The following is a 60,948-nucleotide window of genomic DNA, read 5'->3' as shown; positions in this document are numbered from 1 at the left end:
TTCTCCCCTAAAAGCAACGCTAGAATACCTCCGTACACACAAGATCCAATGAAGCATGCCACATCTCTTTCTGTCAGATTTAGTTAACTATTTTTTTTTTCATCAACGCAGCTACATACGGTCTAGTGTTTTTAACAGGAAAAGTTGTTTTTTCTAAAGCATTTTGGGGTGTATATATAAGGTAGCATTTAATATGTATTAAGTTAATTCAGGCTGCCAAGCAAAAAAAAAACAAAAACATTCCGCCATGTTTTTCTTTCTTTGTCTTTTTTTATGTTGTTCATCGTCTTTTGTTCACTTTCATTTTACATTCATTTTTAATTTCCAAATACTGGTAAAGCATAGGCACCTGTTAGGGCATTCCACTGGTATGCCCTAACAGGACTTTACAAGAGATAGCACTAGGGGCTTTGTCTGCTCTCCGGCTGTCTCCAAAGAGGTGCCAGACCCGTCAACGCTCAGGTGATCACCTTGTTTGTTAAGGTGCCTTAACTAGCTAAAGGCCCTTGACGTACTATTATGTCAAAGTGCGGAAAGGGGTTAAAATGTATTTATAAATCCTGGAAAACTTCTTTGGACATCCCCTTGTTGCTGTAAGGCTCCCCCAACAATAAGCCAATCAAAGGATGTCCTACTGCTGGGGGCCAAGCAGCAAGTGTTCAATATCCCTGCAGCGCCTCCGCAGGAAAAATGGAACATTACACATTTCCCATTGAAATCTTTGAACTGTCTATGTAATGCATGGACATGCTGGGAGACTCGGAGAGACACTTGGTAGCCGTTCTTCAATCTGGCTAATAGATGGGAGTCTTGATCCTCCAACTAAGATAACTCAGAATGACATAATAGAGCACTTGAAAACAGGTTTCCTAAACCTGACAATCCCTGTAATGGGCTTCTCCTTGCAGCATACCTTCGTCTTTACCACACAGCCATACCTTTTGTGAGAGAGCTCAGGAGATCATCGGGTGTAGGTTTTCTGAAGATCATTACTGATCTTTACCGTTCTTACTTTCACAGGGTGTTCCAGGTATTTCCTGTTCAACCCTTCTCTTTTGAATTTTCCTTATTGTATTTTCTTTTCTTGACATTTTGCCTTGGTGTCTTACTACCTCTTTAGTATTTCGTGGTTCCTACCTGATCACATCCCATATGCAAAATATTATTTATCAATTTAGAGTTGGAAGATTGTAAATGGCCTCAGGCTAGAAATGAGAGACTTCACCGCCTACTCCTTCTGTAAATTTCTCTGAGGCTTAGAAGAGACGTGTAGACATGAATGTAAACTTCTGGACTAAGAACATGGTGAGTTCCCTTACCGATACTTAATCTTCTGCTTCTTTCTACAATACCAGATCTCTCATTCGATCTATTGCATGGGATTTTTATTATATTTTCTGGGCTTTCTTTAAAACTTAAGACCATTCAGGTTGAACAATCTTCTGATATATCATAGAGAAGTGTCAGGAGACATTGGTGGAGGTATCTGAGACAGGATCCAGGCCAGTCACTTGAATAAAGATACAACTCCTTCACATTTACGTTGCAGTTCCATTTCTGGGGTCACAAATATTATCTTTAAGAGCGAGAGATCTCCAACCTGAAAGTCACAGCTGTAATGGGTCGCCGGGTTATAATTTTCTGGCATGTCCCAAAGACATTTCGAAAGATTGTTTAAATGGGGGGGTCACCTTAATATATTTCTGCATCCACGTAGTCTTCTATAAGACTAAGGTTGGCTATACGCATTAGATGTACAGTACTGTGCAAAAGTTTTAGGCAGTTGTGGAAAAATGCTGCAAAGTAAGAACGCTTCCAAAAATAGAAGTGTTAATAGTTTTTTTTTTATCAATTAACAAAATACAAACTGAATGAACGGAAGAGAAATCTAAATCAAATCAATATTTGGCGTGACCACCCTTTGCCTTCAAACATCATCAATTCTTCTAGGTACACAGGCACTCAGTTTTTGACGGAATTCGTCAGGTAGTTTGTTACAGACATCTTGGAGAACTAATATCAGATCTTCTCTGGATGTTGCTTCCTCAAATCCTTCTGTCTCTTCATGTAATCCCAGACAGATTTGATGATGTTGAGATCAGGGCTCTGTCATATTACTTCCAGGGCTCCTTGTTCTTCTTTACGCTGAAGATAGTTCTTAATGACATTAGCTGTATGTTTGGGGTCGTTGTCCTGCTGCAGAATAAATTTGGAGCCGATCAGACACCTCCCTGGCAGCGGCTTTCTCACGTCCCGGTGAATATGTCCCATTGTACACTGCAAATACAGTGTAAATAGAGCCTTTGTGTGGTGATATATGGCCAAATGTCTCACTAACCCAGAAGGTCATTGAGATATAAGCCCGTCCTCCACCCCTTAGTTGTACGGTGCATCAAATATGAAAACCTTTCCTGAATCTGGTAAAAAGATTGTTTTTCCAAGTTGGTCCCTTCTTCATGGACATAACTACAAGAGTTACACTACTACACAGCAGCTGCTATTGGACCCAGCAACTGAGGGGGCCATACGTCATGTTTAAAGGAGCCTCTGAGGTAAAGTTGAGGAGATGCGGTGGCAGTATATACTGGAATGCAGAGCCTAAGGCTGGGTTCACACGACCATGTTATGTCCGAACACAGTGCAGGGAGCCGGGCTCCTAGCATCATAGTTATGTACGATGCTAGGAGTCCCTGCCTTGCTGCAGGACAACTGTCCCGTACTGTAATCATGTTTTCAGTACGGGACAGTAGTTCCACGGAGGGGCAGGGACTCCTAGCGTCATACATAACTATGATGCTAGGAGCCCGACTCCCTGCCGTGTGTTCGGTCCGGGACTTCCGGCCGAAATACGTTCCGTCCATTACGGACGTAACATGGTCGTGTGAACCCAGCCTAAATGTTCCATCAAAGGAGGAAAAGACCCACGGGACAGAGGAATGACCATGATAACCATAATCTAACATTTAATCTAGGGTTGCCCCTTTTCCAGTAAAAAATGCCGGCCAGGTTTACATGGGTAAAAAGGAGGGGTATTTGGTGCGTGGCTACTCACGGGAGTATTTTTTATTTTTTGTTAAGAATTTTTATAAACTTGATAAACTGCACATTATAACACTCGTGAGAAAGAGGGAGAGAGACAGAGATAATGAAGAACGACATTACTAAACATTGGATTTGTTTCTATGAGCTTCATATGATTACAAAGTTACTGACCCCAGCTGTTTGTAGGTGTTTTTCAGGCGTATTTTGGAGCATAATACGAGCGTTTTACGCTCCAACATGTGCCAGAAAATAAGCAATGTGAACATGCCCTAACAGCAGTGCCATAGACGAGTTTTCTTCAGTAATATATTTGAAAAAATTGTGTTTGATCTGCGCAGATTTATGGCGGCCCGTCCTCATTTTATTGACGCAAATAGCATTTCTTGTTTGTGTCACTGCAGCTTTCTAGCTTTCTTCCAAGTGCAGCCAATTCACTAAATTTTACTAATGGATCCCGAAAATTGTAGCAGAAATTCCAATAGTGTACTTCAGAGCGTGTGTGCCAGTCTTTTTATATCCCTTACATCAGTACTACAGAAATAATGACTTATCTGAGATATCACTGCAAAATGCTGTAACAGACTGTGGTTAAATGTTCCAATATTTGGCTAGGGAACGTAATGCAGCTTCAATTTCAATGGCCAACGACTCCCTGGCCCAAGGTCAAGTGTGATTGGCCAAGGGGTTTGCTAAGGAGGGGTCGCTCTGTCACACCCCGGGTATATATGCTGTAGTCTCCCGCTATTTCTTTCTCTTTCGGCCGAACTTAGGGACATTGGCCTTGACATATTTTTAGTTGGCTTACAAGACGGTATCGAACAGGCCTTATTCTTGTTGGCTGGGGGTCGTGGTGGGCCGGAGTAGCGTGTAGTGGGAATACACGCACTCCTCATGGTGGTTTATATTAATGGTGGTTTTACCTATATGCCCTATTTATGGTAGTAGGCCGGCATTCAGGTTATTCAATTAAGAATGGTTTTACCAATAGTTGTGTAAGTTACATTTCTATTCAATAAAGCTGTGTCCGACCCCGAGCCAACCCACGTTAAAAGTACACAGGTTGTCAGTGTTTAATCTGTTTATTAAATCCTTTCACTAGCCGTTAAGGTTTTGGGAAGTCATGCAGACAGTCTAGTGCAGGGGTCTCAAACTCGGCCGGGTAAGTGGGCCACATATAGAAAAAATGGGAAGGTGACGGGCCGCATTAATTTCAAATTTGATACAATACAAAATTATTGTTAATCAATTAGTTAGTTGAACACTATAACACTATATTACTATAATAATAATGAGATATTTCTCCACGTGCTTATTTCAACAATCCAGTTTTCCAGTTTAAGTGCAGTCCGGCGGCTCAGTTGGCAGTGTTTGGCAGACACACGTGTCAAGATTGGGCAGCCCCTTTTTAGATAGTACCACAGTGCCCTCTGTAGATGCTGCCTCAATGCCCTCTGTAGATGCTGCCACAGAGTCCTCTGTAGATGCTGCCAAAGTGCCCTCTGCAGATAATGCCACAGTGCCCTCTGTAGATAAGGCCACAGTGCCCTCTGTAGATAATGCCACAGTGCCCTCTGCAGATAATGCCACAGTGCCCTCTGTAGATAATGCCACAGTGCCCTCTGTAGATAATGCCACAGTGCCCTCTGTAGATAATGCCACCGTCTCCTCTGTACATACTGCCACAGTGACCTCTATAGATTCTGCCACAGTGACCTCTATAGATGCTGCCACAGTGCCCTCTGCAGATAATGCCACACACACCCCAAGTAGATAGCTCCATTGGGGCTCCCTCTAGGAGTGGAATCCCCAGCCAGAGCGTTGCCGACGCTTTGGCTGGGGATTCCTCTACTGTTGGAGCCCCTGATGTCACTGTCCATACACAGTGACGTCGGGGGATCCTCCTGGACCGGAATGTGATATCAGGGGCAAACCCAGAGCCGGAGTCCCGGAGCAGAGCACTAGTATAGGCTTTGCGCCGGAACTCTGGGGAAGCCATTAACATCAGTGTCCATATATGGAGAGTGATGTCAGGGACTTGTCCAGAGCTGGAGTCTCGGAGCAGAGCCGCTTCTAGCACTCTGCCTGGGATTCCAGCTCTGTTCCTGACATCACTGTCCATATATGGACGTGGATGTCAGGGGCAACCCCAGAGCTGTAGGCTCTTCCTGGGACTCCAGTTGTGCTCCTGACAATCTCTGGGACTCCGGCTCTGGGGAAGCCCCTGATATCACTGTCGATGTATGGACAGCGATGGCAGAGGCTTCCCCAGAGTCCCAGAGCAGAGCCTATACTAGCGCTCTGCACGGGACTCCAGCAATGGGGAAGCCACAGACATCGCTGTCCATATGTGAACAGCGATGTCAGAAGATTCCACAGAGTCTCGGAGCAGAGCCGATACTAGCGCTCTGCTCGGGACTCCGCTCTGGGGAAGACCCTGACACACTGTGCATATATGGATAGCGATGTCAGGGAATTCCACAGAGTCCCGGAGCATAGCCTATACTAGCGTACTGCCCGGGACTCCGCTCTGGGAAAGACCCTGACACACTGTCCTTATATATGGGAATCGATGTCAGGGAATTCCAGTGCAGGAGCAGAGTCTGTACTAGCGGCTCTGTGTCCCACGGGCCGCAGATGACAGCCCAAGGGGCCGCGTGCTTGAGACCCTTGGTCTAGTATATTAAGTGCTCTATCCGAACTTAATTTTCACTCGCATCATCCACCACTTCTCGTAGTCTCTTGGTCTCCAAGCAACATATTCACGTGTAAATACTCAGCCAATGAAAGACAGAATAGTAACGGCTGTATCTACCGCACTCTCACGGGAGGAGTTTGACCCAGGTTCAACTGCGTCTGCCAGTGAGTCAGTAAGAAAATAAGTGTCACGTTGAGACGTGTCTATAAAAATTACCGTCAATTTATATTCCCGGTGTAAATTAAATACCGGCACCGGTCTCCAGGTATTAATTTCAGCTGGGCCAGTGGTTTAGCGGCCCGGGAGGCAACCCTACTTTGAAGATATTCATTGTTGAAGGTGACCATTGGAGACTGGGGCCCTCTTACAAGTTTTGTTATCCTGCCCCTTTAGAGAACCGATAAAAACAAGGGGACATATACAAAAACACCGAAAAAGGCCATACTTACAAATGGACACAGCCAGGTCAGAAACGCTGATGAGAGGGTGAGCAGGTGCTTTAAATAATAATAGCCACTCCCACTAGTCTTGAGGGGAGTGGTGTGTGGTGCATGGGATGTGTAGTAAGAAATAATAAATGGATAGTGTGTGTGCAAGTGTAATACTATAAGTGAAATATAGGGGGCAGTAATGAGTGAAGTGCCTCAATAGAAATAAATGGATAATGGGGTGCAAGTGAGTGAAACATGGAGGGATAGTGTGTACGTCATGAGGCACAACGTGTATAGCCAGGTAGAAGCCTATTTGTGACGCCTTGATAATTCATAGAGCGGGCTACCCTGCTTGCTATGCCAAACAACAACACACCATGCTCTCCCAGCATCAAAGACCCGGCTGTGTCCAAGAGAAGCGAATATACATAATAATGAAAAATACCTGGGGTATTGGTAATCATTTTGGCCAAAAGGATGCAAGCTCGCAATCCACGACAAGGATCCCCAGACTTGCGAGTCCCTAACTCCTAAACTGGAACAGAACGTTCCTGATGCACAAACAGAACCGATAAAAACAAGGGGACATATACAAAAACACCGAAAAAGGCCATACTTACAAATGGACACAGCCATACACGTTGTGCCTCATGACGTACACACTATCCCTCCATGTTTCACTCACTTGCACCCAATTATCCATTTATTTCTATTGAGGCACTTCACTCATTACTGCCCCCTATATTTCACTTATAGTATTACACTTGCACATACACTATTCATTTATTATTTCTTACTACACATCCCATGCACCACACACAACTCCCCTCAAGACTAGTGGGAGTGGCTATTATTATTTAAAGCACCTGCTCGCCCTTTCATCAGCGTTTCTGACCTGGCTGTGTCCATTTGTAAGTATGGCCTTTTTCGGTGTTTTTATCCTGCCCCTTTGTTACAACCCTGGTCATGGATGTTGGGAAGTTCAGTGGTGGACATAGACAGCAGAGGGCACCTGTGCAAGAAGAGTATGTGGGCCCCTTACTCTCCATTAGCTCACCAAAGAATACCCCGCCACCATGTCTCTCTAACAATCCATCAATAATTCAGAGCCATTGGCAATAGCTTAGTCCATACATGCCATCCAATAGAGAGTAAAAAGCTTCTGTTAAGATGACAGTGGGCCCCCCTACTTACTGGGCACCTGTGCAGCTGCACAGGTTGCACGAATGGTAGGTCCGCCCCTGGGGAAATTAGGGTAAATGCTATACCAGTATAGGGGTTGTGGTAACATCACCAGTAGGATGATAGATTTTGATTTTTGGTATGACACCCCCTCTACTTTACGTTTATCCTTGATGTTAAAAATAAGTTAAATGTTTTTGCATTTCCAAGAAGGGGATTCAAAACAAATTTGGCTGCATTATCGGCCCTCTCACTCACAATTCCTCAATTTCAGTGAGTCATAACCAGATGAGGAGTGAAGTGCTAGATATTGACTCTAGGTCTTTTTTTTAAAAAAACTGGTCTAAGCAGCTTTAGGACTAAAAAATTGCAGATCAAATGAAACAAGGATGGGCTCCAGTTTGTATGTTGATTCCGACCAACTCATGGTGGGAATCCCAACTTCAAATTATGCATAGGGCGATTTGGGCGTTTCACCCGCCCCAGTCATTTTCAAAACCTGACCGCCTCACCTCTTGCCCTAAGATCAACACTCCAAAACCGGATTTGTTCCACAGTTTATGGCAATGCGCAAAGGTGCAAAACCTTCTGGAAAACAGTGGGTGACTTCATTAGGAGCATCTGGGGGTTTGTGATGCAGTTAACTTCTCATCTTGACCTTTTCGATTATTGGGCTGAATCTAATGAATCTAATGTAGACTCTCTTCATTATGAATATCCTCCTTCATTATTGCATGTTATTCTAGGAATGGCTTAAAGGGCCCTACTGCAGCGCTGGTGGTGACCTAGGCCTCCTAGATCTGTTGGACCAGTTGAAAATTTTTTTGCAAATAGATCGTTGAGACGCGGAGCAGTGTAAAGAAAAAAAAATGGGCAAATTTGAAAAAAATATTTAAGAATTTAAGGTCAAAACGTGTGAACTCCTAATGAACTCAGTAGCGTTCTCATATCTTTTAGGTATTCATTGGGCTTTGTATTGTGGACAAGACATGCGATAAGTACATCTCAAACATGGACCGCCGTAAGATACACATAGGGGGTTAACGTGGACGTCAGTATCTCTGCTACGTTAGGTTATTAAGTATGATCAGTGACTCCAGTTTAGCTACATTGTTTATTGTAGTTGTAAATCCACCTTCTGTTTTATCAGAGACTTTAGGCTTCTGCTTTGTCCTTTCAGCATGCTTTACACTGCAGCTTTGCTTGTTCGGATTGGATGCTATGTATAGGTACATACTTAAGGCTAGCAATTAAACCACCAGTGAGAATACATTTTATTAACAGGGAAACAACACTTGAGTTCCATTTTGAACTGGTTGGTTCTAATGGGGGTCCCCATACTACCTCTATATTCAGCGTTCGCGGGCTGTCCGCTGCATTCACAAACCTGCTGAATTCGGAAAGTTGTCCAGCACATTAGGTAGGCAGCTCTGTCTGTCAGCTAGGCTTCCTTTTCTCTGCTCCAGATAGGCAGCTGTATATTGGGCCAACCAGGCACCACTAAGTTAACCCTTCATGCCTTTATTTAGGTTTTTGGACTGAGCTCTTGGAATAATATGATTTTATCTGAAGATCTCTCTATACAGATTACCAAGCAAAAGCTACTTTGGTGCACATCCCTTCTGGCTGTAATTTATGTCTGCTACATCAGATCCTTAATGTGAGTATGAAAAACAGACAATCTTATATCTCATAAGCTCGTAAAGATCTAAAAGCTAAAATACCAACAAAACACACATATTGTCTGGAGTGCTAGAGCTTGTAAAAGAATGTTTTAGAAAAGGAGAGTGGCTAAAGTTGGTTTAGATGTGGCTGGGAGGCAGCTTGCAGCAGCAGTAACCTCCTCCCACTGCTCTGTTTTCGTGCAGATCAAGAGAGTTGAACTCTGGGAGTGGGGTGGGGAAATTAAGGAACAAAATATCCCCGTCCGACACGCACGCACGCACGCACGCACGCACGCCCACACACACACACACACACACACACACACCTATTTATCTCTTTGCAACCTCCTATCCTTAGTAAGTGAATAGCTATGGGGTGGGACTTAGGCAAAGAGGGTGGGTCTTAGCTCGCTTGGTCTCCATTGCAGACAACACACTGGAGAATCTTGCTATTTCACATGGACCAGCAATGGTGGGAAATAGGGAATCAACGAATACCTCATGTTCACATCAGGAAATTGTTGCCTGTTTAGTGAGAATAGGGAGCGTGCTACCCTTTATGTAAGCAAGCCTTCCTTTGCTTAACGGCTACCACTTGAGGGCAGAAGTGGTGTCCGCTAAAGGTAGCAGCTAGCTGCCACCGTGACCCAGGAAGGTTAGTGATCTAGCCTCAATTAGTATTCTAGGCTGGGGCGTAGATTCTACCCTTGGGGATTCCGCATTGTAGTGGGTAACCTCCACGGTGACCGGCGAAGGCGACATCTATAACACAACATCGGATACCGTCAGACGCAGCCACTTTAATGGGGACTCCCGCGTGATAGATGTACCAAACCTCGGTCTGACTGACACTACAAGTGTACTGGATCCCGGCACTGTGTTCAGATACGTGAAGAATGGAGTTAAAAGGAATTCAAGGCGTGGAATTGACTGTTTGCGGAACATTATAAAAACGCACGCTGAAGGCCAACCTTTATGATCTAGACAACTCAAACTAACCACCCACTTGACCCCCATTTTTTAATGAATGTGCAGATGTTTTTGCCCATGACCCTTTGCATTGTGGTGTTTTTTTCAACTTTAGACTTCGGCTCTGACTAAGAATTAGTCGCTTTGGCGGTTGCAGTAATATAGCGCGTTACTGTGAGATCACACAAACTTGTGGAGGACTTCCGATGATTACAAGAATTTTGACCGTAGGGAAACATTGAGGTTGTGCGACGGTCACAGTAACGGATCCGAAGTCACTGCGGAGCCCTAGTCTTATATGTAGTAATTAAAATGGAGATATTAAGACCTCATGCACACGACCGTAGTGTTTTTATGGTCCGCAAATTCCAGGACCGTGTTCCGTGAAATGTCATCCGCAGTTCATCCGTATGTAATCCGCAGTTCATCCGTATGTAATCCGCAAAATGCGGATAAAAAAAAAAAGCCTAGGTAAAACAGGATGACGACAGAACTCATTCCCGGTCGTCGCCTAGCAACACTTCCGCAAATCCGCAAACTGCGGTTGACACACGGAGGTGTACCCGCATTTTCCACGGGCCCATTGACTTCTATGGGCATGTCCGCATCAAATTTGCGGGCCGTAATAAGACATGTCCTGAGTTTGTGCGGCACGGATTTGCGGACATGCGGGGACCCGTGAAAACACGGATAGTGTGTATGGGCCCATAGAAATGAATGGGTCCGCAATTCTCCCGTGGATTTTCGGGGGAATTGCGGACGCAAAAACACGTTCGTGTGCATGGGGCCTAACTTGGCTTTATATGTACAGATATACATCTCTTGCTAACGCTAAATGTTTTTTCAGCTGCTTTCCTAAGGAGCCTTCTACAACGTCTTGGGGGGCGCCCATCGTGTGGGAAGGAACATTCGATCGTGAGGAGGAAAATCGCATTCATCAGTCTCGTGGAACTGTGGTTGGTCTCTCAGTATTTGCAGTTGGAAAGTGAGTGCTCATGATCTTTTTTTTCCACGTCATCTTACAAGGATGCATGTGGGCTGTCATGTGGACGTGCATACTGCCGTGTGTAACACCCTTATCCTTGTGTCATACCCAAATAGCCAGGAAGCATAGGAGCATCACTATGGAGGTAATATAAATAAGGTTGATGGCATGGAGGGAGGCCAGGCACAGGAAGGAGAAGAAAGCAGAGAGGAGTCTGTGCATACTTGGATGCAGGGGGTGACTAGTTGACTGAAGGGCTCAACTCCATAACTTTAAAACAGCTGACAATTATTACACCTTCATGCCCCCATTTGCAGTAGGAAGTTTAATTATTTTCCCTGGAAATCAATTTTTTACAAACTTATTTACAGTTATGGGTGCCCCTATATAGTTTATTTAAGTAAACTTGTATTTTTCCTTTAATGTTTGCGTTTTAATGCCAATCCACTCTGGTCTTCTCAGGTATCTCGACACTTACCTTACCGATTTCCTTGTTTCTGCCAATCACTACTTCATGGCTGGCCTGCCCTGCAAAGTCTATGTCCTCACTGACCGACCAGCCAATGTGTCCACCATCCATGTTCGGTCTGGTATGTCCATCACCACACTGCAGGTGACCTACCGAGCTCGATGGCAGGACATCTCTATGCTGCGCATGATGGATCTGAGAGATCTAGTACTACCTCTGGCTGATGATCAAGTGGATTACCTCTTCTGTATGGATGTTGATCAGGTATAGTGGACTAGGCCGATCAGTAGATAGATAGATAGATAAGTGGGCTTTAAAGATGTTTATTGTAAATCTATCTATCTATTCGCAAACAAGAGACTGTACCATTAGGCTATGTTCACACAGAGTTTTTTGCCGCGTTTTTCGCCCGCGGCCATTGAGCGCCACGGGCAAAAAACCCAGCATACGCTTTCTCTGCCTCCCATTGATTTCAATGGGAGGTCAGAGACGTAAACGTCCGATGATAGGGCACGTCGATTCTTTTTCCTGCGAGACGGTTTTTCCACTCGCGGGAAAAAAACGCCTCCGCCTCCCATTGAAATCAATGGGAGGCATTTTCGGCCGGTTTCCACGTCAAAAAAACTCTGTGTGAACTGGCCCTTACATTTCCTTCCTTCTATTTATATCTTTAGGTTTTCACCTCCGATTATGGACCAGAGACTCTTGGTGACCTTGTGGCTCAACTCCATTCTGGATATTACTTAGCAAGTAGAGAACAATTTCCGTATGAGAGAAACCCTTTATCTGCTGCCTTCATACCTCCATGGGGGGGAACGTTTTATTACCACGGGGCAGTGTTTGGTGGAACGCCGGCTCACCTCACTAACCTCACATCCAGCTGCCTGAGGGACATCTTAAAGGACAAGGACAGCCGCTTGGAAGCCATCTGGCATGATGAAAGCCACCTCAACAGGTACCTGACCATGGATCATTTACCATCAAAGGTGCTTTCACCAGAGTATTGCTGGGACAACAGATTATGGCTGAAGTATCACAGACTGAGCTGGGCAGAAAAAAATTATCAAAAAACAAGAGTATGAAACATGGGGACATGAGACGGTTCCTTACACTAAGTGAATGGAAAATGACGAACAAGAATGAGCGGATCTCGGATTATGGACATCCTTTGTAGATCTCTAGGGATGTTTTGGTCATTTTTCCCGCCTTTTTGACTTGCCATCTCCAGGCAGATTTGACCTGGAGAAGGGTGATAAGTTGATTGGTTAGAGTTCTGACCTATCTACTCTTGTTGCTGGGGGTGAAGGTTACTTTGCCCCAGCAACAGCAGGTGATTGGGTTCTTGCTGAACCCATGTGACCTGCATTTTGTATATAATTCAGGTTCAGGGGCTGGCTGTTCTGTTCAGAACCCAGTTAAGACGAAAGCACAAGCGCCCTCCCCCTTTTTTTTTAATGTTCCTTTTTTATGTTCTGTCACGGCCTTCTTTGTTAGAAGTTGGGTAAAGTCACCCAATAGCTGGCTGGACGGTTGACAGTATTTTTTAATGGTGAGTTTGAGTTTATGGCTCCTGACGTTGGTCATTGATCATATTTATTAAGGTTAATTTATTATTGGTTTATCTTATACTTTAATGGAGAAGGCCGTGGTCAATAGCTATACTCATAGGTATATTCTATAATCCTATGATCGATGTCCAGCAGATGGACACCCATAGAATAAAGTTATGTCTTGTACGGTGGAGATGAAGGTCCTACAATTCATTCATAATCATTTTTTAAATTTTTTTTGTTATTTTATGTTTAGTTGGGATTGAGCACTGGTGAAGTCTGATCAAAGCGATCTATGAAGTTTTTATATAATACCGCCATACAATGCCTAAATAATATCTAAATTATACTACCATATAGTGCCCTCATTCAATGCTATGCTCAAATAAAACTACCAACCTGTTCTTAAGGGATCCTAGTGAACTGGGGGCCCTAGGCAATAGCCCAGTTTGCCACGCCCTGAAACTGGTTATTGGGGGTTTCATAGCACCCAATAACACCCCTCAAATTCTAGGAGAAACCATCAAATTGAATGATAAAATTCTTTCTGCTGCCACTAGAGGGAGCTCAGTGAATATGGATTATTATTGCGTTCAATCTGAACTGTTTAAATCCCTGTGAGCTCCCCCTAGAGGCGGCTGCAGGCAGACAGAATCTTATAATTTAACTCAACATGGGATTTGCATCAGAAAAAAATCAGAGCTGCAAACCCCTATAAAGGTTTAAATATTTTCTTTTGTGATATTCTTTCGATTTATATACATTAGGGGGGGGGGGAATGTACGTTGTACTTATCCCATATCCAAATATAATAAGGAATTGATTGCCAAAGCCTACATACCCTTGAAATATCCAGGTGGCGCCCCCTCATTACTCTCAGTATAATTGCGGCCGTTACCTGATAATTTTTTTTTCTCCCTGGTGGCTTGTAATGGAAATCAGCTCTGCACACTGACTGCCTGATGACTTTCTGCTTAAACACAACATACATCTGAACAAGCAGAGCTGCACTGTAAAGCATGGGAAAAGATCAGCGCTGCAGTTTGAGCCTCTGATGAGACAGTAGGTGGAATTAAGACTACCTGAGACTCCAACAGACAATGCAGCTCAGCTGGAGTCCATGATCTCTTATCTTGTATGGATCTCTTTTTTTATTCTTTTTGTTACCCGTTTTAAAAGTTCACATCACGTTAGATAATGTTTGTTCTTTTTTATGTTGTTCCCTTTTTACGTTCTTCTTCTAGACAGAACATTTCCTTCTATGCCTAAAAAAATCTTTCCTAGCCATAGCGGCTTCGAGGAAAGCTGGGTGACAACCTACCCGGCTACCAGTACAGCTCCCAAATGGGCCCTGTATGGCAAATCTGATTAGATATGAGGTGATATTGCGCCCTCTCCCATATTTGCCCTCCGGTAGTCTTGGAAAGTTGGATGACTACCCATGTGGGAGATGTAACGGCCTCTACATTGATTGCCACCAAGCTTTCCCAGAAACTGATGATATAATATTTCATTTTTATTACCGTGACAGATGAGGGCTCCGGGGGATTTTAGGGGGTATCGGGCTTTACAGCTTTATACATTGGTGTATGGGCAATTATACGACAAGTGATGGGATTCCTGGGCAGCAACGTTCAGCTTTATCCGCTGCCTCCCGTCTTGATGAGACGTGTTTGTGTGTTTCGTGCCTTGCAGACACCCTCGGGGGATCATCACCAGTCCTCAGTCATTGGCGGCACAATGTGTGGGGGGTTTGGGATGGGCCTGGGTCTGAATGTTACACTGAATGAACCATCTGCATTTTCGGGATTCCTTGCAGGGTTGGTCCGGTACAGCCAGATATAACAAGTCAGACTCGTCTTCATTTTTAACCCCTTAGTGACCAGTCTATTTTTGGTCTTCATAACCAAGCTATGTTTTTTTTTTGCTTTTTTCATGGTCGCATTTAAAGAGCTATAACTTTTTTTATTTTATTTTTTCCATTGACATCGCTGTAGGAGGACTTGATTTTTTTTAGATTAGTTGTACTTTTAATTTAGGGTACATATAATTTTTTGGATTAACTTTTATTAACTTTTTTGGGGGAATAGAAAAAAAACAGCAATTCCGCCATTGTTCCATGCGTTTTAAATTTACGCCGTTCACCTTGCGGCGTAAAGAACATGCTACCTTTATTCTATGGGTCGGTACGATTATGGCGATATCACATATGTGGAGTTTTTTTTATGTTTTTACGACTTTTGCACAATAAAAACACTTTTGAACTAAAATGATTTGTTTTGCTTCGTCGCTTTCCAAGAGCCGTCATTTTTTATCTATCCGTCAATGTCGTGATACGAGGGCTTGTTTTTGGTGGGATGAGACGCAGTTTATATTGGTACTTTTTTGGGGAACATGCGACTTATTGATTAACTTTTATTATTACTTTTTTGGGGGGCAATGGAAAAAAAAAATAGCAATTCCACCATAGTTTTTTTCATTTAATTTTTTTAATATATTTTTGTTAATATGGCGTTCACCTTGCGATTTAAATGACATGTTAACTTTATGGTTTGGGTCATTACGGTCACGGCAATACCATATATGTGAAATTTTATTTATTTTTGTACACTTTTATTAAATAAAAAACACTTTTTAAAGGAAAAAATGTTTTTGATTTTTTTTTTTAAATGTAATCTTTATTCATAATTTTTATTTAACATTGATTAATTATTTTTTCAGTCCCACTGGGGGACTTCACTATGTGATCTTTTGATCGCTGCTATAATGCTTTGGTATACTGTCAGTGTAAAGGCCTGTGGGCCTTCGTTAGGCCCCCAACTGCCATGGCACCCCATCGCGGCCGGCGATCGCATTTTAAACTAAATGCCGCTATTGACCGCAGCAGGGGTTTTAAGGGTTTAAACGGCCACGATCAAAGTAAACTTCGATTGCCACCGCTAAAGCAGGAGCCCGGTTGTCATTAGACAGCTGAGCGCCCGCTCCATACTGCACGGGACTTAGTGATCGCCGTGAAAAGGCATATTGGTGGTCACTAAGGGGAACAGAAAGGACCTAAACACATCAGTAACAGTGCAGCATCGTTATAACAAGAGCTGATAACAGAGAACAATAGGCAGTATTCCCCTGCACAGCGATAATCCTTATGTTTAGTCTTTATTTAAGGCCTGGATATTCTTTTCAGCATATTATTTTTATATTCCTGGTAAATTAGCCAGCTAGTGACGTAATTACAATGTTGCGTCCATAGTTTGTGGAATTCCTCATTACACCACTAGAGGGCAGGAGAGTATGGAACCCTTTGTATGTGATCCCAGGAAATTATAATCGTCCTCTCTGTGAAAGATACATTACTTCTCTTATATCTGTTTCTGGGAAAGCTGGGTGACGGCCAACACAATGACCTACAACTCTCACAGGGGTTGACACTCTGCTTTCCTAGACTCCTGAATGGAAAACCTGCCTAGTTATGCAAACACATGCCCTTCTACCCTATGACGACATAAATACATTTATTTCCATATCCCCCCTTTGCATTTCAATTCCCCACCATTTTTAAGATTTCTGCTTGCTGTTAGTGAATGGACATAGTCCTGTTTACATTCAAAGGCTGAAAACAATCATCATAGTTCTCACAGATGAGCGTTTGTTACTATTGCATCATGTCTAGACAATCCTCTGTGAGCTAAAAACATTAATAGCACAAATTTCTCTTCTGTCCTGATAGTTTGTTACAATGTATCAGTATAGGTAAAATGAATCTGTTGAGATCACAGTGGATTGTCCAGACAGGATACAATTGTAGCAAACCCTCAGCTATTAGACTAATAGGTTAGGGCAGATGGGTCTTTTGGCCCCCCTTAGGTTTTCAGGCCCGATGCCCCCGTCACTCCCATAGCTACTCTATTCCATCAAAGTATCAAAACCCACCACTCACACATCATTCACTGTCCAATGCTTCTGCAATGTGATTGGCTGGGGATATGATGGTAGTCACCCAGTTGGAAGCCTGAGATCAGTACCATCAAAATAGGGACACATGGACGGATCCTTAAAATAATGGGACCAGCTCATCCAGAGTCTCCAGGACATAAAACACAACCAGAGTTACATGACAAGTTGTGTCTTTATTGTTCCTCATATTAGATAACAGAGAGGATTATGGGTAAAGATACAGCAGCAACAGGGGGCTCAGCTGCTGCGCACCTCACAGAAGTACCCCCGGGTATGGGATGTCTCCTAATAATGTGACCGCGTAGCTGCCAAGCACCTCCTGCTATACACGACATGGACACTTGCACTCCACATACACACGGGCACAGGGGTTACCAGCGGGATGCTCAGTAGTTGGTGAAGCCATAGTTGGGGTGCAGTTCTGGTTTCACGTCACACACCAGGCTTAGTAGTCTTCTGAGCACAACCTCTTTATTCTTCCCATGACTGCTCTGAACCATCTGGAGCGTCTGCCGGGTTCGGGCCTCAATCTCGGAGGACAGGTCCCCCTGGGTGCCCAAGGCCTGTAGGCAAGATGTCAATCAGAACATATACAAGATACAACGCAGTTGGGTACAAAGAAGAGAATATAACAGCGATCTACATAACCCCTCTGTTAGGGTGATGGGTTTTGTCACCCAGGACAGAAGGGCATGGCTTTTGTTTCCCCTTTCATGCCCCTTGGGCCATTTCCCCGCTAACAATGAAGCTCGCCTGGAGAGGGGAGTTCTGCACAGGTTCTCACCACCCATTAGCAAAAGGGATACAACCAATTAGGATTGGGCCCCCTGTCTCCAAGGGCCAATAGCAATTGTATGGCCTCTATGGTTTGTACTGTTCATAGGGTACAAATTACAAAGTCCTATAACTTTAAAACGTAAAGCAGCCCTTCAATTGCCAGCAATGAAAAGGATTCTTTACTGTAAGAGCTGAGAAAGTCAGGAATATGCTCGCACACTAGACTGGTATTGCCCCAGACTGCAGAAATTTGGAAATTGACTGGCCTCACTAGGCCTAACAGGTATGTTCTTTGCAGGGGTGTACTTAAAAAAAAGACTGGGGGAAGTGATAGCAAAAATAAAAAGGACACCCCTTCCCGGATTTAGTTGATGTTACGTACTTCAACCTTACCCAGGAGCACCTGGAAATTTTTACCTTCCCATTACAGAGATAGGAAGTCGCGGCATAATCACATCACCAATCAAGAAGTAGAATAGGTCCGACCTGTAAGGCTCTTCTTTTTCAGGGGCCCCATAACAGAAAAAAATGTGGAGACGATGAAGACTATCGGGTGCCCCTCGGATGCCGTCAAAAACGGCCCGAGTGGCACAACGGTCGTGTGCAAGAAATCTAAGTAAACTATAGCACTCAATACCAGTCTGCTGCAGCTAAAGCCAACAGGATAATATCTCGTATTAGGAAGGGCATGACTACTACAGGAGAAAGTAATAATACCTGACCAACAGAACTGTAAAATGATGGAACATGCTCCCGCAGGATATGGTAATGGCAGAAAATATGTATAGATGTAAGAAATGAATGGACATCTTCTATTAGAAACACAATATACAGGTTATGGCATTAAGGCCCCGTGCACACGACTGTTTTTTTCATCAGTAATTACAGACCCATCCATTTCTATTGGCCACAGACACCTTTCAGTATTTTTACGGATGGGTGTCCGTATTGAAAAGATTATAGAACCCGTCCTATTCAAGTCTGTAATTACAGCAAGGACTCTCCCATAAAAGTCTATGGGAGCGTCCGTAAATACGGACGGCTACGGATGTGCATCTCTATACCGTCCGTATTCACGGAAGCGTTGCTATACAACATGCTGATGACATAATTTGCACCCTCCCACTTTTTCTCCGGCTCCGTATATACGGATGAAATACGGATCCATATTTACGGACAGTATTTCGGGATAGATGAAAATACGGTCGCGTGCATGGGGCCTTACAGTGTAGAATGATGATCTGGGGACGGGGGTCAGGAGGGATAATAATGTCATACAAGGGTATCTTATGCCTCCCCCTGGACCAACTGGGTGTTGTAAGTATAAAATGTTGAACATGGCAGCTTGGGCAGGGACAGGCACCCGCTATCTGCTTGGTGACCCTCGTCTACATACGGTGCGTTGCTGGCTCTGGAATTCCCTCTCCCTTTCTATCCGATATTGTTCAATCTCCACTTGGGCCTCCTCTTTTGCTTGCTTCAGCCTCCGAGCTTTACCTGTTGGGGTAAACAGATATTAGATCTGACGGCTCCATAGGAAAATTCTGTACAAGATTTAGTAAGTATCTGTCCTCCGCAGTCTACGGGGTGAAGGCTGCTGCTATCCATAGTAATATAATAGTGTAGTGATCTCAGGCCTGCTGACCGGGGAAACGACAGAGAGTGGCCCAAAACATCCCAGCTGTCACCTGCAAGACCAATGTCACGTCATGCGGGCATCCAAGGGGCAATGTACCCTCCGGTATATACAATATATCCACCCCTGAATGAATAGATGTTTGGTTGGTAGATAGATTAGTATTTGTGTATAAAGAGGTCTTACGTTTCCTGGCCTCGGACACCCTCTCCGCCGCTCTCTTCTCTGCCTGGAGCAGTTGTTGGATTCCCTGGGATTGGCTGGTCATGGTGTCACCGCAGCGATATATAATATAAAATATACAGATCTTCTACCAGCCAGGGGACTATTGATATGTGTGTATTTTTCAGGCAGTCCGTGTCCTCTGCTCTCACTGCAGTCACACACATACACTCCTCCTCCTCCTCCTCCTCCTCAGCATCATCCTCTCATTCCCCCCTCCATCCTCAGCATCATCCTCTCATTCCCCCCTCCATCCTCAGCATCATCCTCTCCCTCCCCCCTCCACCCTCAGCATCATCCTCTCCCTCCACCCTCAGCATCATCCTCTCGCTCCCCCCTCCATCCTCAGCATCATCCTCTCCCTCCACCCTCAGCATCATCCTCTCGCTCCCCCCTCCATCCTCAGCATCATCCTCTCCCTCCACCCTCAGCATCATCCTCTCCCTCCCCCCTCCACCCTCAGCATCATCCTCTCCCTCCACCCTCAGCATCATCCTCTCCTTCCACCCTCAGCATCATCCTCTCCCTCCACTCTCAGAATCATCCTCTCCCTCCCCCTCCCTCTATCTACACGGCATGGCTGTACTCTCCCTCCATTGTCAGCATCTTCCCCCTACATCCGGCTCTGGGTACCACTCTAGTATCCTCTTCTATCTTGTTCACTTTATTCAATAAAATAAAAAATAAATAAATAATATATATTAATATAACATATATATATATAAAATGCAAAATAAACAGGACGATGCTAATCTTCTGTGACTGCAAAGCAAACAAATACTTAGATGCAGCAGCAATACGGGGTGCTAAGATATATACAAGCATTGAAGATTTTTATTAATTAAAATTGCATACTGCTATATTTTCTATACTTTTGTAGTAATACAATTTAAAATAATAGAAATATTATAAGTTTACTGCTGCATCTTTAGATTTGTTTAAATATACCGTTATATATATATATATAATATACACACACTAATAGATTAGCCCATTTTTTGCTTTATTTTCTTAAATTCACGACACTGTTCAGCCGTAACATTAAGACCACCTGCCTAATATTGTGTAGGTCGCCCTCATGCCACCAAAACATCTCTGACCCATCAAGACATGGACTCAAGAAGACCTCTGAAGATTCCAGTGGTATCCGGCGCCAAAACGTTAGCAGCAGATCCTCTAAATCAATAATCCCAAGATAAACATTCATGGATATGCCAAAAATATCTGATACTGTGGATGCGGGTAACATACTGTATCTCCAATACAAGGGTCACCCAATCCCCCGTCCCATCTGGTGAGGGAGCCATCGCATCGAGGTGGAAAATGAATGAACCCACGTATCAGATAGTTATTGCATACCCTGTAGATATGCCATAAATGTTTATGTTGGGAATACCCCGATAGTCCTGTAAGTTGTGAGGTGGGACCTACGTGGATGGGACTTGTTTCTCCAGCACATCCCACAGATGATCGATCAGATTGAGATCTGGAGAATTTGTAGCCAACACCTTGAACTATTTGTCATGTTCCTCAGACCATTCCTGGACAATGTCTGCAGTGTGGCGGGGGTATTATCCTGTAGAAGAGGGCGCTGACATTAGGGAATACCGTTACCATGAAGGGGGTACTTGGTCTGCAGCGATGTTTAGGTAGATGGTACGTGTCACATCCACATGAATGCCAGGACACAAGTAATCATCACACGGCCCTCGCCGGCTTATCTTCTTCCCATAATGCATCCTGACGCCACCTGTTCTTCAGGTAAGTGACGCACCCGGCTGTCCACATGATGTGTAAGGAAACGAGATACATCAGACCAGGCACCTTCTTCCATTGCACCATGGTCCAGTTCTGATGCCCACGTGTCCATTGAAGGCGCTATCAGTGATGGACGGGGGCCAGCATGGCCGCTCTGAATGGTCTGCGGCAGCACAGCCCAAACACTGCAAGCTGCGATGCTCCGCAGATTCGGACACCTCTCTATCACAGCCCGCAGTCACTTTTTCAGCAAAAAACGGGCAAAGCCTTCACTCTCCTCACGCAGCAATGCGCCTTGGACGTCTAGGACACTGTCGCCAGTCAGCGATTGTCCTTCTTTGGACTATTTTTGGTAGGTATTAACCCCTGCATCTTTTTTAAATAAACCAGTCTAGGAAATTGTTCCTAGAACCGCCACCGTGTTTCTATATGTAAAACTGAGGTGATTCCACAACACGGAGGTCACGCTGCGGTTTACATCTCAACATTGTAGTGAATTACAGCAGCGGCCATTTACAAAAAAAAAAAGTTTGTGTAAAAGACTCAGGCTGCTGCTCACCATCTCCCCCATGCTGTACACTGCAGCTCTTCTTGTCCGGACTGGCTGCAGTATATAAGCATAAGCCCCCTAAAAGCTCAGCACAAAGTCGTTGCACGGAGAGAGGATTACCATTACAGCAATGATAGAATAATTATATATACAAGCAGCCAAACCAACAGTGGGGAAAAATAAACCGATCAGAGAACTACTGCACCTAGACTGAGGGGTGTAAGGCCTTAATATGGGGCGGCTGCAGATCTGCTTTATAGGGCACATCCACCTTAGCAACCATTTTATTTATTGCATCCAACGTATCCTATTTTATCTGAATATAGATTAGCAAGAAGTAGGGTCTGATGGAAGGCAATGACTGCAGGATCAGACTACACAGGGTTTGTTTGTAGTCTGTAACCATAGAGACACAAACCTGCAAACACAATGGGATAGATTTTCAACCAAAAACTTTTTGCAAAAATGAAAGATGTGCTGGAGAAAGAAAAAAAAAAAAAGGATTAACGGTTACAAAGGTGAACATATACCTTGCAGGAAATCACCTATCCAGGTACCCAAAAGTTCTTCCAGATTACCAGCCTGTGTGTGGGGGTACGGGGCTATGTGAGAGGTGGGCATGGGCAGCTTAAATTATCAAGTGGTTGGGTAAACTTGGTGCAGGCAGAGTCTGATCCAGATATCACGTGACTGCGTATTCTTCTACACATTATTGGAATATTCTGTAAATCAACTCCCACAGCTTCCTGGGTGAGGAATGATGATGATGACAACTCACTGGTTAGAAGAAACATTCATTTATCAGACAGAACCGGATTTATCCAGAGGGCAAAACATAAAGACAGGGAATAAATCCCAAAATAATTTAATAATTACCAACTGATATGAATCTTAGGTTTAAAGGAGACATTCACTTAATATCTATGTTCAATATTCCCCAACATACCGTAGGACCTGTAAACATTTGTAATTCATGATCATTTCCCCTTTAAAAAGCTGTAGTCTCCAACTGTTGCCAGACTACAACTCCCAGCATGCCTGACAGCCGCAATAATAAATTGGGGAGCAGTATGTTTCAAAGACCATGGGTGCCCATCAATATATCCTGAAGGACCGGATTACCGAGTCCTACATCTAACTTTCTAAAACTTGTGACATGTCAGAAGTTTTGACCAGTGGGGTTCGAGTTCTGAGTCTCCCACCAGTCGCTAAAACAAAGTAGCAGAAGCACTCGGGAGATTGCTTAGTTTCTGATTAGCTTTCTTCAGAAAGCCGAGTGAGCTGTGTACGGGTTCATAGACTTTTTATTGCGCCCGTACACCACTTGATCAGCTTTACGAGAAAAGCAGTTAAGAAACTAAGCGGCACAGCGCTCACCTGGGCAATTCTGCAGCTTCATTTTAGTGATCGTGGGGATCTCAGTGCTCGGACCCCCAACCGATCAAAACTTCTGACATGTCAAAAAGGTTTTGGAAAGCTTAGTTACCCTTTAAATAACAAATGTAGCAGAGAAAAACCTTGCAGCACTGCCAACCTCTGGGACCAGAGATCAGTTTATAAACCAGCGCTGCGGCCTTGACTGTATTTCTGCTCCCCGCCACCCAGTGGACTGCAGCACGGCCTCATTCAAGTGAATGGTGGGGTCGTGCTGCAGTTCTTTGCACAGCCACTCACTAGGAGTGCCGCAGTCAGAGGAAAACCTTGAAGAGGCCGCAGCAAAAAAACATTAATCTGGGGGGCAGCCCAGAGGTCGGGCCAAATGTAAAATCACAGTGAGCGGTGCTAAACAACAAACTAAGCTCTGCTACATCTATACAAAACGGATATATGTGAATGCATTAACCACCATTCACTACTATGGGAGTTACGGAAATAGCGTAACTCAGCGAATTACGCTGTTTCCATAACTCCGGACCATGTAATCAGTAAGTGGCCGGGAGGCCGCACGAGTACAAAAATATAGAACGGTGATTAGGGAGCCCCGTTCTAGTGATGGATACGGGTCCCACCTCAGGGACCCGCATTTATCTGACATATCCTGTGAATAGGTCATAAATGTCTTTCATGGGAAAGCCCCTTTAAGACCAGAAATAATTTCACAAATTTTCAAAATTTTATGGAATGGAAAGGAGTAAAGATATCTATATAATAGAAGATATAGCACTCGGTCTGTGCCTTAATTTATTTGCATAGAGTCCGACTGACACCAAGACAAAAAAAATGAAAATGTAGAAGGATAAAAAAAACAAAAAAAAAAAAAAAACAGCAAGAGGTGCAGCAGACCATAGAAAGAACCAATTAACGGTGTCTTCCCATCAAAGACTCGGCTTAAATAAATAGTGACAATGCATACGTGGCTACTTGATCACCAGAAACAGGGACCCAGCAGCCCCATTCTCATGACCTGTGAGGGTCCTGGCAGTTAGACCCCCAACAATATACAAAAGTCTTTGGTGGAAAAATCCCTTTATGGCATATTAAGAGCTTAAAGGGGTTGCCCAATTTAAGGGGAGGTCCTAATTCTGCTTGGAGATCTTCTCACTCGACACAGACAATGGGTGTCCATGTAAGGAAGAGACACCGGTGATCCCCCAGAGCAAGAGCCATCTTAATAAAACCTCTGATTAATTAACAGAGGTCAAGGAAGATGGACCACGTTAATACCGCTAAGTGTGATAATAGGCCATATGGAAAGTAGACAATTCCTTTAATATGATCTCTTATGGAGAGATATGTCGGAGGGGAACCAGAGCGTACAAAGAGGAGTCCGAGTCCATTCGTCTCAGTGTCATCTCTTCCAGTGGTAGATCCAGTAAGTGCAGGGGATCAGATATTCCCATATAGGTTGACTTTTACTATAGCGATGGACTCTGTGATGTCTTGTCTTCCTTTCTCGTAGATGATATAGATGTTCTCGCTGTCCTCGATGTGACGGGAGAGGGTGGTCAGGCTAGAATAGCCGCTGGCTCCTGGCCAGATTTGGATTGAGTTTTGCTCCCAAGAGTCTCCCGAATCAAAACTCCAACGTAGAGTGAGGTTGACTCCTGGAGGAAGAAAAAAAAGTAAAATAGAATGCCTCCCAGGGATATGCAAGAATGGGGCTGCAGGCAGATACTGAGCCACCATCTCACCAGGGGAGGGGGTGGGGGGTTAGGGATTAAAAATGGGTTGATCGTGATTTTTGTACAATGTCACACGATCCCTCTTAGTCAGAGGGCAAAAAGGTAACAGTAAATAGAAGACAGGGAGGGGGAAGAGGGGGATGCAGCTGCAGATTCTCTCTTGCTCTGGGTCTGTGAGACTGCATGCTGTGAGAGGGGAAAGGGAGCAGAAAAGGGAGACATCTGATTGGTTCAAATCATCTAATACACATCAACTGCTACTTGTGGAGGATTGCGATTTTGTAATAATAGCCTGTATGTGATGTATAGCATACTGTTGTGGTGCAGGCTATGGCCTGCTCTGGGGGGGCTCAGCATCCTGTTGCGTGGCTCATGTACCCCTAGAAGTCTCAGACATATGTATAACTGGGACGGCTATCAGAAAGCTTACTGTGCGCCTGGTTGGATGGGTTGACGAAGTAGGTGATGCCACCTTTGTACAACGCGCCAGCTGCCACTGCTGGGTCCGGTAAGCCCTCATCGAAACGGACATTTTCCAGAGGGAGCGTGTCGCAGCCGTCAGTGGAGTATGCCACAATGCGGCAGCGGCAGTGATAGAAGTACTGGTTTCGGGCGTTAATGACCACGCTGCCATCTGGGAGTTCATACGGCTGTGAGTGGGTGAAGAGGACACAGTTAATTGAAGCAGGGGATTGTGGGTATTACACAGCAAGATTCTGAGCCAGTTACCTGACACTCATCTGGGCTGAAGTCCCCTGATCGCTTTTGTTGTTTGAATGGCAGCCCCTCCAAATTTCCCCCCTTCTTCCAGCTGTTCCCATGGTCGTCACTTAAAAGACAGAAGATCCCGTCCTCGTCCAGTGTCCCGTGACCACAGACAATGAGGCGCCCCTTCTTTGGTGAAAACTTTTTCTGTGCAGAAAAAAAAACCCAGATTAGACAAAACTCAAATACAGGAGGCAAAAACAATAAAAGGAGAATTTCTACCAAGATCTCCACATAATCTCCAAGTCTGATAACTGCATCATACTGAAGCCAGAGCCCGGGAGGTGCAAGGAACGTACAATCACTGATAATACTGCCGACTTCTCCTGTATCACATATTATAGCAGTTATATTCTTGTATATAGGAGGCAGTATTATAGTAGTTATATTCCTGTATATAGGGGGCAGTATTATAGTAGTTATATTCTTGTATATAGGAGCAGTATTATAGTAGTTATATTCTTGTATATAGGGGCAGTATTATAGTAGTTATATTCTTGTATATAGGAGGCAGTATTATAGTAGTTATATTCCTGTATATAGGGGGCAGTATTATAGTAGTTATATTCTTGTATATAGGAGCAGTATTATAGTAGTTATATTCTTGTATATAGGGGCAGTATTATAGTAGTTATATTCTTGTATATAGGGGGCAGTATTATAGTAGTTATATTCTTGTATATAGAGGCAGTATTTTAGTAGTTATATTCCTGTATATAGGTGCAGTATTATAGTAGTTATATTCTTGTATATAGGAGGTAGTATTATAGTAGTTATATTCTTGTATATAGGGGGCAGTATTATAATAGTTATATTTTTGTATATAGGAGCAGTATTATAGTAGTTATATTCTTGTATATAGGGGGCAGTATTATAGTAGTTATATTCCTGTATATAGGGGGCAGTATTATAGTAGTTATATTCTTGTATATAGGGGCAGTATTATAGTAGTTATATTCTTGTATATAGGGGGGCAGTATTATAGTAGTTATATTCTTGTATATAGGGGCAGTATTATAGTAGTTATATTCTTGTATATAGGGAGCAGTATTATAGCAGTTATATTCTTGTATATAGGGGCAGTATTATAGTAGGTATATTCTTGTATATAGGGAGCAGTATTATAGTAGTTATATTCTTGTATATAGGGGCAGTATTATAGTAGTTATATTCTTGTATATAGGGGGGCAGTATTATAGTAGTTATATTCTTGTATATAGGGGCAGTATTATAGTAGTTATATTCTTGTATATAGGGGGCAGTATTATAGTAGTTATATTGTATATAGGAGCAGTATTATAGTAGTTATATTCCTGTATATAGGGGGCAGTATTATAGTAGTTATATTCTTGTATATAGGAGCAGTATTATAGTAGTTATATTCTTGTATATAGGGGCAGTATTATAATAGTTATATTTTTGTATATAGGAGCAGTATTATAGTAGTTATATTCTTGTATATAGGGGGCAGTATTATAGTAGTTATATTCTTGTATATAGGAGGCAGTATTATAGTAGTTATATTCCTGTATATAGGGGGCAGTATTATAGTAGTTATATTCTTGTATATAGGGGCAGTATTATAGTAGTTATATTCTTGTATATAGGGGGGCAGTATTATAGTAGTTATATTCTTGTATATAGGGGCAGTATTATAGTAGTTATATTCTTGTATATAGGGAGCAGTATTATAGTAGTTATATTCTTGTATATAGGGGCAGTATTATAGTAGTTATATTCTTGTATATAGGGGCAGTATTATAGTAGTTATATTGTATATAGGAGCAGTATTATAGTAGTTATATTCTTGTATATAGGGACAGTATTATAGTAGTTATATTCTTGTATATAGGGGCAGTATTATAGTAGTTCTATTCTTGTATATAGGGGGCGGTATTATAGTAGTTATATTCTTGTATATAGGGAGCAGTATTATAGTAGTTATATTCTTGTATATAGGGGCAGTATTATAGTAGTTATATTCTTGTATATAGTGGCAGTATTATAGTAGTTATATTCTTGTATATAGGGGGCAGTATTATAGTAGTTATATTCTTGTATATAGGGGCAGTATTATAGTAGTTATATTCTTGTATATAGTGGCAGTATTATAGTAGTTATATTCTTGTATATAGGGGGCAGTATTATAGTAGTTATATTCTTGTATATAGGGGCAGTATTATAGTAGTTATATTCTTGTATATAGGGGCAGTATTATAGTAGTTATATTCTTGTATATAGGGGCAGTATTATAGTAGTTATATTCTTGTATATAGGAGCAGTATTATAGTAGTTATATTCTTGTAAATAGAGGGCAGTATTATAGTACCGTGTTTCCCCGAAAGTAAGACAGTGTCTTACTTTCTTTTTATCCCCAAAAGCCCCACTATGTCTTACTTTCGGGGTATGTCTTATATTGGAAAAAAATTGTCAAAAGATAAAGTTCCTACTTACCGAGAACTTCCCGGCCGTTGCCTTGGTGACGCGTCCTTGGTGACGCGTCCTTGGTGACGCGCCTCTCTTGACATCGGGCCCCACCTCCCTGGATGACGCGGCAGTCCAAGTGACCGCTGCAGCCTGTGATTGGCTGCAGCCTGTGCTTGGCCTGTGATTGGCTGGAGCTGTCACTTGAACTGAAGTGTCATCCCGGGAGGTCGGACTGCAGGAAGGAGACAGGAGTAATCGGTAAGTTAGAACTTCGATTTTTTTTTACAGGGATTTTGGGATCGCAAGTCACTGTCCAGGGTGCTGAAACAGTTTAACTCTTTCAGCACCATGCACAGTGAATGTCTTCCGACGTCGCGGACCGGAAATTTTTTGGCCGGGTTCGGCCAAAACGAGTTTGGCCGAACCCGGTGAAGTTAGCTTCAGTTGTCGGGGTTCGCTCCTCGCAAAGACACTCCGTTTGGATGCTTGGAAACAGAAAAGCACGTGGTGCTTTTCTGTTTCCATTCATCCTTTTGACAGCTGTTGCGCAAACACGCAGTTCGCACGGAAGAGCTACCGTGCGACCTGCCTGGTTTTCACGCACCCATTGACTTCAATGGGTGCGTGATGCGTGAAATACGCAGAGTTATTGAACCTGTCGCGTATTTTGCGCAGCGAACAAACGCTGCGCAAAATACACGGACTGTGTGTACTGCCCCATAGACTTCTATAGGGCATTGCGTGCCGCGCGAAAACCATGCGGTCTACACGCTGCCAAATCACGCTCGTGTGAATCCCCCCTAATACTGTGTGCATTACCGTATTTTAAGCAGGAGGCGGCATTGACAAGTGCAGGGGACGGCGCGGTGACGTATGGAGAGGGGGGCGGCGCGGAAGTGGGCAGGAGGCGGCAATACCCCCGTGTTTCCCCGAAAGTAAGACATATGTCTTACTTTCGGGGTACGGCTTATATTAGCCGACCCCCCTGAAACCCCCGATACGTCTTACAATCGGGGGTGTCTTACTATCGGGGAGTTATATTCTTGTGTACAGGAGCAGTATTATATCAGTTATATTCTTGTATATAGGAGCAGTATTATAGTAGTTATATTCTTGTATATAGGGGGCAGTATTATAGTAGTTATATTCTTGTATATAGGGGCAGTAATATAGTAGTTATATTGTTGTATGTAGGGGGCAGTATTATAGTAGTTCTATTCTTGTATATAGGGGCAGTATTATAGTAGTTATATTCTTGTATATAGGGGCAGTATTATAGTAATTATATTCTTGTATATAGGGGGCAGTATTATAGTAGTTATATTCTTGTATATAGAGGCAGTATTATAGTAGTTATATTCTTGTATATAGGAGCAGTATTATAGTAGTTATATTCTTGTATATAGGGTCAGTATTATAGTAGTTATATTCTTGTAGATAGGGGCAGTATTATAGTAGTTATATTCTTGTATATAGGAGCAGTATTATAGTAGTTATATTCCTGTATATAGGGGACAGTATTATAGTAGTTATATTCTTGTATATAGGGAGCAGTATTATAGTAGTTATATTCTTGTATATAGGAGGCAGTATTATAGTAGTTATATTCTTGTATATAGGGGGCAGTATTTTAGTACCGTGTTTCCCCGAAAGTAAGACAGTGTCTTACTTTCTTTTTATCCCCAAAAGCCCGACTATGTCTTACTTTCGGGGTATGTCTTATATTGTAAAAAAATTGTCGAATTTTTTTTTTTTTTTTTTTTCACAAACTTTATTTAACTGTTTTACATTTTTTTTTTTTAGTCCCACCAGGGGACTTCACTATGCGATGTGCCGATCGCATATATAATGCTTTGGTATACTTAGTATACCGAAGCATTATTGCCTGTCAGTGTAAAACTGACAGGCAACCTATTAGGTCATGCCTCCGGCATCGCCTAACAGGCAGATGCTGAAGGCAGACCTGGGGGTCTTTGTTAGACCCCCGGCTGTCATGGAAACCCGACGGCGACCCGCGATTTGTTTGCGGGGGCGCCGATCGGGTGACAGAGGGAGCTCCCCCCTCTGTCAAACACATTAAATGCCGCTGTCACTATTGACAGCGGTATTTAATGGGTTAAACTGCCGGAATCGGCGCGCGCTTCGATTCCGGCAGTTGCAGCAGGAGCAAGTGCAGGGGACGGCGCGGTGACATATGGAGAGGGGGCGGCGCGGAAGTGGGCAGGAGGCGGCAATACCCCCGTGTTTCCCCGAAAGTAAGACATATGTCTTACTTTCGGGGTACGGCTTATATTAGCCGACCCCCCTGAAACCCCCGATACGTCTTACAATCGGGGGTGTCTTACTATCGGGGAAACACGGTAGTTATATTCTTGTATATAGGGGACAGTATTATAGTAGTTATATTCTTGTATATAGGGAGCAGTATTATAGTAGTTATATTCTTGTAGATAGGGGGCAGTATTATAGTAGTTATATTCTTGTATATAGGGGGCAGTATTATAGTAGTTATATTCTTGTATATAGGGAGCAGTATTATAGTAGTTATATTCTTGTAGATAGGGGGCAGTATTATAGTAGTTATATTCTTGTATATAGGGGGCAGTATTATAGTAGTTATATTCTTGTATATAGGGGGCAGTATTATAGTAGTTATATTCTTGTAGATAGGGGGCAGTATTATAGTAGTTATATTCTTGTATATAGGGGCAGTATTATAGTAGTTATAGTCTTGTATATAGGGGCAGTATTATAGTAGTTATATTCTTGTATATAGGAGCAGTATTATAGTAGTTATATTTTTGTATATAGGAGCAGTATTATAGTAGTTATATTCTTGTATATAGGGGGCAGTATTATAGTAGTTATATTCTTGTTCTTAGGGGGCAGTATTATAGTAGTTATATTTTTGTATATAGGAGCAGTATTATAGTAGTTATATTCTTGTATATAGGGGCAGTATTATAGTAGTTATATTCTTGTTCTTAGGGGGCAGTATTATAGTAGTTATATTCTTGTATATAGGGGGCAGTATTATAGTAGTTATATTCTTGTTCTTAGGGGGCAGTATTATAGTAGTTATATTTTTGTATATAGGAGCAGTATTATAGCAGTTATATTCTTGTATATAGGGGGCAGTATTATAGTAGTTATATTCTTGTTCTTAGGGGGCAGTATTATAGTAGTTATATTCTTGTATATAGGGGCAGTATTATAGTAGTTATAGTCTTGTATATAGGAGCAGTATTATAGTAGTTATATTCTTGTATATAGGGGACAGTATTACAGTAGTTGTATTCTTGTTCTTAGGGGGCAGTATTATAGTAGTTATATTTTTGTATATAGGAGCAGTATTATAGTAGTTATATTCTTGTATATAGGGGGCAGTATTATAGTGGTTATATTCTTGTATATATACGGAGCAGTATTATAGTAGTTATATTCTCGTATATAGGGAGCAGTATTATAGTAGTTATAGTCTTGTATATAGGAGCAGTATTATAGTAGTTATATTCTTGTATATAGGGGACAGTATTACAGTAGTTGTATTCTTGTTCTTAGGGGGCAGTATTATAGTAGTTATATTCTTGTTCAAATGTTCTCAGACCAGTTGTCATTTCCCTCCTATCATTGCACTCGGCTGCTCATACAAGGTGCAGCACATACCATAGAATATGAAATCTATCAGGAATGCTTAATATATCATTAATATTGCAGGATTTGTAACACGTCTGTCAGGTTTTACATCATAACAGACACTTCTATCTTTACAGTCAGTCGCTTTCTGTCCTCCATCCACCTTCCTCACCTGGATTCCATATCCTGGGCCAGGGGCAAACATTTTGGTGCCAATCTCATGGGAGATGTTCCTTGCAGTGCTCCAGGTGATGCCATCATCCGAGCTGTTAGTCACCATGACGCTGGAGACTCCGCACTGCAGGTAGTGGGCGCACAATGTATATACCAAGAAGATGTTCTTCGTCTCGTCATCCACCACCACAGCGCCAAGATTCAGTCCATCGGGTGCCGTCCCATCATCCACAATGAATGAAGTCGGACCCCAGGTGTAACCTGCAGACACAGAGTGGCATATGTCGTATTTCAAACAAAATCCAATAGTAATATGTAGATTGGGTGCGTTAAGTGTAGCCAGATTCATCACAGGGGTTGTCGTCTTATAACGACACGCCTGCGGACGTCGTGTAGAGGGGGTTGGGAACTACTTTACGAGCCAGACTGGAGAGCGGCTATATAAAAGCAGCTCCTAATGTGGCCTGTCCATGCATTAATAGGTTGGCCATTCATTTCAATAACCAGGATGTAATGCTACATTTCCCCTGCAGCAGCCGCTAGATAAAATAACACCTTCTGGGTTAAATATAGTATCAATAATGAAACTAAACAAATACAATGTTATTACTCATAAAACTGGGGATGTCTGAGGACAAGAAGCCACATTTAGTTTTACTTCCCCTTGACTGTTTTCTCTATTTGCCACTAGATGGCGCCGTGCTGCCACCAAGGGCCAGCGAGACCCCTGACATGTATATTAGGGTTTTCCCACCCATCCTCTATTATCTGAACCGCTCCCATTACAAGCGAGATAGTCGGGTAATAATGGATTATATTTACCCTCAGCTGCTCTCCGCTATTAACTCATTCCTGACTGTAAAGGAGCGATTCAGGTAATGGCGCGGTCCATCTGGTAGATATCTCAGTGACACCCTCAGTCCGTGTATGACCGACCAATGCTATGTCATCACCAGAACACATTCCCGCCTCACCTCCATCATGTGAGCGCCGAGCGGCAATGAACTTCGCCCCTAAATCAGAGGCGGAATGTTTCCGGGCTTCGGAAAATGCCAGTAGATGCCCCCGAGGGGTGTAGGTAATCAAGGGAATACGGTAGGTGTCCACTTCCCCAATCAGTCGTCCACTGACCCACAGCAACTGTTCCATTGTGATGACTGGCGCTACCTATGGGTTAAAAAAAAAAAAGTGAGTTAACAATGACATAGTAAAATTATTTTTATCCGGCAGCGATGGCGGTGGATTATCGGATATTCTGGATTATCAGATTATCATAGAGAACCACATAACACAAATTGGTTCTTCTGGAATGGATAAAGTCATGACTGGCTTTAATGCATCACAAATTTTTCACTTGGTGTATTCCTGGGGGTTTGAGTTTTGCCATGTAACCTGTGCCAACGTAGCAGCCACCGTGCCAGTACATCCGTGAACCGATGGTGCCCCATGTAAGAGGTTACAGGTGTGTGTGGCAATGTCGCCCTCTAGTGGGGGATTGTGTGTGGTTCGTCCCAGGTAGGCGCCATGAGTGATCACTACTGCCAGGACTGAAGGAACTGGCTGCTGAGCGGCGTTACACAGGCACCACTTGTCTCTCCTCTTTTATAGGTTGTGAGGAAGCACAGGAGGGAGCTGACTGGCACACAGTTTGACAGGAACCATATGGTGAGAGGAGCCGCCAAATCGTGTCGGGGGAGGGGAATAGGTGCATGTTTACGAAGGGTTAAAAAACATCAAGCTGAGTTCCCCTTTAAGGCATTGCATATTACAGGAAGACTGACAGCACACAGATAAAGCGGACAGGCGGATTTGTCCAGTAACCGCACGGCGCGGTCTTCATCGTACAGAACACAGCACGCGGCGGTATCTGCTCCTCAATCTTGAGGTCTGTCAGACGCCCAGACCCCTTATCACTTCATCTAACAGTCACCGCAGAGCAACATCCTCCACATCTCGTTACATATTAACCCCCAGTGGTCTGCAAGCCGCTGCATGCTGGGAGTTGTAGTAGCTTGCAGATCATTGCATTCATACCAACCTTGCCCAATATACACAGGTGTGCCCAGCCACACCCTAATGCCAGCTGTTGTAACCCATTTACATTATATTGAGCAATTACACAAAATAAGTGCAGCGGTTTACTGGAGAATCGCTTAACTAGTAATCCCATATTATATTGTCATTACTGGAACGGGAGGAAACCAGAAGAAATAGTCATTTCCCATGGTTAATATGGGATGGGGCGGCTCAGCCATGTAATACCAGTGATCACTTTATATTATGGAATTGTAAGTTAAGCAATTAGAACATAATATTTTCTGCCACGCGGCTGCAGCAAAGACATCACTATTATATTATGGATATTCGCTATCTTAGGGAATTGCATGATAAGCCGTTCTCTGATATTTTATTACTGGAATCATCGCTTTTACATGGAAGAAATTCTGATACCAGAGAACAGCAGCGGACGTTGCTTATCACTTCCGGCAGGACATTCAGTGAAGGGACTTCTCACAGCAACGTCCGGCAACACATCAGGCAGCCAAAAAAAAGCTCCATTTTACTGCAATTGCTTTTTCAAGATCTCTGCTTGCAGACAGTGAATTGAAAAGTTAAAGGGTCATTCCCATCTCGTAATGGGACCCCCTGAGAATTAAGGGGGCTTCAGTGCTGCTTCAGACCACCATGCAGGAAAAACTTTAAAGGGGCAGCAGCACTGTAGCCCCCTTAGTTCTCAGAATTGATAGGGGTCCTAAAGGTCAAGCCCCCACTGATCATAGCGATACGTCAAAAAAGGTTTTACATAATATTTTTTTATATCCAGTGGCTGAAAACCTGTACAGACCAAAAACTTCTTACAGCGGAGGGTTTGTAACAGTTGTATCCAGTCTAGACAACCCTTTAGGAGTATTATACTAGGGAATTGCCAGTTAAGCAATTGTCTATAACCTTTACGACAACCCGCTGGAACTTCCTTTACGACAGGTCACAACAGCTTTCTATCCGTATTACCTGGGTGAGGGGGGCACAGCTGCCCATGCTGAGCAGGTTCATCACCAGCAGGACTACGCAGAGGCGGCTGCCGCGAATAACGTCGTCCATACTGAAATATCGTCCTCTCCTCCTTCCTCTATTGCGGCGGCTGCACGGCGGACATTACACCCCGCACCGGACTCAGCGGCAGCTTCCACCAAAATAGAAGTTTCCCTGTCACATGACCTGGTTCCGGTCAGCTGACCGCCGACAGTCACGTGATTCGCAGGCTCGGATGATTGACAGGTCAGTCAGTTGTGGTTTTCTGCGCAGCCGCAGTGATGCGATCAGTAGACTAATGGAGTCCACCATAAACTGTGAAGTTATATCACAGTCTCAATTGTCTCCTTATAAAACGTGTCTCTGGTTATTTATATCAATAGAAAGCTGCAATCATGTCACTAATAACAGTTTCCTGTACAAATAATCTACTTTGTTAGGGGTTATATTTAAATTAGCTTTATTTGGAATATTCATGTGCACCCCCAGCCCCATTTATCATATAAATATTATCCTTTATTAAAAAGGCCGGCGCCATGACTGGAGCCTTATACACAGCACTTGGTAAAGGGGAGGGGCATGACACAAAGGATTTGGAAGAGGGGACAATTGATGTCACGGTAATCCTTCCAGTAATTATTTCAGTTTTGTTTTTTTTTAAACTAGTAAATCCACGCAGTGTGCATAGTGGTGGGTGGTCCGGGGGGGGGGGTTCAATTCTAATTAATAGAACCTGTGCGCAATACTCTGCGGGCATCGTACGGTTGCCACGGCAATTGTTTGTACTGCCCGGCGTGCAGGAGCGTCTCACCATGCTGGAGGTTCCCTTTCATAATATAGAAAACTGGTGTAATTACATTGATCAATCTCTCCCCATGTGTCTCAGCTGAGGGGCTCAGGTCTTGTGATGCCTTGTTGCCCACACATAGTATATTAAAGTTTTAAATATAAAAACGATCATGCCACAGTGACCCCATAACGACAGCGACACTGCACCCACCAAATGGAGGCAGATTAAAGAGGATGTCCCATCAAGACAACACCTGTACATGTTCCCCATGGGACAACCCCTTTAACCTGGCACCACCGGGGGTTACAGGGGCGGGACCACCCGAGTATATATATATATATATATATATATATATATATACACATACACATATACACACATACACATACATACACATACACATATACACACATACACATACACATACACATACATACACATATATACAGTGGAGGAAATAAGTATTTGATCCCTTGCTGATTTTGTAAGTTTGCCCACTGTAAAAGACATGAACAGTCTAGAATTTTTAGGCAAGGTTAATTTTACCAGTGAGAGATAGATTATATAGAAAAAAAACAGAAAATCACATAGTCAAAATGATCTATATTTATTTTAATCAGTTCAAGTTTATTAAACAAACAACCACATCATTACAGGTCATTATGCAATCTGACATGCTGTTAAATCAGAGCCTCAAAGACCCAAGAATGTATAACCTTCCTTATTCAAAATCCCTTCTACCTTGTACAAATCTCCCACTTTACCAGCACCAAAGCAACCCCAGACCATCACATGACCTCCACCATGCTTGACAGATGGCGTCAGGCACTCTTCCAGCATCTTTTCAGTTGTTCTGGGTCTCACAAATGTTCTTCTGTGTGATCCAAACACCTCAAACTTCCATTCGTCTGTCCATAACACTTTTTTCCAATCTTCCTCTGTCCAATGTCTGAGCTTTTGCCCATATTAATCTTTTCCTTTTATTAGCCAGTCTCAGATATGGCTTTTTCTTTGCCACTCAGCCCTGAAGGCCAGCATCCCGGAGTCGCCTCTTCACTGTAGACGTTGACACTGGCGTTTTGCGGGTACTATTTAACCCCTTCCCGACATCCGCCGTACATGTACGGCGCTGTCGGGAGGTGCTTCCCGCAAAGCGCAGTACAGTTACGGCGCGATGATGGTGCGGGCTCAGAAGCAGAGCCGGCACCATCACCGCGGGGTGACAGCTGTATTATACAGCTGGCACCCTCCTGTAACTGCCAGGACCGGAGCTATTCTCCGATCCGGCTGATTAACCCCTCAGATGCTGTGCTCAATAGAGCGCAGCATCTGATAGGTTTTTCACCCGACCGGCAACCCAGTGATGCAATCGTTGGGTTGCTGTGGCAATCGGACTCCAGAAAATGGCGTCCGAGTCTGCCTTGTACGGGAGCCGATGAGGACCCGCCTGCGGCGCATCCTCATAGGCTTGCTGTCAGTGAATAACTGACAGCGCTAATACACTGCACTACTTATGTAGTGCAGTGTATTAGAGTAGCGATCGGGGCATCAGGCCCTCATGTCCCCTAGTGGGACAAGTCTAAAAAGTAAAAAAAAGTTAATAAAAATGTGGTAAAACAATAAAAACACACACATTTCAAATAAAAATAAAGCTAAACTGACTTTTTTCCCATAGTAAGTCTTTTATTAAGGGGAAAAACCATAAAAATTAAAAAAACTATACATAATTGGTATCGCCGCGTCCGTAACGACCCAAACTACAAAACTATTATGTCATTTATCCCGCACGGTGAACGGCGTAAAAAAAAAAAACATGAAAAACAACGCCAGAATCTTTGTTTTTAGGTCACATCTCCTTCCAAAAAATGCTATAAAAAGTGATCAAAAAGTCACATTTACTCCAAAATAGTACTAATAAAAACGACAATCCGTCCCGCAAAAAATAATCCCTGACACCGCTTTGTGCACGCTAATAAGGAAGGATGAACAATTATTTAATTTTCATATTATTCTATGTGTAATATCTTTTTATGCCTACGTGTCAGGACGATGTTTATCTGACATTGCGTGACTTGTGTAACATTTCTCTTCTTAGCTTATCTTGGGTGGTCAGACATCTTAGACTGACCCCGCCTTTATCTGTACATTTCAGCAAACAGCTTGACCACGTTTTGCTGAGTAATTGTGGTTTTGTCCTATATATATATGTGTTATACTTGCCAATAAATCAGAGAGATATTCTGACAGACAATCATGACTGCTGTGCCTGATTTGATGTACAGAGGGCCCGTATATATTTCTCAAGGCCGACATTAATTTGAACACCACTCAACAAAGAAGGGAAGTCCATTTTGCTTCTGACAAACACAGTCTACCTGAAGGGGGCTTCCATGACAGTTTAAATGGTGCCGAAAACCCGGGATCTCTCGGAGGAACGTTTCCTAGCGTCTGCTAGTCCGGAACATCTGGAAGAGTCATTGAAACCAAAACCGCGCGGTAAGTAACTACTTTTTGTTACAATACCTGTTTCAAATACTCTGCCAGAATATCCGGTAAGACTCTGGGTAATTGTGTCCCCGCACAGAGATTCCACTAAGAGTCAGGTCCTTTGTTGAGTTGGTCTGGTATGATTGTATGAGCGTTGATAAACTTGTATAACATTTGTACAGTTGCGCAGTGTGAGGTTGGGATAGTTCATACACCCGGCTGTGGCCATCTTGGATGCGCAGCACACTATCCTAGAGTTGTGTTTTGGTATCAGCGAGCACTACAACTTAAACGCACATATATTAACCATTGCCTGAGCAGCAGAAGGACAAAAAGTGCGCGTGTCCTGAAGCTGCACATGGCTTGTCTCCCTCATGAAAAGTCATACTGCTTAGAAGATACCTGTCTTAGATTGTTTGATATAGATGATATAATGAGCAGACCCTTTGTGGGATTATTGTTTAGTTGGTTGTAATTTGGCTCAGTTGGATAGTGTATATGGGTACGTACGAGATACATAGTGTGGGACTTTCCCTAACAGCCAATAGCCATAGTGTTTGTTAGTGAAAATAAAAACTGAGAGAGAAGGGTAAGAGTCCCCTCCATCATAGCAGGGCTATGGGCAACAGTCACGGCAAACGAGGGTCTGGCCGATCACCAGATTACAGAGTAGGGCGTCCGCAGGCTTCTCTGACCCCACAGGAGAAGATGAATTTTGAGGTATGGCATATGGGTAAGCAAGCACCTGTTAAAATGGTGTAAGCTTACTAGGGGATTGTAAATCCAGAATGACAGTCAAATGACAAAGCAGATTGGAGTAGATGGATTGTAGCATCTTTTAGAAAGCAACAAAGAGCCCATGGTATCTTTATAGTAGTCAGTATAGAATATATATTTTAATAATTTCAGTTATTGTGTATATTCATTATCTTCATAGAACTGTTTAGCATATTTTAGTGGCAAATGTATATAATGTTGGTATCAAGAAACCTGCATTTAACACCTAATTCCTTTAGTCTGTGTGTGTTTGTTGTGTACATGTGGAAACGAGAGGGTCAGTAGAAGGCTTAATTGTAAAAATACATTATTAATCTGCATGCTCAGACAGATTCTGTGGGACAAAAGTTAGAGGAAATAATTGTGAAAGGCTGTTATAGTCCCAATATACATTACAGTCAAGTACTCTGTCAAACCCAAATTAGAGAAACAAGTATGAATAGTAAAAAGAAGGTAATAATAGAGTATTGAGGACGCCCCATGAATTGACTGGTGGACGGAAAGACCTGATAGCCTCGGGGCATTCCCCGTCGTTCCATTCCCCGTCGTTCCCTCTGATAACTGCCTCCACTACGTCAATAGCGGCCAATACTGGAAAATTCCTTCTAGCCCGGGAACATTCTCCTCGTTGTAAAATAACAACCTAGGAACCAAAGGTTCTGAAGTAGTATGACTTCCAACCTCCCGCTAAAAAGGTGTTGTAATAGTATAATTACCACACTGTCCCAGAAACGCCCTTACTCAAATGCCTATGAATGAGACCCACTCCTGTGTGAATGGTATGAGATTTGTTGATATAAATTGTACAGAAGGCATGGTGTTAGGATTTGTAGTCTTACTACTAGCAACAGTGATATTGAAGTGGTAAATAACTCAACTGCAGCCCAGTTGATATAAAGTCCCTGAGTAAAAGGGCTTGGAATAATCTCCCAGCGTAGGAGATTGTATATATATAAGGAGTATATATATAAGTGGTAAACCACTGGAACGTGAAGGACAGTAAGGTCCTCACAAGGTCAGTTCTTTTTGCGGAAAGGAACTGTGATCCCTAGGAAATGGGGTCAGGAGATAGTAAGACTGCCCACCGGTGTGATCCGGTGGCATGGATATCAGCCTGCAATATAGTAGAAGGTTTGAAAGGAAAAAAATGCTGTGAAAGATTGCAAAAGGATGTTTAAAATGATGGGAGTGGGTTTGTGGAACGCTTGAAGAAAGGTGAGGAAGTGGTCAAAAACTGTAAAAGAATGTTTAAACAAATGAAGATAGGAAGTAATGGTACGTTAAATGCATTGCCAATCATAGGAGGCGGTAGAAGGTTCTGACAGAATGTTAAAATGATCAGGAATGTCAAAAGGAGGTTGTTTATATAGTTCAAGATGAAAAACTTTCATCAAACAGAATGCTGGCTGGTAAAAGACAATGAACTGATAGCAAAAGCAGAATTATTAGATTAACATAGATTTTGATAAGAGTGACTAAGACTAATACAGCTAGGTATATTGTAGTGAGTAATGTGGATTATGACGAGAAGTATGATGTAGACATGTATACAGTGTGTGTGTCCGTGTATACAGTGTGTGTGTCCATGTATACAGTGTGTGTGTCGCAGACTGGTCTGAGGAGCAAATGAAATTGTGTACTGTTTGATGTGAGATGTTTTTCTCAATCCAGATTGAGAACGGAGTTAATTGAACTTTAAAGCATTATTATTATATGTAAAAATATTGTGTAAAAAGTTCTAGAACATTGAATTGAAGTACAAGATTGTGTAAATAGACTGACGTTTAATTTACCTTATCTATAAGGTTTAAGTAATTAAAGTTAGCTCTTATAAATATAGCAGAGACTTAGTTGCCTTTCAGCATTTTGGCTTGCTGGGGCTTCTAGTTCTACAAAAAAATAAAATAATGAAGGAAGTTGTGAAAAACAGGGGGGGGGGGGCAGTGTGTGAGAATGTTAGAAGGACGTAAATTGCTGCTCTCTTTTCCTCAAATTAAATACAACTAGCACGGTCTGCATAAATGACCTTGCTAATTTATTGAAGGAAACTGATAATTGTGTATTTTTCTCTATCCCTCTGCCTCCAGATTGTTCTGGATGGTGCTTCCCCAGGGTACAGCACATTCCCCTGATATTGTCACCCGTACAATGAAAGAGCTGCTGGATAAGTGGTCCCCCAAACACTCCACCACTTGTCTATTGCAATATTTGCTTTTGTGTTGTCTCTGTTGAAATATGCGCTCAGGAAACAGGTACCCCCCGCCATACATGAGCTCATGAGCACTGCATAAACCAAGCATTTGTCTGTTGCACGACTCACAAAGATTGAGCTCACTCTTCTCTCCCCAAACATTACCATAAAACGTTGTGTGGTCCTAAATCCAGCTACCCTACTTCCGCTGAATTTGGATCAAAAGGGGGATAGTGATAAAGATAGTGATGAACATGACTGTCAAAGTTTAGTTGAGATAGAAGCAAAAGGCATGTCTAATGTATTTGATGTTGCACTCACTAACCCTGATGCTGAGTATTTTGTAGATGGATCACGATACTGGAGTGAAGACAAAGGACATTTTCTCACCGGGTATGCGGTAGTCCACAATGGTAAGGCCGTCATACAACAGTCCCTACCCTCCAGTAGCTCTGCACAGGAGGCGGAACTAAGAGCACTCACTGAAGCGTGTAAGTTGGGCAAAGGGTTGTGTGTGAATATATATACAGACTCCAGGTACGCTTTTGGAGTAGCTCATGATTTTGGAACTATATGGAGAACTAGAGGTTTCCTAACCTCAGCTGGTAAAGCTATAAAAAATGCAGATGCAGTGAAAGCACTGTTAGAGTCCCTACAGCTGCCTACAAAGGTAGCAATAATAAAGGTACAAGCGCACACCCACAATGGTGATAGCCAGTCAGAAGGCAATGCACTGGCCGACCAAGCAGCAAAAGTAGCCGCCGCTGCTACCCTCCCCGTGCTCACGGTCCAACAGGTGGCCCCTGTCACGGAGGAATTGCTATGTGCTCTCCAAACCCAAGCACCGACCCCGGAGCATAAACTGTGGCAGGAGGTGGGGGCTGTTAAAGGTGAAGGAGGGCTATGGCGTGTAAAGGGTAATGTATGCCTGCCCCAAAGCTTGTTTCCCATGATGTGTGCCCTGGCGCATGGCCTGACACTCTGCTCTAAAGGAGCCATGAGTCAATTAGTACTTAGAACCTGGCACGCCCCGGGATTCCAGCATGCTGCAGCATAATATGTACAAAGCGGCATGATCTGTGCACAGCACAACCCAGGAAAGGTAGTAAAAACACCAGCAAAACACACACCCAAGTCCTACTACCCCTTTCAGGGACTGCAGGTGGACTGCATACAGCTACCTCAGGTGGGGCCATATAAATATGTCCTAGTCTGTATTGATTTGTCTTCAGGATGGCCTGAAGCCTTCCCAGTATCAAAAGCAAATGCTGCTAGCACAGCGGATAAGCTACTAAATGAAATAGTATGCAGGTCTGGGGTCCCAGAGACCATAGAAAGCGATAGAGGAACATATTTTACTCAGGAGTTACTAGGGAAGATCTTAAAAAGCCTAGGAATAGAGCAAGCATTTCATACCCCATACCATCCGCAGAGTAGCGGCAAAGTAGAAAGGTTAAATGGAACATTGAAATTGAAAATTCAGAAAGCCATGGATGAGACTTCCTTGCCATGGACGAAATGCTTGCCTATGGCCCTGTTTTCTGTAAGAAGCACCCCAAGGGGAAAGGATCAACTCTCCCCTTTTGAGATTCTTTTTGGGTGTCCTCCAAAGACTGGTTTATATTTTCCCCAACAATTGCAGAGTAATTATGATAAGATGACACAATATCTGATGGCCTTACATAAACGACTCGAAAGAGTGCACAAATTGACACTGTCTTCTATTCCAGATCCTAACTCTCTTGCAGGAACCCACTCCTTGCAACCAGGAGATTGGGTTGTGGTAAAGATCCACGATCGCACCAGCCTACAGCCTCGCTATACAGCACCTCATCAAGTACAGCTGGTGACCGCTACTTCAGTAAAACTCCAAGGAAGAGCCACTTGGATACACGCTAGCCACTGCAAGAAGATACTGACCCAAGATGTGGTACCTGGTAGTGACACTCCTGAACCTGATGCTAGTCAACACACTGCCACCGTACCTAAATAAGGACGATTGGGACAATACATTCATCAAGCACCACCAAGTTTTATATCAGACCTTGAAGGGCCAGGATAACCTGACTGATTGTTGAATTTGTACTCATAGCCCTGTTAACTCCAAAAGTATGCCCTACCTTGCCATCCCTGTCACCTTGAATGAAATCAGAGAACTGTGTAATAATACTGTAATTACTACCCTGACAGGGAAAGAAAAATAAGGATAAAAATGTACCATTGCCAGTAGCTGCATGGATGGAAGAGCCGTGGATGTTGTTTAACAGGAGTGGTCCACCCCTAAAGGTGGCACAGACGCCTCAGGCTTCTGTGTGAGTGGACCTTACCTGTTATCCCAGCTTCTCATCCTGCAGCTGTATACACATTAAATGTGGCAGAATACCTTTTTCATTAATGAACTACACAGAATGCAATGGTACCAGTTCCATCGATACTCAGTGTGTAGGAATTGATGCCACGTTAGGGCAGATGCCCCCTGTGTAACTACCACCTTACAAATGATCAGGGAAGCCTTACTATTACATGTTAACAATACCACCAACATTACAGCCTTCTCCTCTGCACTAGAGGGTAACATGGTAGCCAAATGGGTGGCAAACTTATTTAACGGGTCAGTCGTAGGAGTACCAAAGAACATGTATATCGTATGCGAACACCAGGCGTATAAATGGCTCCCAAGTAACTTTACAGGTACATGTACACTGGCTTATCTAACACCTGCCACGTTCATCATACCACATGTAGATATAAATGTTAATGCAGTGCCCAGACACACATTATATAAAAGGAAAGCAGACAATAGGCCTCGGCCAGATGGACGACCCCATGTGGTGAGCATAGGAACTGCAAATGCAATTATAAGCACCCTGTTAGTCTATCCCATGATTACGCAGATGTGGGATAAACTAGTAGAGGCTACAGACTATCTGGATCAGCAAATATTTGAGATACTCAACTTACTAAATGCCACCAATATAATACAAAGACAATTGATCGTGGTAGCCAATCAACACACCATAGTACTCGATTACCTAACTGCCTCTCAAGGAGGAATGTGTCAGATTGTGGGACCAGCCTGTTGTCATTATATTGATCCCGCAGGAAGCCTCCGTATTAAAGCTAGCATAACAAAAGTAGCTGACTTCAGAGAGAAATGGCTAAAGGAACATAAAGAGAATGAGGACAGCTGGTGGGGAAACACCTTCTCATTCTTGAACCCTGCAAATTGGTTTAAGGGTATAGGAGGATGGATTGCAGGAATAATACAGGGGATTTTACACATACTACTCATTATATTAGTATTATATATACTTGTTAAACTAGTCATTTATTTAGTACCAATGATATGTAAGAAGACCAAAAAGATTGTTCATCACAAACCTAAGCCGAAAAGTTTTGACGACCAATACCCTATGTCCTGAAGTAATATTCAAGATCATTTACCGGTGAATGGACTCAGGTCCCATTTGATGGAAACACCAAGTGAAGTAGCTGGACAATGAGAATGAATATGAAAAACAGGAGGGTTTAATAAGGAAGGATGAACAATTATTTAATTTTCATATTATTCTATGTGTAATATCTTTTTATGCCTACGTGTCAGGACGATGTTTATCTGACATTGCGTGACTTGTGTAACATTTCTCTTCTTAGCTTATCTTGGGTGGTCAGACATCTTAGACTGACCCCGCCTTTATCTGTACATTTCAGCAAACAGCTTGACCACGTTTTGCTGAGTAATTGTGGTTTTGTCCTATATATATATGTGTTATACTTGCCAATAAATCAGAGAGATATTCTGACAGACAATCATGACTGCTGTGCCTGATTTGATGTACAGAGGGCCCGTATATATTTCTCAAGGCCGACATTAATTTGAACACCACTCAACAAAGAAGGGAAGTCCATTTTGCTTCTGACAAACACAGTCTACCTGAAGGGGGCTTCCATGACAACGCAAAAAATAAAAAAGTTATGGGTCTTAGAATATGGCGACACAGAAAACAAATGATTTTATTAAAAAAAGTGATTTTATTGTGCAAAAGCCGCAATACATAAAAAAACGATATCAATTTGGTATCGCCGTAATCGTATCAACCTGCAGAATAAAGCTAACATGTAATTTAGGGCGCACTGTGTATGCCGATAAAAAAAACAATAAAAAACGATTCCAGAATTGCTTGTTTTTGGTAATTTCCTTTACCAAAAAATGAAATAAAAAGTGATCAAAAAGTGGTATGTGTTCCAAAATGGTATCAATAAAATCTACAGCCCGTCTCGCAAAAAACAAGCCCGCACACCGCCCAATCAACTGAAAAACAAAAAAGTTACGGCTCTAGTAATGCGGGGATGAAAAAACATCTCAATGCGCAGGCCGGAGGGGACATTCCTTCAGTTTCAGGTCCCTAATATTTAGGAACTAGGAAAGGGAAGAGACATCGCACATCCGCTGGAAGCGAGGGCGCCCGTATTATACCAGCGCAAAACTTTCCCTGTAATATTTCCCAAACTACGAAGGAGAAAAAGTCCCCAAAAGGTGCAGAGCGTTACAGAAGGGGGATAAGAAAGAAAACCGTTTATCAGTGTGACACCGGCCTGTGCATAACGGATCGCTTCACAGCGTAACACACATCTATGGATAATTGTATTATTTACCCCATTAGTATACCCTCTTATTATGCCCTGATGTACTCCGCACAGATTACATATACCCTGATGTACTCCTCACATATTACATATACCCTGATGTACTCCTCACATATTACATATACCCTGATGTACTCCGCACAGATTACATATACCCTGATGTACCCCTCACATATTACATATACCCTGATGTACTCCTCACATATTACATATACCCTGATGTACTCCGCACAGCTTACATATACCCTGATGTACTCCTCACAGATTACATATACCCTGATGTACTCCTCACATATTACATATACCCTGATGTACTCCTCACATATTACATATACCCTGATATACTCCGCCCAGATTACATATACCCTGATGTACTCCGCACAGCTTACATATACCCTGATGTACTCCGCCCAGCTTACATATACCCTGATGTACTCCGCACAGATTACATATACCCCTGATATACTCCGCACAGCTTACATATACCCTGATGTACTCCTCACAGATTACATATACCCTGATGTACTCCGCACAGATTACATATACCCTGATGTACTCCTCACATATTACATATACCCTGATGTACTCCGCACAGATTACATATACCCTGATGTACTCCTCACAGCTTACATATATCCTGATGTACTCCTCACATATTACATATACCCTGATGTACTCCTCACAGCTTACATATATCCTGATGTACTCCGCCCATATTACATATACCCTGATGTACTCCTCACATATTACATATATCCTGATGTACTCCTCACATATTACATATACCCTGATGTACTCCTCACATATTATATATATCCTGATGTACTCCTCACATATTACATATATCCTGATGTACTCCTCACATATTACATATACCCTGATGTACTCCACACATATTACATATACCCTGATGTACTCCTCACATATTACATATATCCTGATGTACTCCTCACATATTACATATACCCTGATGTACTCCTCACATATTACATATACCCTGATGTACTCCTCACATATTATATATATCCTGATGTACTCCTCACATATTACATATATCCTGATGTACTCCTCACATATTACATATACCCTGATGTACTCCTCACATATTATATATATCCTGATGTACTCCTCACATATTACATATACCCTGATGTACTCCGCCCATATTACATATACCCTGATGTACTCCGCACAGATTACATATACCCTGATGTACTCCGCCCATATTACATATACCCTGATGTACTCCGCACAGATTACATATATCCTGATGTTCTCCGCACAGATTACATATACCCTGATGTACTCCTCACATATTACATATACCCTGATGTACTCCTCACATATTACATATACCCTGATGTACTCCGCACAGATTACATATACCCTAATGTACTCCTCACATATTACATATACCCTGATGTACTCCTCACATATTACATATATCCTGATGTACTCCTCACATATTACATATACCCTGATGTACTCCTCACATATTACATATACCCTGATGTACTCCGCACAGCTTACATATATCCTGATGTACTCCTCACATATTACATATATCCTGATGTACTCCTCACATATTACATATATCCTGATGTACTCCACACATATTACATATACCCTGATGTACTCCTCACATATTACATATACCCTGATGTACTCCGCACAGCTTACATATACCCTGATGTACTCCTCACATATTACATATACCCTGATGTACTCCTCACATATTACATATATCCTGATGTACTCCTCACATATTACATATATCCTGATGTACTCCTCACATATTACATATATCCTGATGTACTCCTCACATATTACATATACCCTGATGTACTCCGCACAGATTACATATACCCTGATGTACTCCTCACATATTACATATACCCTGATGTACTCCGCACAGATTACATATATCCTGATGTACTCCTCACATATTACATATACCCTGATGTACTCCTCACATATTACATATACCCTGATGTACTCCTCACATATTACATATACCCTGATGTACTCCGCACAGCTTACATATACCCTGATGTACTCCTCACATATTACATATATCCTGATGTACTCCTCACATATTACATATACCCTGATGTACTCCTCACATATTACATATACCCTGATGTACTCCTCACATATTACATATACCCTGATGTACTCCGCACAGCTTACATATACCCTGATGTACTCCTCACATATTACATATACCCTGATGTACTCCTCACATATTACATATACCCTGATGTACTCCGCACAGCTTACATATACCCTGATGTACTCCTCACATATTACATATATCCTGATGTACTCCGCACAGCTTACATATACCCTGATGTACTCCGCACAGCTTACATATACCCTGATGTACTCCTCACAGCTTACATATACCCTGATGTACTCCTCACATATTACATATATCCTGATGTACTCCTCACATATTACATATACCCTGATGTACTCCTCACATATTACATATACCCTGATGTACTCCTCACATATTACATATATCCTGATGTACTCCTCACATATTACATATACCCTGATGTACTCCTCACATATTACATATACCCTGATGTACTCCTCACAGCTTACATATATCCTGATGTACTCCTCACATATTACATATACCCTGATGTACTCCTCACAGCTTACATATATCCTGATGTACTCCGCCCATATTACATATACCCTGATGTACTCCTCACATATTACATATATCCTGATGTACTCCTCACATATTACATATACCCTGATGTACTCCTCACATATTATATATATCCTGATGTACTCCTCACATATTACATATATCCTGATGTACTCCTCACATATTACATATACCCTGATGTACTCCACACATATTACATATACCCTGATGTACTCCTCACATATTACATATATCCTGATGTACTCCTCACATATTACATATACCCTGATGTACTCCTCACATATTACATATACCCTGATGTACTCCTCACATATTATATATATCCTGATGTACTCCTCACATATTACATATATCCTGATGTACTCCTCACATATTACATATACCCTGATGTACTCCTCACATATTATATATATCCTGATGTACTCCTCACATATTACATATATCCTGATGTACTCCGCACATATTACATATACCCTGATGTACTCCGCACAGATTACATATACCCTGATGTACTCCTCACATATTACATATGCCCTGATGTACTCCTCACATATTACATATGCCCTGATGTACTCCTCACATATTACATATACCCTGATGTACTCCTCACAGATTACATATACCTTGATGTACTCCTCACATATTACATATACCCTGATGTACTCCTCACATATTACATATACCCTGATGTACTCCTCACATATTACATATACCCTGATGTACTCCTCACATATTACATATACCCTGATGTACTCCTCACATATTACATATACCCTGATGTACTCCTCACATATTACATATACCCTGATGTACTCCTCACATATTACATATACCCTGATGTACTCCTCACATATTACATATACCCTGATGTACTCCTCACATATTACATATACACTGATGTACTCCTCACATATTACATATATCCTGATGTACTCCTCACATATTACATATACACTGATGTACTCCTCACATATTACATATACACTGATGTACTCCTCACATATTACATATACACTGATGTACTCCTCACAGCTTACATATATCCTGATGTACTCCTCACATATTACATATACCCTGATATACTCCGCACAGCTTACATATACCCTGATGTACTCCGCACATATTACATATATCCTGATGTACTCCGCCCAGCTTACATATACCCTGATGTACTCCTCACAGCTTACATATACCCTGATGTACTGCGCACAGCTTACATATACCCTGATGTACTCCGCACAGCTTACATATACCCTGATGTACTCCTCACATATTACATATACCCTGATGTACTCCGCACAGCTTACATATACCCTGATGTACTCCTCACATATTACATATACACTGATGTACTCCTCACAGATTACATATACCCTGATGTACTCCTCACATATTACATATACCCCGATGTACTCCTCACAGCTTACATATACCCTGATGTACTCCGCCCATATTACATATACCCTGATGTACTCCGCACAGATTACATATACCCTGATGTACTCCTCACAGCTTACATATACCCTGATGTACTCCGCCCATATTACATATACCCTGATGTACTCCGCACAGATTACATATACCCTGATGTACTCCGCCCATATTACATATACCCTGATGTACTCCTCACATATTACATATACCCTGATGTACTCCGCACAGCTTACATATACCCTGATGTACTCCTCACAGATTACATATACCCTGATGTACTCCGCCCATATTACATATACCCTGATGTACTCCGCACAGATTACATATACCCTGATGTACTCCGCCCATATTACATATACCCTGATGTACTCCTCACATATTACATATACCCTGATGTACTCCGCACAGCTTACATATACCCTGATGTACTCCTCACAGATTACATATACCCTGATGTACTCCTCACATATTACATATACCCCGATGTACTCCTCACAGCTTACATATACCCTGATGTACTCCGCCCATATTACATATACCCTGATGTACTCCGCACAGATTACATATACCCTGATGTACTCCTCACAGCTTACATATACCCTGATGTACTCCGCCCATATTACATATACCCTGATGTACTCCGCACAGATTACATATACCCTGATGTACTCCGCCCATATTACATATACCCTGATGTACTCCGCACAGATTACATATATCCTGATGTTCTCCGCACAGATTACATATACCCTGATGTACTCCTCACATATTACATATACCCTGATGTACTCCTCACATATTACATATACCCTGATGTACTCCGCACAGATTACATATACCCTAATGTACTCCTCACATATTACATATACCCTGATGTACTCCTCACATATTACATATATCCTGATGTACTCCTCACATATTACATATACCCTGATGTACTCCTCACATATTACATATACCCTGATGTACTCCGCACAGCTTACATATATCCTGATGTACTCCTCACATATTACATATATCCTGATGTACTCCTCACATATTACATATATCCTGATGTACTCCACACATATTACATATACCCTGATGTACTCCTCACATATTACATATACCCTGATGTACTCCGCACAGCTTACATATACCCTGATGTACTCCTCACATATTACATATACCCTGATGTACTCCTCACATATTACATATATCCTGATGTACTCCTCACATATTACATATATCCTGATGTACTCCTCACATATTACATATATCCTGATGTACTCCTCACATATTACATATACCCTGATGTACTCCGCACAGATTACATATACCCTGATGTACTCCTCACATATTACATATACCCTGATGTACTCCGCACAGATTACATATATCCTGATGTACTCCTCACATATTACATATACCCTGATGTACTCCTCACATATTACATATACCCTGATGTACTCCTCACATATTACATATACCCTGATGTACTCCGCACAGCTTACATATACCCTGATGTACTCCTCACATATTACATATATCCTGATGTACTCCTCACATATTACATATACCCTGATGTACTCCTCACATATTACATATACCCTGATGTACTCCTCACATATTACATATACCCTGATGTACTCCGCACAGCTTACATATACCCTGATGTACTCCTCACATATTACATATACCCTGATGTACTCCTCACATATTACATATACCCTGATGTACTCCGCACAGCTTACATATACCCTGATGTACTCCTCACATATTACATATATCCTGATGTACTCCGCACAGCTTACATATACCCTGATGTACTCCGCACAGCTTACATATACCCTGATGTACTCCTCACAGCTTACATATACCCTGATGTACTCCTCACATATTACATATATCCTGATGTACTCCTCACATATTACATATACCCTGATGTACTCCTCACATATTACATATACCCTGATGTACTCCTCACATATTACATATATCCTGATGTACTCCTCACATATTACATATACCCTGATGTACTCCTCACATATTACATATACCCTGATGTACTCCACACACATTACATATACCCTGATGTACTCCGCCCATATTACATATACCCTGATGTACTCCGCACAGATTACATATACCCTGATGTACTCCGCCCATATTACATATACCCTGATGTACTCCGCACAGATTACATATATCCTGATGTTCTCCGCACAGATTACATATACCCTGATGTACTCCTCACATATTACATATACCCTGATGTACTCCTCACATATTACATATACCCTGATGTACTCCGCACAGATTACATATACCCTGATGTACTCCTCACATATTACATATACCCTGATGTACTCCTCACATATTACATATATCCTGATGTACTCCTCACATATTACATATACCCTGATGTACTCCTCACATATTACATATACCCTGATGTACTCCGCACAGCTTACATATATCCTGATGTACTCCTCACATATTACATATATCCTGATGTACTCCTCACATATTACATATATCCTGATGTACTCCACACATATTACATATACCCTGATGTACTCCTCACATATTACATATACCCTGATGTACTCCGCACAGCTTACATATACCCTGATGTACTCCTCACATATTACATATACCCTGATGTACTCCTCACATATTACATATATCCTGATGTACTCCTCACATATTACATATATCCTGATGTACTCCTCACATATTACATATATCCTGATGTACTCCTCACATATTACATATACCCTGATGTACTCCGCACAGATTACATATACCCTGATGTACTCCTCACATATTACATATACCCTGATGTACTCCGCACAGATTACATATATCCTGATGTACTCCTCACATATTACATATACCCTGATGTACTCCTCACATATTACATATACCCTGATGTACTCCTCACATATTACATATACCCTGATGTACTCCGCACAGCTTACATATACCCTGATGTACTCCTCACATATTACATATATCCTGATGTACTCCTCACATATTACATATACCCTGATGTACTCCTCACATATTACATATACCCTGATGTACTCCTCACATATTACATATACCCTGATGTACTCCGCACAGCTTACATATACCCTGATGTACTCCTCACATATTACATATACCCTGATGTACTCCTCACATATTACATATACCCTGATGTACTCCGCACAGCTTACATATACCCTGATGTACTCCTCACATATTACATATATCCTGATGTACTCCGCACAGCTTACATATACCCTGATGTACTCCGCACAGCTTACATATACCCTGATGTACTCCTCACAGCTTACATATACCCTGATGTACTCCTCACATATTACATATATCCTGATGTACTCCTCACATATTACATATACCCTGATGTACTCCTCACATATTACATATACCCTGATGTACTCCTCACATATTACATATATCCTGATGTACTCCTCACATATTACATATACCCTGATGTACTCCTCACATATTACATATACCCTGATGTACTCCACACACATTACATATACCCTGATGTACGTCTCACACATTACATATACCCTGATGTACTCCGCACAGATTACATATACCCTGATGTACTCCTCACATATTACATATACCCTGATGTACTCCTCACATATTACATATACTCTGATGTAGTCCGCACACATTACATACGCCACCACATTATAAACTGCCAGCAAAACTCAAACAGAAAAACTACCAAGCAAAATCCATGCTCGAAATGGCGGTCTTTCCCTTCTTAGCCCTACAGTGTGCCCAAACAGCAATTTATGGCCACAAGTAAGGCATTACCATACCCGGGAGAACCCGCTTAACAATTTATGGGGTAAGATTCTCTAGGGGCACAACATATTGTGCGGTGAATGGGCAGATCAGTGGAGAAATTGCAATTTTCACCATCCACTGCGTATTCATTTCTGAAAAACACCTGTGGAGTCTAAATTCTCACTACACCCCTTGATAAATGCCTTTAGGGGTGTAGTTTCTAAAACGGGGTCACTTTTGTTTGGTACATCAGTGGTTTTTCAAATGCAACATGGCGTCCGCAAACCATTCCAGCAAAATCTACGCTCCAAAAGATAAATACCGCTCCTTTTCTTCTGAATGCTCCCATATACGTAAACAGCTGATTATAACCACATATGGGGTGTTACCGTACTCGGGAGAAATTACTTTACAAATGTTGGGGGGCTTTTTCTTCTCTATTCCTTGTAAAAATGAAAAATGTTGATCTAAAACTACATCTTGTTGGAAAAAAAATTTATTTTTCATTTTCATGGCTTAATTCTAATTAATTCAGCAAAAAACCTTTGGGATCAAAATTTTCACTATACCCCTAGATGATTCCTCAGGGGGTGCAGTTTCCCAAATGGAGTCACTTTTGGGGTGTTTCCACTGTACTAGTACTACAGGGGCTCAGCAAATGTGACATGGCGCCCAGACACTATCCAAAATCCAAATGTTGCTAGTTCCATTCTAAGCCCTGCCGTGTGTCCAAACAGATGTTTGTGACCACATGTGGGGTATTGTTTTACCCGGGAGAAGTTGCTTTACAAATGTTGTGGTGCTTTTTCTCCTTCAGTCGTTGTGGAAATGAAAAAAAAATACCTAAACCTACATTTTCTTAGAAAAAATGTAGATTTTCATTTTTACGGCCTACTTACAATAAGTTCTGTAAAACACCTGTGGGGTCAAACTGCTCACTGTACCCCTAGATAATTTCCTCATAGGGTGTAGTTTCCAAAATGGGGTCACTTGTTGGGGGTTTCCACTGTTTTGTCCCCTCAGGGGCTTTGTAAATGTGACATGGCCTCCGCAAACCATTCCTGCTAAATTTGAGTTCCAAAAGCCAAATGGCGCTCTTTCCCTTCTCAGCCCTGCCGTGTGTCCAAACAGCCGTTTATTACTACATGTGGGGTATTGTTTTACTCGGGAGAAATTTCTTTACAAATTTTATGGTGCTTTTTCTCCTTTAGTCCTTGTGGAAATGAAAAAAAATTAGCTAAACCTAGATTTTATTTGAAAAAATGTAGACTTTCATTTTCACAGCCTAATTCCAAAAATTTCTGCAAGAAACCTGTGTGGTCAAAATGCTCACTATACCCCTAGATAATTTCCTCAAGGGGTATAGTTTCCAAAATGGGGTCACTTGTTGGGGGTTTCCACACTTTTGTCCCCTCGGGGGCTTTGCAAATGCGACATGGCCTCCGCAAACCATTCGTGCTAAATTTGAGCTCCAAGAGCCAAATGGCGCTCTTTCCATTCTAAGCCCTGCCGTGTGTCCAAACAACCGTTTATTACCACATGTGGGGTATTGTTTTACTCGGGAGAAATTGCTCTACAAATGTTGTGGTGCTTTTTCTATTTTAGTTCTTTTGGAAATGAAAAAAAATTAGCTAAACCTACATTTTATTTGAAAAAATGTAGATTTTCATTTTCATGGCCTAGTTCCAAAATTTTTTGCAAAAAAACTGGCCAGTCAAAATGCTTGCTACACCCTAAATAAATTCCTCGAGGGGTGTAGTTTCCCAAATGGAGTCACTTTTGGGGGGTTTCCACTGTTTTAGTTCCACAAGACCTGTTCAAACCTGACATGGTGCCTAAAATATATTCTAATAAAAAGGAGGCCCAAAATCCACTAGGTGCTCCTTTGCTTCTGAGTCCGGTGCTTCAGTCCAGTAGCACACTAAAGCCACATGTGGGATATTTCCTAAAACTGCAGAACCTGGGCAATAAATATTGAGTTGCATTTCTTGGGTAAAACCTTCTGTGATACAAAAAAAAATGGATTCAAAATGAATTTCTGGAAAAAAATAATGAACTTTGTAAATTTCACCTCTACTTTGCCTTAATTCCTGCGCAATGTCTAAAGGGTTAAGAAACTTTCTAAATGCTGTTTTGAATACTTTGAGGGGTGCAGTTTTTAAAATGGGGTGACTTATTGGCGGTTTCTAATATCTAAGGACCTCAAAGCCACTTCACAACTGGACTGGCCCCTGTAAAAATAGCATTTTGAAATTTTCTTGAAAATATGAGAAATTGCTGCTAAAGTTCTAAGCCTTGTAACGTCCTAGAAAAATAAAAGGATGTTCAAAAAACTATGCCAATCTAAAGTAGACATATGGGGGATGTTAGCTAGCAACATTTTTGTGTGGTATAACTGCCTGTCTTACAAGCAGATATATTTAAATTGAGAAAAATGCTAATTTTTGCAATTTTTCACTAAATTTTGGTGTTTTTCACAATTAAATACTGAATGTATCGGGCAAATTTTGCCAGTAACATAAAGTTCAATGTGTCACGAGAAAACAATCTCAGAATCGCTTGGATAGGTAAAAGCATTCCGGAGTTATTACCACATAAAGTGAAACATGTCAGATTTGAAAAATCAGGCTCTGTCAGGAAGGTCAAAAGTGGCCAAAGAGGGAAGGGGTTAATGAAGCTGCCAGTTGAGGACCTGTGAGGCGTCTATTTCTCAAACTAGGGACTCTAATGTACTTGTCTTGTTGCTCAGTTGTGCAGCGGGGCCTCCCACTTCTCTTTCTGCTCTGGTTAGAGCCTGTTTGTGCTGTCCTCTGAAGGGAGTAGTACACACCGTTGTAGGAAATCTTCAGTTTCTTGGCAATTTCTCGCATGGAATAGCCTTCATTTCTAAGAACAAGAATAGACTGTCGAGTTTCACATGAACGCTCTCTTTTTCTAGCCATTTTGAGAGTTTAATCGAACCCACAAATGTAATGCTCCAGATTCTCAACTAGCTCAAGGGAAGGTCAGTTTTATAATATTCCCAAACCCCCATCCCATCCAACCTTACTCTAACACCAATTCTCTATCTAACAAATATTTACACAATAAGTATATTTACACAACCCAGACTAAAAATACATTTCAAAACTAAAAATGAGTAAACCTTGGTGGGGAATTTGGGTTGGAGCCACTGGGGTAATATTGGGGATACCCACTGCTGGTGTATTGGTGGGGGGGGGGGATAAGGAAAAAAGGAGCTCTGGAATTGGAAACCATCAGTGGGCAGGGAAACTGGGGGAGGTAGATACACATTCACAAGGTCGGTCTGGGTGGCGTTGTACTTGACCCCGGGGGCATCATCTATCCCGAAGTAGCATACCAATGGCCAGTGACTGTCCGGAGATTATTAATAAGAACACCGATTTTGGAAAGGGTGGTGAGGAGACTCAGACTGCCACCGCGGCATTGATGAATGACAAAATTATGTCAGAGTTCTGTAGGCATCTGGCGGCATCGAGATGCAATACCATATCTGAAAAAAATCACATTCATCTTCGCCGTCCACCCTGAGGATAAAGGACATGGCTTCTGTCTCGACCTCTAGCTGCCTGTCCATTGTCCGGAGGGCTCTCCGAGTCTGCCCTCTGGGGGAAGATGTAAGAGGGGCGGGGTGTTGGGGTGGCAACCGGTGCAGCAGCTGTTGGCGATGTAGTTGTTGTAGCTGCTGCTGCTTCGCCTTCCCCCTCTGTTGGTGTGGCCACCTATGAAGGTCCCACCAGATGTTCCAACTCCCCTTTCGCTTCCTGATGCTGCTGGCCCGAAGTCCTAGGAGTGAGCTCCCTCTCCCTCTGCTGCTGTTCCTCTTGTTTTGCAGGGGACTCCGGCAGACTCTTCCGAAAACTTACTTGAGATCTATGTGAGTACAAAAAAACAAAAACATTAGGATTAATGGATTAAAAATTACAGTTTTCCTCACATAGACCATTATTTTTTATTTTTTTTTAAAGTATGAAATAAAAAATATGCTCCACTCGTTTGAAGGGGGTTGTCAGCATCTGTATGGATTTCTTCATTTGTTACAAACTCACCAATTTCCCCCTGCTCCCCTCTAGTGGGGTCCGCCAGTCTGGGTAGGCCTGCCACTCCTCCTGCCGTAGGGTTCGGTTGCTGTACCCTGACGCCCTTTGTCCCAGAAAATGGGACGGGCTTGCAACTATATAAAAAAAAAAAGATTAATGTCATGTTAAAAATTCAAATAAAAAAACCAAAACATAGATTTATATTATCTTTACCAACAACCAAAAAAATACATTGCACTCAAAAATTAACAGATGTTACTTTATAGCCAAACACAAAGCCACATGTGGCCAAATGAGTGTAAATAGTGTGCCTGGCTATTTAAGTGCCACGTGAGAGCACAATTTAAAACCTCTATATGTTACACACAGAAAATGTGGCCTCGTCTGAACTACACGCCAATTCAATGGGAATCAGTTTGTAGGCGTATTTCCAGCCGTATTACGAGGCGATTTACTCTACGAAATACACCTGCAATTTACCTGTGTAAACATGCCCTTACACAGAAACTTTGGCACGATATATTTTGCCTCTTTGGTAAGGTCTTTTGCATAGGTGGGCTCATCTGAAAAGACTAAGGCCCCATGCACACGGCCGCAGAAAGCCTCAGTTTTTGCGGACCGCAGATGCGGTCCGCAGAAATGGACCCATTTGCTTTCATTGAACGCGGACACCTTTCCGTAGCGCTACGAATGGGTGTCCGTGCCATATAAATGTTCAGAAAATTATGGAACATGTCCGTTCTTTTGCATTTTTGTATGGGAGCACGGTCCGAAAATGCAGGTGACAGTCGGCGGCCGGCCGTGCCCGCAATCGCGGGCCGTGATTGCGGGCACGGTCGTGTGCATGGGGCCTCACTGTATAAATTCATGGTTAGTTTCGCCCCCCCCCCCCCCCCCCGCAGAATGGATATTCTTTAGTTAGAAACCGAAAAAGGATCACTCCAAATGTACACCAATCGACGGACGAGCCATAGGGAGTCACTTTTTAGCATTTCTGGTGCCACATGGTAAAGTGCTCCACCAAATCCAAAGATAGTTTTGGCGCCAAAGACATTCTCTACTGCTGACCCAAAATCACATATGCGTATATGGCCCATGCGGTCAATGAGGACATTATCCATTTTTAGGTCCCTGTGGATTACTCCCAGTTCTTTTGGGGTACTGGATGCCACAGATAATCACCGCATTACAGAGAACTGTTGTCCTTACGTCCATTGGGCCAGTAGCCTCCAGTATTTCCTACAGGTTGCCATGAGTGAGGTCCTCCATGGCAATGAAGCCATGAGTTCCTGTCTGGAATCCGGCGTAAGCATGGCAGAGGTATGGGTTCCCAGATGCCCGCTGGAGCTTTCTCTTCTCCCGTAGTATGCTCTCCACCTTTGTGTTGTTTTTAAGGGTCGCCAAGACGACTGTTCCGGAAGCCTCTCGACCAAGTTCCTGGTGGAATTGGAACTGTGAGATTCCAAGGGGCGATGACGCAGGATGACTCGTCGGCTCCATTTTCATCACACTTTATTTTCTTTTGGCTCTCTTCCTCCTCCTTTTCTATATTCCTCAGGACGCTCCGTTTATACTCGGCCTCGGTTAGTCAGGACTCCAGTGTGTCTGGATCTTTGAAGCTTCCTTGAGATCTCATCTCTCGTTTGTTGACACTTGCTGGAGCTCTTCTGATCTTCGATCCTTTTATTGCTTCTCTTTTTTAGGTCTTCCTCTATCATTCCTTACCCTCTTCTTACCAGGCTTGTCATCCCACTTGCTCCCTGCAGGGGGGGGGGGCATCACCTTGATCTGGCCAGATGTTCTGCTATCATCACTCCTTCCTCTTCCTCTCTTCCTCAGGTACCCCATTCCCCAAAACCCATCAAAATATTTGGAAATGCGAATGCTGTGGTGCGGAATTGAGTAATTCCAAAGTATTAAGCAATTCAATAGTAACATTTCCCAGTTTTATGTAAATAAAGTTTAATCACTGTATAATATATATGCCCTCATAAAGCAGACAACCCCTTTAAATAAGGGAACTACTATTTATGCAAGAGCGAAACTATAGGGGGTGCAGAGGTTGAGGTCAGGGCCATATTAACAAATTGGTGGGCGCAGTGCACAGATTTTATGAGTGATCCCCCCCCTTCTGATCATTTTCATACCCTTTATTTTAAAATCAAAAAGGCAGCGTCTGCATCCTAGCAGACTATATATATATATATATATATATATATATATATATACTGCTGCACTGATTCTATATACAATCTAGTACATTCTCAGCATATTTATCCATATATCTCCCAACAGTCGCAGATCCAGTGGGACAGCCCTGTATTTCAGGCGTTTTCCCAAGAGGTCTGTGCATGTCCCACTATTTCCCACTTATGTCCTGGCTGGGCACCACCATGTCACCACACTTGGTTTGGGACTGCACGGTGCCGGGCAGGGATTAAGAATGCCGGGCGGGGGGCGTTAGTAGGGAGTGAAGCTCTCAGTTGCACAATTTCTCCCCCCTCCAACTTCCTATTGCTGGGTCCCCTGTGGGGTGGACGCGTCAATAGGGAGGACTCGAGGGAGCAGCTACATGACATACAGCTTGATGCCAGCGTGCCACTTCGCGGTTGTGTCTGAGTAGAGGCCAGGCAGCACAGTGTCCCCACTCCCACACGGATTTATACAGGACTAGGTAAATAAATAATCTTCCTGTCCTATACTTTGCTCAACTCATGACTTAGGCTGGGTTCACACGAGCATGTTACGTCCGTAAAGTACATAACTATGATGCTAGGAGCCCGGCTCCCTGCAGTGTGTTCGGTCCGGGACTTGCGGCCGAAATACGTTCAGTCCATTACGGACCGAACATGCTCGTGTGAACCCAGCCTTAGAGGTACACCTCCATTGATTCTTTTGGAAAACTTCAATTCCCAGCATGCCTGACAACTGCAGATCTTCAGAGCACGCTGGGAGCTGTAGTTTTCCCTAAAGCTAGTGAACCCATGATGGCATTCCACAAGGAACCCCCTTAACCCCTACCTGCACCGGGATGTAATA

At 42.5% G+C, this 60,948-nt stretch overlaps 3 protein-coding genes across 3 annotated transcripts; 1 reads left to right on the top strand and 2 right to left on the bottom strand.

Annotated features, from left to right (window-relative positions):
- The first annotated feature begins 1,275 nt into the window (after positions 1 to 1,275).
- On the top strand, positions 1,276 to 12,620 carry LOC142660054 (N-acetyllactosaminide alpha-1,3-galactosyltransferase-like). Its single transcript, XM_075836703.1, has 5 exons — positions 1,276 to 1,305; positions 8,880 to 9,010; positions 10,831 to 10,968; positions 11,431 to 11,701; positions 12,112 to 12,620. Exons 1-5 carry the CDS (start codon positions 1,276 to 1,278, stop codon positions 12,517 to 12,519), a joined length of 978 nt encoding a protein of 325 aa, XP_075692818.1. The 3' UTR covers positions 12,520 to 12,620.
- A 4,474-nt stretch (positions 12,621 to 17,094) lies between these two features.
- On the bottom strand, positions 17,095 to 19,773 carry ATP6V1G2 (ATPase H+ transporting V1 subunit G2). The gene is made up of 3 exons (XM_075834496.1): positions 19,541 to 19,773; positions 19,115 to 19,215; positions 17,095 to 17,504 (listed from the first exon to the last, which is right to left on the bottom strand). The coding sequence occupies exons 1-3, from the start codon at positions 19,620 to 19,622 to the stop codon at positions 17,328 to 17,330; spliced, it is 360 nt and encodes a 119-aa protein (XP_075690611.1). The 5' UTR covers positions 19,623 to 19,773; the 3' UTR covers positions 17,095 to 17,327.
- A 2,892-nt stretch (positions 19,774 to 22,665) lies between these two features.
- Positions 22,666 to 35,244, bottom strand: NEU1 (neuraminidase 1). Its single transcript, XM_075836420.1, has 6 exons — positions 35,021 to 35,244; positions 32,983 to 33,175; positions 32,007 to 32,269; positions 25,736 to 25,918; positions 25,437 to 25,656; positions 22,666 to 24,928 (listed from the first exon to the last, which is right to left on the bottom strand). Exons 1-6 carry the CDS (start codon positions 35,108 to 35,110, stop codon positions 24,711 to 24,713), a joined length of 1,167 nt encoding a protein of 388 aa, XP_075692535.1. The 5' UTR covers positions 35,111 to 35,244; the 3' UTR covers positions 22,666 to 24,710.
- Between the last annotated feature and the right edge of the window lie 25,704 nt (positions 35,245 to 60,948).

Source organism: Rhinoderma darwinii, chromosome 8 (genome assembly GCF_050947455.1).
Source record: "Rhinoderma darwinii isolate aRhiDar2 chromosome 8, aRhiDar2.hap1, whole genome shotgun sequence".
Taxonomy (NCBI): domain Eukaryota; kingdom Metazoa; phylum Chordata; class Amphibia; order Anura; family Rhinodermatidae; genus Rhinoderma; species Rhinoderma darwinii.
This window is presented reverse-complemented; position numbering and strand designations above follow the sequence as displayed.

Coding starts and splice junctions, on each gene's coding strand:
- ATP6V1G2 (XM_075834496.1), bottom strand. CDS start 19,622: ATGACCAGCCAATCCCAGGGAATCCAACAACTGCTCCAGGCAGAGAAG. Junction 19,216..19,540: donor GGTGTCCGAGGCCAGGAAAC/GTAAGACCTCTT, acceptor TTACCCCAACAG/GTAAAGCTCGGAGGCTGAAG. Junction 17,505..19,114: donor TCCAGAGCCAGCAACGCACC/GTATGTAGACGA, acceptor TCTTGCCTACAG/GCCTTGGGCACCCAGGGGGA.
- LOC142660054 (XM_075836703.1), top strand. CDS start 1,276: ATGAATGTAAACTTCTGGACTAAGAACATG. Junction 1,306..8,879: donor ACTTCTGGACTAAGAACATG/GTGAGTTCCCTT, acceptor GCCTTTATTTAG/GTTTTTGGACTGAGCTCTTG. Junction 11,702..12,111: donor TCTGTATGGATGTTGATCAG/GTATAGTGGACT, acceptor TTATATCTTTAG/GTTTTCACCTCCGATTATGG.
- NEU1 (XM_075836420.1), bottom strand. CDS start 35,110: ATGGACGACGTTATTCGCGGCAGCCGCCTCTGCGTAGTCCTGCTGGTG. Junction 33,176..35,020: donor GCTGTGCCCCCCTCACCCAG/GTAATACGGATA, acceptor TTTAACCCATAG/GTAGCGCCAGTCATCACAAT. Junction 25,657..25,735: donor TCAGCCCAGATGAGTGTCAG/GTAACTGGCTCA, acceptor ACCCACTCACAG/CCGTATGAACTCCCAGATGG.